General features: G+C 36.0%; 1 protein-coding gene and 1 long non-coding RNA gene across 4 annotated transcripts; one reads left to right on the forward strand and one right to left on the reverse strand.

Annotated features, from left to right (window-relative positions):
* Positions 1–11,027: 11,027 nt before the first annotated feature.
* LOC121981218 lies at positions 11,028–13,711 on the reverse strand. Its single transcript, XM_042533631.1, has 2 exons — positions 13,226–13,711; positions 11,028–11,350 (listed from the first exon to the last, which is right to left on the reverse strand). Exons 1-2 carry the CDS (start codon positions 13,603–13,605, stop codon positions 11,245–11,247), a joined length of 486 nt encoding a protein of 161 aa, XP_042389565.1. The 5' UTR covers positions 13,606–13,711; the 3' UTR covers positions 11,028–11,244.
* Positions 13,712–14,078: 367 nt separating this feature from the next.
* Positions 14,079–49,227, forward strand: LOC121981219. 3 transcript variants are annotated; one of them, XR_006111777.1, is made up of 10 exons: positions 22,783–22,999; positions 23,099–23,305; positions 23,616–23,679; positions 23,759–23,831; positions 27,865–28,125; positions 46,081–46,168; positions 46,250–46,300; positions 48,326–48,388; positions 48,488–48,601; positions 48,893–49,227. It is a non-coding gene; the product is annotated as an uncharacterized LOC121981219 (long non-coding RNA). The 3 variants fall into 3 exon arrangements; XR_006111775.1 differs by lacking the exons at positions 22,783–22,999; positions 23,099–23,305; positions 27,865–28,125 and adding an exon at positions 14,079–14,357 and having other exon boundaries at positions 48,893–49,226; XR_006111776.1 differs by lacking the exons at positions 27,865–28,125; positions 48,326–48,388; positions 48,488–48,601.
* Positions 49,228–65,942: the final 16,715 nt, after the last annotated feature.

Genomic DNA, 65,942 nt, shown 5'->3' on the forward strand with positions numbered 1-65,942 from the left:
ACATATAAATTAACAATGTTAGTGATTAAATGTGAAAATAAAGGTACGAAAACTTTTAGGATGTCTTGATAGTTTTATGATTTAAATATAAATTTAAACGGGCAATAATTAGAAGGACATCTTTCTTTTTTAAAAAAATTATATTAAAATATTATACTATTATATTTTTCATCTCAAAATATTTTTATTTAATATATTAATTACTAACTGATGCAATAAACTGATTCAATTTATTAATGCTATACATATATATATACATATAGTCTTTTATATATATATATATATATATACAAATTATGTCTCATATTTTTAATCTGGTTGTTTTATTGTTTTAATATTTCAATTATTGTTTCTAGGTGTAACTCTTGTTGTCTTATATGTTCTTGAATTGTTAAGAGAGAGTTTTTGCTATCTTTTAATTCTTGACCATGATTATATATCAGGGGTAATTGTTGTTTAGGCATAAAAGGTCCTTAAACGTAATCTTTAGACTCTGATACCAATATTTTTACTTTTTTTTTTTTAATAGTAATTGTGAACAGTAATTTTAAATAATACTGTTGAACAGTAATTTTAAACAGTGATTGTGAACATCAATTTTAAACAGTAATGTTGAAAAGTAATTGTGAGCAGTAAATTTAAACAGTACTTCTGAAAGCCTTATTATAATGTAGACAGTTCATTTGAACAGTGATTTTATTGTCTTAGTTTTGTGTTATTCTTCCTCCCAGTGAGCCTCACCTGTAGAGAACAACAAAACTTGTAACCCCGACTTGTCTATTGGTATTTTGGATTTTTTCCCGTTAACCTGAGATAGTCAGCACTGGTTTTACGCAAAAATTCTCATACAGTTACTGTTCACCTATGGGTACTTAGATAAGGACTGAGGAAGGAAAAATAACATAAACAGAGAATATAAACCACTGATTTTTTTTTTATTTTATATCCAAACTAGTACATAAAGATTTCTACTATAAGCATATATAAACAAACAGTTTATACAGGGCGCTGAATTATTTACAGATAGAGACTGCTTATAAACTTAGGAGAAAAATAAACACACATACTTACAGAAATAAAAGCTAGAGGTTACAACACACTTGAAAACTAGCACACTTGGAAACTTGCTTTCAGAGAGCGAGGGGCGCAGTCTGACGAGCCAGGGTTAGTTAGGGCTTTTTATAGGAGAGAGCAGAGAAGAGAGAGGGGGTTGGTTCCTTCGGGGAGAAGGAACCTTTCATCCGCGCTTTCAGGGAGAGGTTGAGGGGACCCGTCCATGAGAACAGAGAGAGAGAGCAGCTGTAAAGTGAGAGTCTGACTAGGCCACCCAGAGTGGTGGCTGCCAAAGTAATGGAGAGAAGCTGTAAAGTGGAGAGTAGTGGACTGAAAAGAGTGGGTGGTCAGTGGAGAAGGACAATAGAGGAGCTGTAAAGGAGGGTAGTGGGCTGAAAAAGAGGGGTTTGTCAGTGGAGAAGGACAATAGGGTAGGTTAGGTCCCTATGGTTCCATCATGTTGGTGAGATTATGTTCGCTGACAGAATCCAATGAAGGAGTAGAATTTGTGCCTTGGGCTTCTTGAAAGTGGGCTGGAGGTCTAGATTGGGTTGCCTGACTTGTTATGGAAGTATCTACATGTTGCTCTTGGGATGCGTATTGTTGTGATCTGGCTAAGGAGGCTCTATAAGCTCTGGAGGTCAGAGCATAACTTGTCAGCCTTTTAGTGGCCCATCGGTCAGCCTTCTTTTGATAATGTTGTAGTAAAGTTGAATGTTGTGTCGTAAATGAAAATGGAAGGAAGCGGGTGCTCATATCTCTTGGCCAGTAGATCTTTTCTGTATATGTTTCTCCTGCTAGAAGATACTCATTTGGATCTTTGAATTTATCCCAGGACCACTTAGCCCCTTGGACCGAAGCTCACCAATGTTTCAATTGGTCTGGTAATGGTGAGAAAGCTTCCCAATCGATATCAAAATCAGAAGTATAATCATCAAATTCTGGTTGCCGACCATTGAGGTCATCAATATCTATTTTGATAAGGTGTCTACCAGACTCAATTTTTAGACCTACCCATTATGGGGGTGAACTTTCAAACGTGCAGATAACAAATGTTTCTTCCTCTTCTAGGGCAATAGCTATGATTTGTCCAAGTTTCTTTGGAAAGTCCTAGAGAGAGTCAGGGTCATGTACCCATAGTTTGTAAAGCAAACCATAGTCCGTTAAAAGGAATGGAGTAATGACTCTTCCTTTAATTGTTGGTGGTTCATATGTGTCTATGTCTATATGTACCTTTCAGAAAGCATATAGGAGATGACATTGACATCCATATTTTTCTGAAGTTTCACAGGCTTTGGTTCTTTTGTTGCATTTCAATTTGGGGTTGTTTTCTCCTTCATATATGATTGTCATCCCCTTTGGGACTTGTTCTTGATATAATATTTTTAAGGCTTCACATAGTTCCGTAAAGGTTTGGAAAGTAGAGTCTTCTGTAAGACGCCTTATGTATATGGAGATCTCATCTGAAATAGTGGTGGGTAGACCCAGCAGAACTGCTTCCGAATTTATTTGTCTGGAGATAGCAGCTGCAGCAGTTCTTAATTGTCCTAATGTTAAATAATTTGGCCTATGAACCTTAGGCCGTGCAGTATTTGAAAAGGTTGTAATAGCCTGTGCATATATTTTTTTCAGGTTTTTCATGGGCTTTTTCTGCCTGATCTATTTCCATAGATGATTTGCCCCCTGTTTTTAGTAAAGTACTGATAAAGAAATTGGGTCCAGTGACTGTTCTGGCATAATCAAAAGCATCTTCTAGTGAGTAGAAACCTCGAAATGAGGGAGTTGCACATCCTTGAATAGCAATTGTAACTTCTTCTCGGTCATAATATACTCCTGCTTGGGAACCTGAGTAAACTACATAACAAGAGAACTTTTTCCCAACTGGTTTTTGTATTGTTGTTTGGAAGTAATTAGCCACAACATTGATTATGGCTATCTTGTATTTTGTTCCTCCAGGGATGGTGGGAATGTTCCATATGTTGTCTAAAAGACATGTTTGTATGTGGTCTAATTTTTCTCTGGCTGGAAAATGAAATTGTTCTTCATAACGGATAAATTGTTGAAGTTCTTGATTCCCGAATCTCATAGTTTTCATTGTAAAAGTGTTGACTTTCTTTTGTGTATCCATGTCTGCAAGACTAATGTCAAAGTTTTAGTGTAATAATCGAGTTAATGTATCTGTCAAAGAATTGTTACTCCTCTTTATGTGTTCTCATTGGATGGTTAATCTCTTGTTAATAATAGTGTCTGTAAATTTTAACCATATTTTTGTACTAAGGCATTTTCGAAGGCCTTTGGTTTGTTGGCTATATTTTACAATAGCTTCACAATCTGTTCTGACTGTGATTTCTCTTTTGCTGCAAATAAAAAGTCTGAAAGCATCAAGGCAATAAATTACAGCTAAAATTTCATAGTCTAAAGAAGTCAGTTGACCCTTTTCTTTGTATTGGCCTGAAGCATACCTGCATAGTGCTTCTGTATTCTTAGGATCATATTTGTTGGATTTTCTATAAAGAGCGTCTCCCCATCCTGTTTCACAACCATCTGTTTCTATAATCAGATAGTCTGTATAAAGAGGTAGTGTTAATTCAGACAAGTTTTTTATCATATTTTTTATCTGTCTAACCAGGTCTATATCTTGTTGGTTAAAATATTTTTGTCCTCTTTGTGATGTTTTATTGTACAAAGGTCCACTGATTTTTCCAATATCTTTTAGATATTGCCTAGCATAGTTTAAAAGACCTAAAAATGATCTAAGTTTTTGCATCTTCCATTTTATCAGGAAAATTTTGGATTTTAGTAGTAATATGTGGTTGCAGTGTTATTTTCCCTTGTCCAATTTCGGCTCCTAGGAATTCAATGTGATTTACAGCTAGCTTCATTTTACTTCTAGAAATAATTAATCCATGGGTTTCAAATAGGTTAAAAAGAATATGTAAATGTGCATAATGTTCTTCTTTTGTTTTAGAACAAAAACTAATACATCGTCTATATATACACATGTACAATTGGATAGGTTTCTAAATATATTATCCATTTTTCTTTGGAATATTTGTGGTGCTACTTTTAAACCAAAAGACATTACTAGCCATTCAAAATGTCCTTCTGGACAGGAGAAAGCTATCCATTCTACTGAGTCTGGATGCATTTTTACTTGCCAAAACCCAGATTTCATGTCAAACTTAGAATACCACTTTGAGTCTTGTATTTTATTTAGTAGTTGCTCTTTGTCTGGGATTTTATATCCATCCTCTTGGCAGTTATCATTAAGCCTTTTATTGAAAACCATTCAGGATTGCCCTCTTTTTTGTTCAGATCATTTGTTTACTATGAAAGGCAGGGCTTCTATGTCTAGAAGTAGAACGTTGGATAACCCCAAGTTTTAATAATTGTTGAATGTGATTTTTACATTTTCGGCTTCCCAATTTGTATATTGCAATTCTTGTGCTTTTATAGTTAAGTCTGGGTTTATTATTGATAAGTGGCAATATATTTTATCTCTATCCCAATATTTAGTGGGGTTGTCTCCTATGATTTCTAGCTTTTCTAATCTAGAAATTATATCGTCTAGATTTTCTTGTTTTGAAATAAACTGGATTAATGTTTTTTGTGCTAAAAAGTCTTTTGGTATTTCTAGAGAATTAAAAAGGTCCTCATCTAATAAGTTATCAAAAATGTTATCCTCTTGAAATTATTGGAAAGTTAAGTTATAAATGGGTTGTTGGTGTATTAGGCAGGAGCCTTTATACGTATTTTGGTTTTTGCAATTACAAATTGTTTGACTATGTGTTTTGGGAGGTACTACTTTAGGTGGAGGTAGTGCTGATGAGGCAGGGATATTTTGAGGAGTACCTCCATATTTTTGTACTGATGCTAAATAGTCAGAGACAACAGGGGATACAATAGGGGTAGAGAGAAAAAGAGCATAATTCTTAGTCAACAGGAGAGCACGGTCGGGTTGGACAAGAAAATTGAGTCCTAGTATTAAGTGAATATCTGAGTGTAGTAATGGTTTTATCCAGAGTTTATATAGTGATAGGGGTGGACTAAAAGTGTCATAGTTATTATAAAAACGGAGGTGTATATTTTTAACAAACTTCGTACTGGTTAGGGTTTGACCATCAAACTGAGTGCTTATCATTGGATGAGTAGTAGTCTTGATGAAGGAAGAGGGCAGAACTGCTAGAAGGGTTTTTTCATCAATCGTGGAGTTAGTAGCTCCACTATCTAGAAAGGCATGAAGTGTAAATTCATGACCATGAATATTGACCAAATAGCGGACACGAATGTCCATTGTACGGCCGATATTACAAACACTGGGTGTTTTAATAAATACCATGTCTAAGTTTTGTTGAGATTCAGTGACTATTATTTCTTTACCTTTGTCTACTTGATGTATCTTATGTGGCTGGTCTTTTGGCCTGATTAAATTTATTTCATCTTCTAGGTTGTTAAGTCTAGTTTCTAAGGCTGCAATTCTTGTCTCAAGAAGTAGATTTCTCGGGGGTCCTGAACTTATAAATGTTAGTATAGAAATACCAAAATTTTGCTCTAGGCAAATTGTACAACATTGTTGTTTACACAAAGTATACCTTCCTCTTTTGTCTATAGAAGGATAATAACCACAGAGAAAACAAGGTACATTAATGGTTCCTGATTTTAAAGTCCATTGATGTGGGGAGTCAGAATATGTATCTAAAGCAAGTGATAATATCTGTCTGAGCATCATATCAAATGGCTGATATATCTCATCCCATTGTTCTTCTAAGTCATTTAAATCCTCTTGTAATGTATCTATAGTGAAATTACATCTTGGTGGTTGTAAGAAAGAGTTTATTAAGGTATAGTCTGAGGGTGATGAGATTTCTTCTATGTCGTCAATTGAGACTATTGAGTATATTGAAGATGTGTCTGAAACATCTGGTTGGATTTCTACTAAATCCATGTTTGTACTATTTATTAACTGTGCCTCTCTTGTGTAAAGGTTTTTCTTTGTAGGACATGCTGAAGAAAGATGTCCTGATTCGTGATAAGCGAAACATGTGATGGGGTTTGCATATGGTTTCTTAGGTTTATATTTTCTTACTTGTTTGTCTTTATTTAGGTAGGGTTTCCGTTCATTACTTTTTATGACAAAATATGTTTTCTTTGATTTTCCTTTATGTCGCGTTTGTATATTAGGTTTATGAGGTTGTTTTCCTTTTCTTTTATTTTGTTTATGCTGATTAGCTCCATATTGTTGTGGAGTATAAATTTGACTACAAAAACCGTAATGTTGGTTTTTAAGTTATTTTGTATTTGTATGTAAGTACATTTTTCTTTCAGTACTGCTATAATGTATTGTATTCTTATTCCTATATTATCATATTGTGGAGGTATTTTCATATCTACCCATGCTTTATGGATTTCTTTTCCTAAATCTCCTGGTAATTTACTAAACAATCTTTCTCCTAATTCAGGATTACAATAATCCCCTGAGATTGCTGTTAGGGCCAAAAAATCATTACAAAATTGTTTGATCCAATTCCAACTTAGAAGCTGTAATTGATCTAAGTCTCTCATTGCTTCTCTTTGTCTTAGGTCTAAGCCTGTATTAGCATCTTTGCTGTTAACAGGCGATGTATAATATAACAAAAATTTAGTATATTATTTCCTTGGGCTGCTATTCTAGCAATGTCTTCTGGAAATTTTTGTTTATATGATTCCCATGCAGCTCTTGCTACATCTCCTAAATAATTTTCTCCTATTCGCATCATAGCTTTACATGATTCAATGTCAAGTTCATGTTTTACTTGATAGTCCCTTTGGACTGAAACAATCTATTGTTCTAGATATGTGTCATACATTTGGGGATATATATATATATATATATATATATATATATATATAGAGAGAGAGAATTGTTATGCTACGAACCCTATTTTACGGATTACTGCGGACTAAAGTCCACGTCATTTTTTTATTTTAATGAAAGCTTTTTCTCTTTCGATTTTCCTTCGTTCTCGCCACCGCGCCTCCTGGCGCTAGCCACCCTCGCGCCTCCTTGCGCCCCGCCGTCGATCGGCCTGCCCATCGCTGGCGGCCTCCGGCCACCTGGACCCACCCACTCTATAGGCCAGGGGGTGAACCTGTCGGGGATCGCGGCATAGATTCCAGCTGCTGCCGCCTGCCCACCGCTGAGTTGAGAGTCGCCTGCCCATCGTCGAGCTGAGAGGAATTCTCGGCGGCGAGGGGATATAGTCGCGCCGGATTCCGGCCACGACCGCGCCGAAATTCAGCCGCGATCTCACCGGAATCTGGCACGATAGAAATCATGTCGAAGCTTGATCACAGCCGGAATCAGGCCGATCGCGGCTGGAATCCGACGCGATCGCGACTGGAATCCGACGCGATCGCGGCCGGAATCCGGTCGCTGCTAAACCCGTGCCGGTTCGCAGCCAGATTTCAACCGGAATCCGGCCAAATCTAGCCGCGATCTGGCCACCACGAAAGCGACCGCAATCGCGGCTAGATTTCGGCCGGGATTCCGGTTGTCGATGGGTGGTCGGCTGGTGGCCGGCAGGTGGGCTGCCGGAGGCGAGGAGTCGGGGTGACCGGTGGGTGGCGGTCGACCGGCCAGAGGCGAGGAGGCAAGGCTGGCACGCACAGATGAGAGAGGAGAACGCGTTGAGAGAGGAGAATGCGTCGAGGATGGTAAAAAAATAATAAAAAAAACCAAATTACGTGGGTTGCATATGTGGGTCGCGGACAAGTACGCATGTGCATGTCCATATTTTAACAACATCGTGTATATATATATATATATAAATTTATTTATATAGAATAATATTTAAGGATGCCCTTTTACTTGTTTACCTAATTAAGATAAGTAAATTGTTTTCCCACCCCTCTCGTAACACCTCCCCCCTCTCTCTCTCCCCTCTTTTAAATGAGTTTTTTACCTCTTTTTTTAAAATAACAAATTGTTTTATTATAACTCCTTAACTTTATTTTTTTTATTTTATTTACTTTTTTCTTTAGTTTTAAATTTTTAATCAATTTTTTTGGTTTTTCATCATTTTTTTATTTTCCATAATTTTTATTTTGATATATAGTTTTTAGACTTTTAAAATTTTTACAACTAATAATTCCTAAAATCTACTATTAAAAAATAAAAAGATTACAAGAGATCGAATCCTCTGTCCCCAATATCACCTATTCCTGTATTCCATTGGTCGCCTCAGGCCATCGCCAGCGCCCTCCGATCGTCGTTTTGATCAAAACTATATCATAGGGGAAAGGCAAACGCAGGGAGTCACCACCAGTGCAATCGACGTCGAAATCTGACCGGATGTAAACAGATTTTCCTCCCCCGTCAATCTGAGTCCCTATTCAAATTCAGCTAGATTCCAGCGCCGATCGCGCCGGTGGCGACCCCCCTGTGTTCACCTTCCCCCTAGGATATAGTCATGATTGGGGCAACAACCGAAGGGCGTCGATGGTGGGCTGGAGGCGAAGAATGAGACACGGGAACAGAAAAAATTAAGGACAGAGGATCCGACTCTAATTGTTTCTCCCTACTTTACAGTACCTCTCATTTCTAATGACCTTTATACCTTTTTTTTTTTAAATTTTTTATTAAACAATTTTATTTATGATTTTTCATTAAATTTTTATATATATAATTTTTATTTTTATTTTAGATTTAATCAATTTTGTTTTTATTTTGATTTAATTTTAAATTGTATATTATTTTGTATTAATTTCATATATATAATCAACTATTAAAAAAATACAAACGTATAATAAAAATATTAAAAAAATAATCTTTTGTTTGTTTTGATTTTTTTTAACGCTGATTGCTAAAATCATAAAATTGATAAAAAAGTATAAGAGTAAATTTTAAGATGGGATCGGAGAGAGAAAAATATTAAGGAGGTGAAAAAAACAGGTCTCTTAAGATAAGCGGGCACGTGCATCTAAGGAAAAACTATATTTCATCTCCTAATCATTGGATGGTTCGATTTTATGGAAATGACCTAGGAAGGATTCATGAGAGAAACAAAATCAGCTTTGACTATTATAAATTTAGAAAGATAATTATAAATTTTTCCAAAAGACTTTTAAAGTGACATGAGAAAATCAATAAACACAGGGGCAAATTGAAATGCTCCAATAAAAATATGCAGGCACTTTGGGCTGAGACTTGAGGGCACGCGCACGCAACAGGGAGATGTTTCCCGGAAACCTACGGTAGCGGGGCCCACTCGCGTGGGAAAAGGCAGGCGGAGGATGCGGCGGCACCGCGGAACGTCACGGAGGGTTTGCCGCCGCTTAGGCACGTGGCGGTCCGGGTCGGGTAGGTCGCGAATTTACCTTTTCGGTATTTTACCGAACCGCAAGAAACTCTCAGTATAATAGTTCTTACCTGTTCTTCGTAACTAATTTTTAAAGGGACGAATTCGGATAGCATCGAAACAAAAATATTATCTCTGAATTCAAACTCAATCTGAAAATTAAAATCTGAATCTAAATAATGCGATCAATCAAAATAACTAGTCCGACTAAAAAATTTTTTTTCATCATTTTTCTATAATTATTATTTTTTATTTTTAATATTATATATATATATATATACGCACACGAGGACATGATAAACTTACACAATTACATTGATTCTGAAATTGATGTATATATCTACATTATTCAAAAATTTAAAAAGTTAATATTTTTAAAATCAGAAGGAATTGATGGTGTTAATTTGTAAGTATTATTATTATTCTAGGTCTTATAATAAATTTATAACTTACAAGTTTAAAAATTTACTCCTTTTAATTTATGTTGTTGAATTCAGGTTTGATGACATAAACACGTTAAAGAGATTTACATGATTTGAAGTGATTCAAAATTATCTAGATCTATCAATTATTTTTATCAACAAAATTAATTGATAAACCCATGCCATTCTAAAATCAAAAGTTTGATATTTTTTTTTTTTGAACAAGAATAGTTATAAAAAATTCATTAATAATGTTAATCAGTGAAAATCATTATCTTAGACATTATAATGAATTTGTAATAAATTTTATCAAACCTTTACAAAATTTAAATTTCATTGGTCTTAATGATACCTTAAGAAGACTTGCAAGAATTTAAAATTCTCTAGATCTCTTCATACCCTCACATCTAAATTTAACAATATAAATTTAACAATATAAATTTAAAGTAATAATTTTTTTCAGAGGGGTGAAAGGCTGGAGAGGGATATATCGGGGATGTGATATACGTTTTTAATAATTATGAAAGTTGGATACTTGAAAGGTTAATATAAAAACAAACTTTCTTATGCGGTTCAGCAAAGTGCACTGGTCTTTTTGGATACATTTATAAAGAGGGACGTTTGTTTAGGATTTTTTAAACCAAGGGGTTCTCTTAACTTTCCCCCCTATTTTGACTGATACAATACATTTAATAGCGTAATTCTAAAAAACAATTTATCAAACAACAAATTCTATCAAACAATTTTTTTTTTATTTTAAATAGAAAAACAAAAGCATTACAGTAAGCACTAAACTGCTAATGCGCCAGAGAATGTGCGCGTCATAATCAGAATTCCCTCAATGTTCAATGTGAGAAGACTCAGAACAGATGCAAAGAATCAGTGCTTTGCACTAAGACATCAAGTAAAATAGCATCCAAACAAAGAGTTGATAAACAATGATAAACCTACTTCAGTTAAACGATGTGAAATTATGATAAACATACATAATAAACGAAAAAGAGGAAGACCAAAAAAGACTTGATTAGCAACAATAAAATAAGATAAAATTTATTTAAATATAGATGATGATATAATAGGAGATAGAATTCAATGGTGTAAAAGGATTCATACAGCCGACTCCACGTAGTAGGAAAATGCTTAGTTGTTGTTGTATTAAATTATATTAAAATGAACCTAAATGATATATGTATTCCATTTTGTGCTTCAGATACTCTTTGTTGGTGATGATGTACATTAAACGTATAGGGTTTAAGCCAATTACATAGTAGTTATTAGGCATACAATCAGACAATGTGGAGCCAATAACAATAATTGAAAATGCTACAAAGTCTCATGCCAACTTACAATACAGCGTATACAGTTGATCATCTAGAACTAATCTAAGTTGCAAACTAATCCATCAGTGGCTAAACTTGGCATCTCCATGTATTTCAAGGTCCGCCAAGTATAGCATTTTCGATATCCTCCCGACTCAAAGCATAACTAAATCTTCTCTCGATATCCTTCTCGAGATTTCCTGGCCCATTTTTCAGATACCTGAGATGAAATATGGAATGGTACAGTTAATTTTAGTTGGATTTTTCAGTGTAGGAAGGAATAGATTGCAGGATCTGATTATCATTAAACAGAGACTGAGAAGGGAATAAAATTATCACACCATGCAAGGGAAAGATGTTTATCCTCGTGAATATTTACTGGGCTATGATTTGGATGGCTCTACTGTTGGATTGACAAAACGAAAGATACCCAAAGGAGAGATAAAGAGAACATATGAAAGTGAAGATGTAGGAGGAATCAAAGCATGCAAACATAACTTTTTTGGCATTCAACTCAAAGAGAAATAGCTCCACAAAGTTTTTGGTCTAAAGCGAGTCCACTTTATTTGCTCAAAATTAGGACTTATAATTGCAGTGGAAGACACATTGTCAACTTAGTGCAAGTGCAAAAATTCCATGAAGACACCTGATAAAAAGTAGACTTTCTCCCCCGTGTGACTTAATCATATACCTAAGATTGAATAAAGCAACAAAATTCATGGGAATCAGCATCGCATGTATGAGCGATCAAATTCATCCCAAAGTAATACCTCAACTTACCACCTATTTGGTAATTGATTTGTCAATAACAATAGTCAGACCCTTGCATAAACAAGAAAGAGATTAACCTCCTTTTTATATCAAATAGGAAAAAACATTATTTTCATTGGTAGGACACATAAGCTATTTGTAACTCTCATTCAAAAAGAAATTGGCTATGCTCATAAAATTTTCAATTAAATATGGAGGTTGTTCACCAGAACTTGTTTACTTGATTCGAAGGAAATAAATTGGGAGGGGATTGGACAAGAATTTGCAACCACCAAGCTATGTGAAGATCCTGCTCTACAAATTGTCAAATTGAATTCACATGCCGATCCAATTGTTAGATGAATCACACTCTTTTTAGATGTTTGAGAGAATTATGCAGTTTAGAAGAGTGGCGTTACAAATCAATCCTGCTACTCCATATTATAGATGGAATTTTGTAAGATTATTAGAAAAGAAAAGTTCAAGAAATACTACAATCTTGAAGTAGTTTAATTAGCATCTATATAAGGAGATAAAATAGATTTAGTTTGTATGAATATATTCAAAGATGAGCAATAAACTCTGCATAGGTGATTTGAATTAATAAAATCTAGTTAACATGATTTAAACCAATAAGAAATTGGATTTTGCTAGTGATATAATATTGTGCATAGTTTAATGGTGGAGTAAAATCCATATAAGCAACCAAAAACTCACTATGACATAGCTTATAAAATGAAAACTCCTATTGCAATTTCAAAAGATCAACTCCATTCCACTGTCATGGAATTTAGTATTTTATCAAGACACCACATTATAAAAGACTGATTTTTACACTAGATTACCTTCATATCTCAACTCCTAGGGTTATATCTATTTTAACACTCGAACCATGAAACTCTAGGGGGGAAAACTATTCCAGCTATCAGTACTATTTGCCCATTTGTTTAGTCTATTATACTTCTACCAAATCCCACAACACAAGCTACAGCACCAGGTTCCCCGTTGAAATCATTAGTGTGCCATTTTATAAATATGGTTGATGCAAAACATTTTAATCAAAACCACTTCATTATTCCAGAAGAAATATGATCTGGTTATTTTAGAAGAAAGAATACCACTCTGGTTTTGTATCATCAACCAATACAGTTATCCGATTGCATAAAGAATGAGCCACATAAATTATGCAGCCAAATGTGATCAAGGTAGGGAAAAAAAAACTTCATTTAGCAAACAGAGGGATCAAGTTAAATATTCAAACAGGATATATCTCCGTTGGAATCACTAGTAGCACTACTAGCGAAGAGCAGCGATGAAGAAAAAAAGAATTCATCGAAGTACTAACCTAATGTAGAGATCGGTGACGTCGAGGGAGAGCTGAGCGTGCCAGCCGGTCTTCTCGACTAGCCATACAGCCCGTTCGTCTAGGCTCTGGCGGAAACCCAACTTCCTGAGCCAGGCCTCGATGCAGGGGAGGCTGTGGGCGTAGAGCGGTTTTTTTTTGTCTGGAAGCTTCTTGAGCCATTCCTCATCCTCTTCCGTCGCAGAAGCAGAGAACGACGCGGAAGCGGCCGTCATAAGCCCGTCCCTCCGGCGGCGCCGCCTATTCCTCAGCGAGGGCGTTAGGGTTTGGACAGCAGGCGGGCGGATAACGGGAGAAAGGCGAAGTGATAAGGAGAAGGCGATAGGATGCGTGATGGATCGGGAGAGAAGACCGGCGGACATTGTTGCGTCGATGCGACCGTAATTGGATATATTTCACAGGCGACGAGGAAATCGAATTGGATTTGGGGAAAGATTGGCTGCCGCTGTGGCTCTTCGACACATTTTATCGTCGATTTTGTAATTTATGCATATTATGAATTGAATTTGTATTTTTTTTTTCAAAAAACTGAATTTGCGTTTATTAGAATTTATATTAGGTCCAATTTTCATAATTATATTAAAAATAAAATTCAAAGGTCTGATGATTTCTCGGATGAGAATAGCTTTATTCCGGAGCTGTATTATTCTAACTTAATCAAACTTATCACATTTAATTAAAATAACTTTAACTTTATCAAAATAGCTTTACTATTATCTGAATAATCATTTATATATCTAAATATGATATTATATTATATTTTTAATCTAATATAATATTATATTTATAAATCTCCCTGAAATTTAATATTTTTAAAAATTTTATCCTGCTAAAGTGAAAACGTTGAAAGTTCGCATTTTTGCATTTTTAAAAATTTTACGTTGAGAAAAACGTAAAACGAGCCTCAAAATCGCGTTGATTCGCAGCGGAGTAGAAGAAAAAGAAGAAGACGAGGTTAGAGCAGGGGTCGGGCGGCGGCGGCGGCGGCGGCGGCGGCAGCAGAAGAGGCGATGCAGATCCGGGGATCTGGTTCCCGCCCACTGCCCAACTCCCGGATATCCGCCGTCATCCTCACAATGATCGCCACCATGGCTTCCTTCTATGTTGCCGGCCGGTCTGTACCTTCTCGATCCGTTCCTTTACATTCGATGCATTTTCTCCTTGATTCTTTTTTGTTTTTTTAATTCTTTTTAATTGAATGTTTTTTTTTGTTTTTTTGTTTTGGCGTTTATTGGCAGCCAGAAATGGTGACGTTGAACCATTTTTTTTTATCCAGCCTATGACAGGACTCACAGAGAAGGGGTTATTGTAGATAATTCTAAATGCATGAAAAACGAATAAAATTAAAGCGATAAAAACTTACAACGATCTCCCGCGGATCCACAATCGGCAATGACGAAAACTCGCTGTAGGAAGAGCGATCACAGGATCGGAAAGCCCTCCACGATTCTACAAACCAAATCCCACCGCCTTGAATATTCTCCTCGCTTACTTTCGTCTCCAACCCACGAATGATCATTGGACGCATCCCCTTTATATAGGGAAATAAATCAGGAGCATAGTGGACTTTTCAATTATGAGTAGTGGGGAACGAGGGTCATGTTCCCACATCCCCACTCTCCCCATTTCCAACATCTCCCACTCGTCCAAGATAAGTCACTAAGACTTGTTCATTCAGGTAAGTCACAAAGACTTAATAAGTCACATAGATTATTAGAGAGTTTGGCCACATAGATCATATGAGAACATCCAATCCATACTTAGAGAAAATGATTCGTGCGACAGCAAGCACACTGAGCGATAGTTGCTAAGAAGATTGTTACACCTTGACTTAGCCGCTCCTTGAGCAATCAATGCTAAGAAAGTTGTTACACTTTACTTAGCTGCTCATATAAATTAGAGACACACTCTGCATGACACATAGCCACTTTCCTGGTGCCACATAGCCTTTATCCAGGATCCATCCAATCTTCAAGTGACACACAACCATTATCTTGGAGATATCCATGTCTTGCTATTTACCCAGATTAAATAATTTTCATTTACATCGATATGAACATCTCTAATCCCTTATAATGACCATTATGTCAACAGCATGTTCCATATCCAATATTCACATTCATTTCTATACATAACAGAAATGGGTCGACCAATGAATAACATCAAAAGATGTAAATATATTTAATCTTCCTTTTTAGCTAGAATCTATTCATTTTAATCAGTCGTTTTCCTAGTTATGCTCCATAGACCGAATCATCCATAGCCATAGGAGACACGCTAAAGTAGCAGACACTGATTAAACTTCAAGTAAATAGCTAAATAGTCACTAAGGCAAAAAATTGAGATTAACATATAATTTCAAAGGTCTCACATAGTAGAGAAACAGAGATTCATTCTCCTACTACCTTTATTGTCACAATAGCGCATGTAGTATGAATCACATGCTACGATATTATTCTCTTTACTAAAAAGAGCGCATGTTGTCTTCAAATTTAACATCGTACAGATTTTGATCTAGACATACCTAATGTCTAATCCTAAATTCAACATATGAATTCTAATCTGGCTTTCAACAGGTTCAGTAAATGGTGGGTTCATTTAGTTTGATCATTATTAACACATAAATGATCTCATCTTGACACAATTATCAAGGCGACCTCAACTTATGGATCTGTCTCTAATTTCAGCTACATAAGCTATTCCATAAGTAACGGTCTTACCCCTATTTGTACTTAACAAACAGAGATGATTGTCCATGTGAGTGGACCAATCTCCACCTGCCAACATGCTCACCAAGATCTTATATGAATGTAACAAATACAACATATACACTGAATAAATTATGGCAAATGACACAATCATAACACAAAGTCTGATTGCTATTCCAATATTGTTACATTCTACGAAGTCCCAAAGACTTTACATGTTCTTTAAATGACTCTTTAGTCATTGGCTTAGTAAAAGGATCTGCAAGCATAACACGTGCAGGGACATACTCAAGAATGACTTTTCTTTTAGCCACAATATCACTTACAAAATTATATTTAATTTCTATATGCTTGCCTTTGCTATGATATTTGAGATCCTTAGAAAAAGCTATTGCAGCTTGACTGACACAGTAGACAGTTACTGTACTCCCACTATCCTCAGCAATTTTCAGATGCTTCAGAAACTTTCTCAACCAGAATGCTTCTTGCACAGCTTCTGAACATGCCACATATTCAGCTTCCATAGTCGACAAAGCTACACAAGCTTATTTCTTGCTGTTCCAGGAGATGGCGCCAACATTCAGCAAGAATGCATAGCCTGATGTGGATTTTCTATCATCCAGGTCTCCAGCCCAATCTGCATCTGAATAACCTTTTAGACTCATATCTGATCCTTGAAAATCGAGACAATAATCTGTTGTCGCCTTCAGATATCTGAATATCCTTTTTTCTACCTTCCAGTGTCTCGGTCCTGGGTTTGACTGGAAGCAACTAACCAAGCCCACAACATAGCTGACATCGGGACATGTACACAACATAGTATACATCAAACTACCAATAGCACTGGCATATGATTTTTTATTCATCTCAGCTATTTCCTCTGGAGTTTTAGAACACATACTCTTGCTCAAAACAGTACCGTTCACAATGTGTATGTTCTATGTTGCAATTAGACATGCTGAAATGATGTAACATCTTATTTATATAAGACTCTTGTGACAGACCCAAAAGTCTTTTAGGACGATCTTCACTCCTAAGATGTATTCAGCTTCTCCCATATCTGTTGTATCAAATTGTGATGACAACCACTTCTTGACTTCATTCACATATCCTATGTCATTTCCAGTTATCAGCATATCATCAATATATAATGATAAAATGACATACTTTCCTTTTTTCCTTTTCAGGAAAACACAATGATCCTCATTGATCATCTCGAAACCATAAGATAAAACGACTTCGTTAAATCTTATGTTCCATTGTCTTGACGCCTGCTTTAGCCCATATATAGACTTTCTAAGTCTACATACTTTTTGCTCTTGGCCTTCAGCAATGAAACCTTCTGGCTGAACCATATAGATTTCTTCGTCAAGATCACCATTAAGGAAAGTGGTTTTTACATCCATTTGATGTAATTCCAAGTCATAATGTGCCACAAAGGCCAAAATAACTCTTATTGATACAAATTTCACTACGGGAGAAAATGTCTCTTCAAAGTCAATACCCTCCATTTGGGTATATCATTTTGCAACTAAACGAGTTTTGTATTTGTTAATCGATCCATCTGCTTTCCTCTTTATTTTGAGAATCCACTTATTCCCAATAGCCCTTCGACCTGGAGGAAGATCGACTAAGTCCCAAACATGATTTTGAATCATGGACTCCATCTCTTTAACCATTGCAGCTTCCCATTTTTCTCTAGCTCTACATCCCAATGCTTCCTCAATGAATTGAGGTTTGTCATCGTCAATTGGAAGTGTAACCAATGCCTCATTCTCAATATCAAACCTCTTCTTAGGTTTGATCTTACGAACACTTCTCCGTAAGTTGGGCTATTGAGAGGTCAACTCATGACTCGGTATATCACTCCCACTCGATTGACTAGACTCAGGTATCCTTTTTGACACCTCTCTCGGTTGATTAGACTCAGGTATCCCTTTTGACACCTCTCTTGTTGATAATATCTCATCCTCCTCAAATAGAGGAACATTTTTATCAATATCACCTCTGATTGGGAATTCTGTTTCTAGAAAAGTCGCATCTCTCGAGTCTATTTCGGAGATGGTTCCATCTAGTTGCTCACCTATGAAAACATAACTTTTGGAGGTCTTATGATATCTTATAAAGATACATTTCTTACCTCTAGGCCCTAGTTTTCCATACTTGTGAGAACTATCATGAACATAAGTAGCTGACCCCAGGGTCTCAGATTACTCAAATATGGTTTTCTGCCCGTCCAAAGTTCATATGGGGTAGATGGAACTGACTTTGAAGGCACTTTGTTAAGTATATAGGCTGCAGTTAATAATGCATCCCCCCAATAAGAGATTGGCAAATTAGCTTGCGCCATCATAGACCTAACCATTTCAAGAAGAGTCCTATTTCTTCTTTCAGCTACCCCATTTTACTGTGAAGTTCCAGGGATTGTCAGCTGTCTAATAATCCCTCTATCATTACATATTGTCTTGAACATATCAGACAAATACTCCCCTCCACGGTCAGTGCGTAAAGTCTTAACTTTACGTTCCGTTTGATTCTCAACTTCTTCGTATAACGAATGAAGCAATCAAATGCTTTAGATTTGTGAGAAATCAAATACACATGACCGAACCTAGAGAAATCATCAATAAATGTAATGAAATAGGAAGCTCCAGGTCTAGCCTTTACATTCATCAGACCACAAATATCCGAATGAATTAACTGCAATGTTGATTCAGATCTAATAGCCTTACCAAATGGTTTCCTAGTTGCTTTTCCAGCAAGACAATGCTCACATATAGACAATTGAATCTTAGCCCGAGTGCCCAATAGACCCTCTCTAGCTAACCGATTCATACGTTTTTGTCCTATTTGTCCTAATCTAGCATGCCAAACCTCATCAATTATATCTGCATCACTAGTTAAAGCAATGTTTGAAAAACAACCATCAATAGCATAATTGACATCTGGTTCTATATCAAGAACTATAAAACCATTTGTTAAAAAACCATATCCGATTGACACTGAGTCAATCTTAAGTTCAACAGATCGACTGTAAAAATTAATACAATACCCTAAATCAAGAAGACACGTAACGGAAACAAGATTCCGTCAAATTTCAAGAGCATATAGGACATCATGTAGAAACAAAAATCTACCACCACGGAGGTTGAGTTTGCAAGTGCCGACTCTTTTGATTTCAAATCTTGCATTGTTTCCCACATAGATCCACTTGTTGCCAGCTGGTACCCGACGGTACTCAACAAATGTAACTCGTTCCCGAGCTACATGGTTGGTTGCTCCCGAATCTATAATCCACAAAGGATAAGAATCAGCTAACAACACTAAACTAGCAACAAAATGCTCTTGAAAAGAAGACACTTGGATTTACCTTTTTCGGCTCAGTGTACTCCTGAGCAAAGTGACCCTTTTTGCCACAGTTAAAACAAGTCAACTTGTTTTTAGGTTTCTTTCCAGTCTTCTTTACTATCTTCTTGATTGGGCCTTGCCCCACAACAACAACTTCCCTCTTCTTTCCCTTCCCTTTCTTGAACCATTTCTTTTTCTTGGATCCATATGATCGAGCAGAACCTACAACCACATAGGCTTGTCCAGAAATCCTTGCGGATTCAACTCTCTCCGCCTCCAATTCTACATGGCGTGAGACGTCAGTGAAAGTCTTGATACTCTCACTGTGAGTTAAGGTCTGCTTCATGGTCTCCCAAGAATCTCGAAGTGAACGAATAACTGTTTGAACCTGTTGTTCATCAGTCAACTCATGACCAGTAGCTTTAAGCTCCCGAATCATGTTCGACATCTCCCTGAGGTGTTGAACCATTGATACATTCGGACGCTTTTTGCAGCTGTCAAAGTTGATTGTCAGCTGTCGAAGCTTACTCAGACTTACTCCACTGTATTTTTCTTTAAGGGCTACCCAGACTGCATGAGCCGTAAGATATGACTCATACTCAAAAGCTAGGTCATCTACCATTGAACTAATCAATATACCCTTTGCAGTGGAGTCCTTTTTCTTCCATGCCTTATAGGCATCAAGATCTCGTTTGTGTTGTGTAGTGGGACCATCTACAGGTACTTCCATAACCTGATTTACAGTCTCTAGAACTTCTTGTTCCTCAAGTACATACTGTATCCTGAGGTGCCAGATCTTATAGTTATCCCCATTAAGTTTTTCACCTTTGTTGAGTTCAGCTATTATGTTTTTGGTTGCCATAATCTATCATAAATAAACACATTATTTAGTATTCAGTGTATATTATATGTATGCAATTTATGATTGACTTAATATTACTTTGAGTTGGTTTACAAAATCAAGTGACAACTATGTTTTCACTCATCATCCGTATGACCAATCAAATTAATATTAATCAATTCTATTACATACATCCCAACAAATGAACTAATCATTTATAATATCATGAATTCTTTAATTAAATGAACTAATCATTTAATATATCATGTTTTTTTTAATTAAATGAACTAATCATTTAATACTTCATGAACTAATCATGCATCATGTCAAGCAAACAACATAAATAAATGAACACATCATTAACATAAAATTATGCTGCAAATTGTTAACTTATAACTAACTGACATGAATGAAATGGACTAACATATTGTTCATATAGAACGACAGTAACAATAACAGAACTTTAGTAAACTAAATAGGTAACTACCACTCCCACTAGGACAGACACTAGTGCAGTGGCCAAAATAATCCCTCTCAGCCTAGACTCATTTGGCGTAATCTCAGGCAGGACAACTTCAAGATTTTCAATTGGATCCCACACACTCTCCCAGATCCTCTTCAGATTCATCTAGATCTTCAGGATATTCTGAATGCTCTTCAGATTCTTCTGGATCCTCCTCTGGAGGATCTTCTGAATGCTCTTCAGATTCATCTGGATCCTCCTCTGGATCTTCAGGACCCCAATAGAGATGAAGTAACTGTCTGCACATCTCTGAATACAAGATGTGCCCATCATAATCATCCCAAAGTTGGAATGCTATTTGCCTAAGGTTTTCCGACAGTGAATAGACTAGAGCAAATGTTCTGTGTGTGTATTGGACTGGAAATTCTTCTCGTTCGAGTTCCAGAACAACTGATCGAGCCGACCAATAAGCCATCCAAGTCCTTGAACAGGGTCGAAATCAAGCTCCTTAATCGTAAATCACGATTAGCCATCTGAAAAATTGAAAATAAATAAGTCAGTACAAAACCGACTAACTAGTACAAAATCGGCTTATTTCAATTTATACAGGCATAGTACCAACATAATAAATCAAGAAAAACAAATCTTCTCGATTTTTAGGAGTTTAGGTCGGCTGACCCATTGGATCGGTTGATTAGGAATCCAAATCCTAAGCTAGGTCCATTGTCCTTAATTATAACTAATCTAATTGGACAAGGATTTTTATACCTATGTTTTGTTACTTTTATTCTAAGTCCATTTATACTAATTTCAGACTTATTGATCAAACTCAGGTCCGTTTGATCAAACCAATGCCCATTGGTTTAAGTCCGACCAATTAGAACAAATTTAATTGTTTTGATCAAATCTGACCCATTAGAACAAATCTGGTCATATGAGTATATTTGGCCCAAGTCCAATTAATCAACCCAAATTGATTTCGGGTTTGGATCAAATTGGTTCGGTTAAACCAACTAATGATTTAAACCTGAACCGGATCTAAATGAACCAAAATTACTCTAGACCATTTATCATAAATGGTGAATTAATTGAAAGCAATTTTCAATTAATTAACGCATGCAAATAAAATTAATTGCATTAAATAAAAATAACTAAGCATGCATGTACGCATTTAAACCATGCATGAATTAATGAGAAATTTTAAATTATTTCATGCAATCTTTTGTTTTTTTTTTTAAAAAAAACTTAATCCTATTTCCTTCCACCTCATTCTGTGAACATATCACAGTTCGTTTTTAATTTGAAAAAGTCAAAACAGAAACTTGATATTTATCTTTTCCATTTTTCTTTGTTGCACGATTCCACGTTGCACGCTGCACGCTGCAGACCGCACGCCGACCATGCCGCATGCCGTCTCACTAGCAACAGCCAGCCTTAGAGCGACAAATGCTGGGCAGAAATTGCAAGAGGCCACCTCAATCTTCTGCATGCACGCTGCGCACGTCGTGCACGCTGTGCACGCCACCTTGCCCGCGACGAACACGGGTCGCAGAGGTGTCCATGAGCACTCCGCCAGCCAACCTTGATGTTGTCGCCGGACTTGGATCATTGCCACCATCCATCATCGGAGACAAACTCCGTGGATGTTCCTCGAGGCATACGGTGTCACGATTTCACTCGACTACGGTAAAACTAGACGAAGACAAACTCCGTTCAGGGCAGCGATGATAATCACTGATCACGACTCAGTCATGATTTCACCCAACAAAAACGAACAGAACCAAGCCATAATTTTGATTCAATGCAGAGATAAGGATTTAGGAATTTATCATGCATTTAGAACTAATACAGCTTTGATACCAATGTAGATAATTCTAAATGCATGAAAAACGAATAAAATTAAAGCGATAAAAACTTACAGCGATCTCCCGCAGATCCGCAATCGGCAATGGCGAAAACTCGCTATCGGAAGAGCGATCACAGGATCGGAAAGCCCTCCACGATTCCGCAGACCAAATCCCACCGCCTTGAATATTCTCCTCGCTTACTCTCGTCTACAACCCACGAATGATCCTTGGACGCACCCCCTTTATATAGGGAAATAAACTAGGGGCATAATGGACTTTTCCATTATAAGTAGTGGGGAGCGAGGGCCATGTTCCCACATCCCCACTCTCCCCATTTCCAACAGTTATCTCATTGAGGAACTGGATCGAAGGATTGGCCAAGTTCTTTTTAGGTTTTGTTTTGTGAATCTTCATCAACTTCTGTAAAGTGAATAGCATTGTCGTTTTCAAATTTTCCCACTATCGTATTCCGTTTGAGCTGAAGTGCGACAAATTTTAAGGAAAATCTGCTATATTAGTTGATGAGACGCTGAAGTTGGTAGACTGCAGGTGACTGGCTTTCAGATTCCTTTTTCGTTGATTGGAGTCTCTCTCTTGGGTAGCAGGGATAAAGGGTGGCTTAAGATGTTTTTTTTTTTTGCTGTTTAGGCAACAACACAAAAAACTAGCGGCTCTAGAGATGGAGCTTGCTGCGGCAAGACACAAAGGGTTTGTTGGAGAGTACTCTTCAGAGACCAACGGGACTTTTTCAAAGAAAAGACTTCTGGTTGTTATAGGAATAGCTACAGGATTTGAACGGAAAAAACATAGGGATGCAGTTCGAAAGTCATGGCTTTCAACTGGTGCAGACTTGCAGTACAATCTTCTCTATTCTTTCTATACCTCTTCATTGAATTGATGAAATGTATAACCTGTCATAAATTCTTTAATCATATCCAGTCATAGTTTGATTATTGTTGGCATTATTGTCTTGGATAGTATTAGTGTAGAAACAGTCCGTAAAAGGATTTTACATGAAGTATGAATTCTTCTTTCATTCCTCCTAATGAACAGAACGTTCAAGACTATTTCAGAGAATTCATCAAGATTTTAGGATGTTAAATTGCTGATTTCTGCTAAGTTTAGATATTTCCAGTTCTGAGTATCTTATTCTATATGTTCTCAGGTGCAGCAATGAAAAAATTGGAATTAGAAAAAGGTGTGGTAGCACGATTTGTTATAGGGAGTAGGTAAATTTGAGTCGCTGACAATAGAACATAACCACATTTGATGTGTTTTTGACATTTGGATAGTTTTACTCTTCCACAGTGCAAATCGTGGAGATAGTGCAGATAGAGAGATTGACAATGAAAATTGGAAGACAAAAGATTTCATCATACTTGTACGTTTAAACTGCATTTTCAGGTTCATATCTGAGTATTTTCCTTAGCTATACTTGTTTGTGCAATTCAAATGTGCTTTTTATGTTGCATTGTATTTCTGACTAGAATATTCTTTTACATTTATAATTGTTAAGATATATATCAGTTCAAATACAATTGTAAAATGAATCCTGTGATGTAATATTAGCACCATATTTAAAGTTCATGGAGAGGAAGCAAAAAACTAAGGATGATATTAAGCTTTATGCAGCACAAATTCTGTATTCTTAGTGACTCAGTTAAAAGAAACTAGAAATTCTACTCTTCTAAAAATAAGTTGGACTTTATCTGTTTTTTTAAGGATGCTTTAGTTCTTCCCTGTGGTATTATACACTGTGACATATGTTTGCTTTTATACACTATCAGATGCATATGAAATCAGTTTCATAGTTAATGAAATGGTGAAACCAAGGATCCTGCAGTTGCTTGCCAAATATACTAATTTCCTTTGGTTGCTTAGAAAAAACTCCGCCCATGACGAACCAGTCATGGCCGTTCCCAAGCCCGGATAAAGGAGGAGGGTTGCATGAAGTTGTCAACCAGCGTTAAAACTATGACAAATGTTCAAGAATAGATCTATTAAACTATTGTGCTAATGCTAGATTGTTCCCCGAAAGGAACACGTTGCAGGGTCCGACTGTAACGTCTTGACAAGGACCGCTACATCCCCAAAACTCGAGTGTAGTGTTAAATATGCAAGAGTTTGCGCTACATGGTCCGACTGTAACGTATCGGCAAGGACCGCTACATCTCCATGAGAACTTGGGTGTAGTGTTAAATAAGAAAGAGTTCTCACACTATAGGTTGGATAAGAACAAATATGATATGAAAACTAATAGTCTAAGATTTGGAATATGGAATATAGAAACCCTCACTCGTAAATCAATGGAGGTAGTAGATACGATGATTAGAAGAATTAGTATTTTGTATGTACAAGAGACAAAATGGGTAGGCGAGAAGATAAAGATGATAGAGAACTCGGGTTTTAAGTTATGGTACATAGGAAAAAGTAAAGCAAGAAATGAAGTGGGTTTGTTGTAGATAGTTCGTTAAAGGATGAAGTTGTAGGAGTAGTTAGAAAAAAAGATCGAATTATAACCCTTAAAATAATAGTGACGAAAGAAACTATGAACATAATTAGCATATATGCACTGCAAGTAGGATTAGATGAAGCTATCAAATCAAAGTTTTTTTGGATAACTTAGATGAAGTATTACAAAACATTCCGTCAAATGAAATGATTTTAATAGAAGGTGATTTAAATTGACATGTCGGAGTGAAAAATGAGGAATATGAGAGGGTAGATGTAATGTCCTAAACCAATTGCTTTAATTAAAAATATTTCTTTAATTAGTTCAGATTTAATTAGAATGGAGTTTTAATTTAAGTGGCTAGTTTTAATTATGTTTAATCAAATAAGTTATAGTATATCCGAACTTAAATAAATTGCATGACTTAAATATGCATAAAATTTATAAAAATTAAATGTCTGGTAATATAAATTATAAATTTGTGCAACTTGATGTGTATAAAATAAATACATGAACCTTTCAAATGATAAGGGGAAGTCGGGAACCAATATATATATATATATATATATATATATATATATATAAAGTTATTTGATACCAAATATAAGGTGCCTAATCTAGAAGTCTCGGCTAAGGTAGAATTGGAAATAAATATATGACAAGACTAATTTAGGCACGGATAGGAATTAAAATATATGATAATGAATTATTTGATTCTCGAATAAAGTAGAGTTGGAAATAAATTTATACATGACTTAGTGTGTAAAGGATTTGGCAAGTTTAAAATTTATATGACGTGTGGATATAAATTTTATATATATATATAGATCCGAATGTCATATTTATCTTGTACAAATTAGATTGGGAAAGGATAAGGCATATAAAGAAAACATACATATATATGTTATGTAGCAAATTTATTTAAGGTATAAATTAAAAAGACTCATTCATGACTTGGTAAAATGTTTAATTGTGATTTTTGTTTCCAAATACTTAATTATCTAATCGTGGAAAGATTGGTATGAAATTAATTATGTGATAGACTTAGCGCCACCAAGATATATATACACCCTTAGGGAAGCCTTACTCTTATTTTTGTATTCTTTTCCGCCACCTCCCCCAAACCCCTAACCTCACCACCGCCGACCCTAATCTCCGCCACCACCATTCCAAGCTACAAGGGGAGAAGAAGAAAAAGAGGCCTAGCAGCAAGGAGTTGAAGGCATGTTCTTCTCATACTATGTTGTATTAGTTCCTTAAATTCATGCATGGGTAGTTTCTCTTGTAGTTCGGTTTGAGGGTTTTAGGAGGTCATGAAATCATTATGTTTGGAGAACCCTATGAGGGGTTAGTGTCGGATTTATGAGTTTCCATGTCATGAAATCCTCTTTATTGTGATACCTTTGGAGGGTATGTGAGGTTGGTTCTTAGGAATTGGGTTACCATAAGATAAAGAATTGAACAAGTATAGGATTTCTTTGTGTCATGTGTGGTTCGGATTTTTAGAGGTGGTTAATTTTTGTTTTGAAGGTTAGTTATCATGAAGTGGCACAATTATTTTGGTAGATGGTTTCTATGAGTGATTCTTTAAGTTAGGAATTTTTGCATGTTCTATACTTTCTTATGCTTTAATTAGTTCCCTTAAATTCATTTACGTTTAAATACCATGGTAGGTTTTGGAATTAAGATAGTTGCATTGGTGTTTATGTTTCTACTTGTTTTTTTTTATCAAGATAAGCTTATATGCTATATGTAGGTTTCGGATTGGATTTAATTGTGCTCATACTCTTTTTATTTCTTAGCATAATAATTTTATAGGTTACATGTGGGATTTCGGAATACATTTAGTTGTGCTCATGTTCTTTATTTCCTAGCATGATGACTTTTTATAGGTTACATGTTAGCATTCGGAATACGTTTAGTGGTGCTCATGTTCTTTTTATTTCCTAGCATGGAAACCTTATAGGTTATATGTATGATTTCGGAAATTTAGTTTAGTATGCTTGTGTTTACTCTTGCTTCACATCATGGTAATTTAGTAAACTATATGTATGTTTTCGGAGATTTAGTTTAGTATGCATGTGTTTACTCTTGCTTCACATCATGGTAATTTAGTATACTATATGTATGCTTTCGGAAATTTAACTTCGTACTTTTGTGTTTACGTTCATATGATAGAGGTAAGTTTCGGATCCAAGTAGCCATTTCTTGATGCTCTAGTTGATTTCCATGCTTATGTTGATGTATGTTCATGCTATGTTTATGTTGGACTATGTTTAAATCTATGCTTAAGCGTATGTTATGAATTTGTATACTTGTATTTAGGTTTAATTTTATGTTCATGTTTCTTCTTACTTATTATTATGATACTTTAATATGATAAAGGTAAATTTTGGATTATAGGATTAGGGTTATGTTTATGTTTCTTCTTACATCTTAATATCTTATCATGATAATGTTTATAGATTTCATGTTAGCTTCGGATCCTTAGAGTTTAACATGATATGGAAATTACTGATGTTTGATAACTTTGTAAGCATATGTTAGTTTCGAATTTGTAGGGAGTAGTATGCTATAAAAGTAATCATGTTTGATAACCTTGTAAGATCTATAAGTTTCGAATGTTTGAATACCATGATGGAATAGTTAGGCTTTGGATTTGAGTTATGCTAAGTTTTCTCTTACTCTTTTATCGGGAGAACTTTGTAGGTGGTATGTAAATTTTGGATGTACGTATAGTTATGCTATGATTCTTCATTCTTCGTATCATGATAACTTTATATGCTACATGTAAATCTTGGGCTTAGTTTAGTTTCTTCATATCATGATGACATCATATGTTACATGTTACATTTCAATTTTTATTGTAAAATGTGCATTTTATCTAATTCTGTACCTTAATGCCCTTAGAATATGGCTACCATGTCCTTTGATTTTGGGTTTCAATCTTGTGACGAATTAGGGGAAAGGGGTCGAGGTGTTGTGATAAGAAGTTGTTGCCTTGGTTTCCTTTGGTGATGCATGACTATAGCATGAAGTGATCTCGGCTCTCTCAAGAAATGTATGTTTATAGAATGAATATAACACCGCTTCTCATGTAGGTATGATATGAATGAGTATGTTCTTGTTGTATGGATAATGGGATGTATATGTGCATGTGTGGTGACGGTACGAGATGGTGCCATGGGATGAGCTCCGGGGAGGGCCCTTCCAAATATGAACGGTAATGCTAGGAATGTTGGCTTCAGTTGTATGATTATAGGATATCCTAGACTGTACCACTACAGTTCATGATCATGGATTAAATGGAATGAGCTCAAATGATAGTTAACGCATGTGTGTCATATTCACCCTTATCAAACTTAAAGTCTCTTCTTTATGCTCTTATGCAATGTATGCTCACACTCATGCCTATACCCTTATGCTCATGACCACCTTTATGATTATATATGCACACGTTTATGTCTATGTATGCTCATGCTTATGCTCATGTTCGTGTTTATGTTCATTTATGTCTATGCCTATGTTCATGCTCATGTCTATGCCTTTATGTTTATGAGTATGTCCTTGCAAGCAGTATGTTTACATTCATGCTATAGTAAGCGTATGTTAGGAAAATACCTTAAAGAGTTAAATAGGCACGGTTCCCATTAGGATACATGGATATAGGAACTAATTAATGCATAGTATGGTTTGAATGTGCTGAGTCTTTCGACTCATAGATTTTAACTATTTTAGGTAAGAAGACGAATGAGGTAGGAGACATTAACAAGTGAGTAAGCTCGAGATAGTGGCAATATAACCCGAAGACCCTCTAGTTTAGTTTCCACTGTATGTTATGAATTACGTAAGTACCTTAGTTAAATCGAGAGTATGTTATTATTATAAGTACAAATGGTGATTCGGGACATCCACATGTTAAAAAAAATAATATAAAAAAATCTAGGGGTGTTTCAGTACATGAGTCATGGGTTTGGAATGAGAAATGAAAAAGGAAAAATTATATTAGATTTTGCGATAACATATAATCTTATATTAGCTAATATATTTTTTAAGAAAAGAAAAGAACACTTAAACATGTTCAAAAGTGGGAATAATAAATCGTAAATTGACTTTCTTATGGATAAAAAGATTTGTAAAGATTGCAAGATCATCCCTAGAGAAAATTTAACTACCCAATATATGTTAGTAGTGATGGATATACACTTCAAATATAATATCAATAGAAAGAAAATATATACGACTCTTAGAATTAAGTGGTGGAAGTTAAATGATGAGAAACAAAATATATTTAAGGAGAAGGTAGGAGTACAAGCATTAGGTGAAATATATGGTAATTCTAATAGGACATGAGATAAGATGGTATCAAAGTTGAAAATAGTAGCTAAGAATGTATTCGGTGAGTCAAAGAGACATGCACCACTAAATTAGGAATCTTGATGGTGGAATGAGAAAGTATTGTTAGTCCGCGTTAGGTCATCTAGAGGGGGGTGGATAACCCTGAAAACAGAGTTAGAAATATCTCTTGCTTTTACTTAGCAAAGATGCACAATTTAAATTAAGCAAAAACAATTAACATAAAATAAATAACTTATAAAAATAATAAGTAAGAAGGCTAGGATTTTTACTTGGTTACAACTTAGGTGATTATTAATCTAAGACAGTTGCAAAGCTCTACTAAAAATATCTCCTTCGTTGAAGGCGGAGAAGCCTCTTACACTTTTTGAAAAGCTCAAATATCAGTTAGAAAATGAATATAGAAGTTGTTGTTCAAGTGAGGTTTAATCCCTAGTACCAGGGGGCTTTTTATAGCCTCCTGAGATTAAGTGGTCATTGGTTTTCGTCGCTTGGAGGCGCCTTCAAAGAGGTCCAGGGTGCCTCCAAGAGGATAGAGTTTATCCTCTATTTGTTGGAGTTTTTATCCTATCAAACAGGCGCTTAACGATTACTGGAGGCGCCTCCAACCAGCTTGAGGGCGCCTCCAACCAGTTTGAGGGCGCCTTTCATGAAGACGCGAGGGTGCCTTCCATCTCCTTTGAGGGCGCCATCTTCCTTGAGAGCGCCTTCCATCAGTCAGCTTGACCAGTTAACCTTCAAGAAAAGTTAACTCTTCCTAGTTCTTCATTTTGGGTGATTCTCCGACCGTCTGGAGTTGAGCTCACTGAACCCAACTTCGACCTTCCTCGAGCAGACTTCCTCCCCGGTATCTCGTCCCTCGAACACTCCGATTGAGTTATTCTTATCCATCGGTGTACTCTTTCGCAACCTCTTCGTCCCTCGGATGCATCGATCCCGTCGACTCGCTTCCCGTGCTATCCTTCTCGTCCGCTATATCTTCCGCTCGACTTCTTGTATTCTTAAGCTCGTGCACACTTAGACACAAGACATCAGGCTTAACTTGACTTGATTGATCACATCAAAACCAATCTAGGGTATTTACAATCTCTCCATTTTCGATGTGCATCAATCCAAATTAAGTTAGGGTTAAATAAATAATAAAATATTAAATTTTACAATTTAGTACAAAGTAAATTTACATTTAAGTACAAAAAAATTTGCAGTAATGCAAACATGCAATGTATTTCAAGTTAATCTCCCTTGTTACTTAACTCTTTATTTTTCTTCCCCTTTGATCACATTAAAAAAAATCAAGGGAAATTTTTTTGAAAATTAATAGAAAAATTTTGGAAAGATTTTCATGGGGGTTTAGACGGAAGTTTCAATGATAAGTCTTTTTACCAAAATTAATTTGAAAAAGGAATAATTTTAAATTAATTTAAACCAAAGTTTTGGCAAGAATAATGTAAAAATTATTTTAATGTGTCAAAAAATATTGGAAATTTTTGTCATGATCAACCAAAAACAAACAAATTTGTGTAAAAAATTTCACAATAAAAAAATATGAATTTTGACCAGAATAATATTTTTAAGCAGAAATACTCATTTTTGAAATTAAATGGCAAAAAAATAGAATTTGTTTTCTAAAAATTTTGATAATTTTTCTAAACAAATTGATCCGGCGATAAGAAGGGGGACCCCCCCCCCCCCCCCCCCGGCCCGCTGAGGGAAGTCAACGTCACGTGGAAGTCAAAGGGCCGAATGGCCGACCGGAGAAGAGGAGAACGCTCGGCCGACCGGAGAAGAGGAGACCGGTCGGCCGAGCGAGGTCCCAGCGGAGTCAAAGGCATCCGGCGGGGAGTTAGGGTTCCGACGCTCGTCGAACAGGATTGTAAGGCTGAGCGGATGACACGCTCAGCCGAAGACATAAGGTAGCATACTGCTAACAGTCTCCACAAAGCACATCACCGAGTATCTCCCAAGTAGATCACTATATATGGCCGGCCGGACGTAAGGCAAGTGCTGGCCGGCCGGACGCCCGACAGGGAGTAAGGAGAAAAGGACAAAGGACATATTCTGACAGCGGGCATGCTTTATAATCCGGCCATACTCCAAATCTGACGATAAGCGGTTCCGCTGTCCCATCGAAGACATGCTTGGACTGAAGCAGTATGGTGTCAGGTAAGCTTGCTGACAGGCCCTTACTGGGGTATGGGCTGAGGACACGTGTTTGCCTAGGTATGTGTGCCTGAGCTCCTCCCCAACTCTATATAAGGAGCTTTGCATTTCACCAGAGGTACGCATTCTACAATATTTGGAGCCACTTCTTTGTTGTCGAGCTTTGCCTGACTTGAGCGTCGGAGGATCGTCGCCGGGAACCCCTTCCCGGCCTGATTTCTGTGCAGGTTCGCTGGAGCACCGTACAACCGGCCGGAGATCTACGTCAGCAGCTTGGAGAGCGCCACGTGCCCAGCGTTCGTTGATTCAGCGATTCGGACAGGATCACATATAAAATTTAATTTTTATCCACAGGAAAAATTAAAGTTTTCAGAAATATATTCTTGATAATTTTTAATAATAAAAATATTATTTTCGGTAAAAATTCAAATAACAGTAAAAAAATTGTCAATTTTTTGTTGTGATAGAGAACATCATGTTTTATTATAGGAAAATAAAATTTTCAAAAATAAAATCTATTAAACATTTTAATTTAAAAATATGATTTTTATTGAAAAATTTATAAACAATTCTTTAACGGTCAAAAAAAATTTCAAAAATTTGTATGCTAACAGATAAAATTTTCATTTTTCAAAAATTTGAACAGAAAATATGACCAGAAAGTTAACGAAATAATTAATTTTACCAAAAAAATAAATCAAGCAAATTAATTTTGTAGCATGCATATGAAATTAACTTATTGAACTAAACTTGATTTTGATATCCAAAATAAATTATTTCCTATTGGATTAACTAAATATTTTATGAGAATTAATTTTCTATCTACTTTTGTAATTTGACCCTGTGGTTTCGTAAATACTAATTAAATCTTCGATGATATTTAAAATTTCTTTTTGGAGCATGTAAGAAATTTGAGCATGAATTATCCTTTTCTAACATTTCTATTTTATCTTTTAATTTTGTATTTTCATCTATTAATTTCTCAAATTCTTATTTTAGACATGCATTATCTATTATACTTTCTAAGTCAGTATTAACCTTTTTTTTGTTGACATACTTGGTTTGTAATTTGCATAAGAATCTACTTAGCATTTTAATGCACTCGTATAATTGATCAAGAGGAAGTTGACATGCCTTACTTACCATGTCAGATAATTTGTAGTTTGATTCTTATCCTTTATTGTTGCATTCTTCAGAAGTGGCTCCCCCTTCATCGTGCTCTCTTCCGAAACGCTTTCCTCATCTTCAGGTTGATATTCGGCTATTAGTGCAGTTTCGACATTCTCTTCTGTCTCGGATTCTTCTGAAGATGAATCGATGTCCATTGAAGAGTTGAATTCTGATTCTTTTGGCTCTTCATGGAGTTTCAAGAACTTTTTCCAAAGTTCTTTTGCACAAGTGTAGATGCTGATTTTGTCGAGTTCCTTAGCTGGTAGTACGCTCAAAAGGTGAAACTCGACTTTGCCATTTGCCATGAACTCATCGCACTGTTTTTCAGTCCAGCAGTGCTCTTCTAGTTCTTCTCTGTTCTTGTCCTTAGGTGCTTCAAAACTATATTTAATTGTTAATAAAATATTAAAATCTGTTTTGAAGAATACCTCCATTCGTCGTTTCCAAAACGCAAATTTCCCCTTGAACTCTGGTGGGTAGATGCTAGATCCGACTATCGTCTCGTTGCTTCAGTTGGCGGTTAGTCCTTTTGAGGCGATTGAGCTCTAATACTAATTGTTGGTCTGCGTTAAGTCGGTTAGAGGGGGTGAATAGCCCTTAAAACAGAGTTAGAAATATCTCTTGCTTTTGCTTAATAAGGATGCACAATTTGATTAAGCAAAAACAATTAACATAAAAGAAATAACAACTTATAAAAACAATAAGTAAGAAGGCTAGGATTTTTACTTGGTTACAACCTAGGTAAAAATATCTCCTTCGTTGAAGGCGGAGAAGCCTCTTACACTCTTTGAAGCTCTCAGATATTATCTAGGTAATGAATACAGAAGTTGTTCAAGTGATGTTTAATTCCTAATACCAGGGGGCTTTTTATAGCCTCCTGGTATTAAGTGGTCGTTGGTTTTCGTCCCTTGGAGGTGCCTCTAAAGAGGTCCAGGGCGCTTCCAAGAGGATAAAGTTTATCCTCTATCCATTGGAGTTTTTATCCTATTCAACAAGTGCTTAATAGTTACTGGAGGCGCCTTTAACCAGCTTGAGGACGCCTTCAATCTTCCTTAAGGGCACCTTCCATGAAGGCGTAAGGGTGCCTTCCATAAAGGTGTAAGGGTGCCTTCTATCTCCTTTGAGGGCGCTTTCCATGAAGGCGCGAGGGCGCCTTCCATTTGGAGTTGAGCTCACCCGAACCCAACGTCGACCTTCCTCAAGCAGACTTCCTCCCTGACTTCTCGTCCCTCGAACGCTCTGGTTGCCTTCTTCTCAGTGTACTCTTCCCAACCTTTTCGTCCCTCGGATGCATCAAGCCCGTCGACTCGCTTTCCATGCCATCATTCTCATCCGCTACGTCTTCCGCTCGACTTCTTGTGTTCCTAAGCTCTTGCACACTTAGACACAAGACATCAAAAATAATAGGACTTAACTTGACTTGATTAACTACATCAAAACCAATCTAGGGTACTTACAAGTATAAGAGAAAATGAAGGAAAAACGAACAACTTATAAGAAATTATATATTTGTAAGAATGAGGAAAATTTTAAAAAATATAGAATAGCTAAGAAAGAGACAAAAAGTAGTGAATGAAGCAAAGAATGAAACTTTTGAACGATTATATCAAAAATTGGATACAAAAGAAGGGGAAATATACATTTATAAAATAGTTAAAGTGAGAGAAAAGAAGACAAGAAATCTTATTCAAATAAAATGTATTAAAGATAAATGTAATAGGGTACTAGTAAACGATGGAGAAATAAAAGACTATCCTTCTATAGACAAACGAGGAAGGTGTACCTTGTGCAGACAACAATGCTGCACACTTTGCCTAAAATAAAGTTTCGGCATTTCCATACCAATGCCTTAACTCCAAGACCCCCGGGAAACCTACTTCTCGAAACAAGAATTGCAGTTTTAGAAACTCAACTTAACAACCTAGAGGATGAAATAAAACTACTCAGACCAATGTCCCAGCCACCTAAGTCTCATCAAGCTAATAAAGGAAAAGAGATAGTCATCTCTGAACTTCAACAGGACTTAGACATGGTCTTTATTAAAACACCTAGTGTTTGTAATATTGGTCGCACCATGGACATTCGTGTCCGCTGCCTGGCCAACATCCATGGCCATGAATTTACTCTTCATGTCTTTTTAGATGGTGGAGCTACTAACTCCACATTCCACAATAGATGAGAAGACCCTTTTAGCAATCTTAGCTCCTACATTCATCAAAACTACTACTCATCCTATGATGAGTACCCAATTTGATGGTCAAACTCTAACCAGTACAAAGTTTGTTATAAACATACACCTTCATTTTTACAATAACTGTGACACTTTCAGTCCACCCTTGTCACTATCCAAACTCTAGATAGAACCTTTACTACACTTCGATATCCACTTAATTCTTGGACTCAACTTTCTTGTCCAATCGGACCGTGCCCTTCTTTTCACCCAGGATTATGCCCTTTTTCTCTCTACTCCTATTGTATCCCCTATTGTCTCCGACTATTTGGCATCGGTACAAAAGCATGGTGTTTCCCCTCAAAATATTCTAACTCTATCAGTACTACCTCCATCTAAAATAGTACAACCCAAGGTACACTAAGAAGCAAACTGTAAAGACCAAATTACTTGTAGAGGCTCTTGCCTAATATACAGACAACTCATTTCCAATGACTTAGATCTCCAAGAATTTCAAGAAAATAGCCTTTCTGATGACTTAATGGAAGAATTACATAACAAAGATCTCTTTAGTTCTCTAGAACTACCAAAAGATTTTTTTAACATCGACAACATTATTCCAGCTTATCTCAACACAAGCAAATTTAGATGATATAGTTTCTAAAGTAGAAAAACTAGAAATTATAGGAGACAACCCTACCAACTATTGGGGTAGAGATAAGATATACTGTCACTTATCAATAATAAACCCAGATTTAATCATAAAAGCACAGAACTTACAATATACAAACTGAGAAACAGAAAAATGCAAAACTCATATTCAACAACCCCTAAAACTCAGAGCTATTCAACACTCTACCTCTAGACATAGGAGTCCAACTTTCATAGTAAACAAAATAGCTGAACACAAGAGAGGGCAATCCCGAATGATATTCAATTATAAAAGACTTAATGACAATTGTCAATAAGATAGATAAAAAATTCCAGACAAAGATCAGTTATTGAATAAAATACAAGACTCAAAGTGGTATTTCAAGTTTGACATGATTTCTGGATTTTGGCAAGTGCATCCAAACTTTGTAGAATGGATTGCTTTCTCCTGTCTCGAAGGATATTTTGAATGGCTAGTAATGTCATTTGGTTTAAAAGTAGTATCATAAATCTTCCAAAGAAGAATGGATAATATATTTAGAAATGTAGCCAACTATACATGCATGATGCATGTATATAGATGATGTATTAGTATTCTCCAAAACAAAAGAAAAACATTATGCACATATACATCTTATCTTTAACTTATTTGAAACTTACGAATTAATTATTCCCGAAGCAAAATGAATCTGGCTGTAAAACATATAGAATTCCTAGGAGCAGAAATCATATAAGGGAAAATATCTCTACAATCACATATTACTACCAAAATCCAAAATTTTCCTTATAAGATGGAGGATACGAAAACCCTTAGACCTTTTTTAGGTCTTTTAAATTATGCTAGACAATATCTAAAGGATTTAGGAAAAATCAGTGAACCTTTGTACAATAAAACATCACAAAGAGGACAAAAATATTTTAACCAACAAAATTTAGATCTAGTCAGACAAATAAAAGACATTGTAAGAAAACTACATGAATTAACGCTACCACTTGATTCAGATTATCTGATTATAGAAACAGATGGTTGTGAAATAGGATGGGGAGGAGTCCTCTACAGAAAATCTAATAAACATGACACTAAAAATATAGATAAACTATGCAGATACGCTTCAGGCCAATACAAAGAAAAAGGTCGGCCAACTTCTTTAGACTATGAAATTTTAGTTGTAATTTACTATCTTGATACTTTCAGACTTTTTATTTGTAGCCAACAAGAGATTACAGTCAGAATAGAAAACTATAGTAAAATTTAGTCAACAAACAAAGAGCCTTAGAAAAGACCTTAGTATTAAAAGATGGTTAAAATTTATAGATACCATTATTAATAAAGGTTTAACCATCCAATAGGAACACATTAAAGGAAGTAACAATTTCTTAAGAGATACATTATCTCGATTATTACAATAAACTTTGATATACTTCTTGCAGACATGGATAAACAAAAGAAAGTCAATACTTTTACAATGAAAATCATGCGATTTGGAAATTAAGAACTTCAACAATTTACTCGTTATGAAGAACACTTTCATTTTAATCAAGAGAAAACAATCATTGGGCCTAATTTCTTTATTAGTATCCTACTAAAAATAGGAGGAAAAACATCTATGGAAACATAACAACCAGAGAAAGCCCAAGAAACAGCTGAAAAGACATATGCACAAGCTATTACATCTTCTCCAAACAATACTGAATCTCGGGTACATAGGCCCAATTATTTAACATTGGAGCAATTAAGAACCAACGCTGCAGCCACATCCTCACAAAGGCATTCAGAAGCAATTTTGTTGGGCCTTCCCAACACTATTCCCGATGATATCTCTTTATATATGAGACACCTGGCAAAAGACTCTACTATTCAAATCTTTGTTGAATTATACGAAGCTTTAAAGATTTTTCACCGACAGAAGATCCTAAAAGGGATGACAATCATTTATGGAGAAAGCAACCCCAAACTTAAATGCCATAAACATAACAAAACTTGTGAAACTTCAGAAAAATACAGGTGTCAATGCAACCTCTTATACTCTTTCAAAAGTACATATAAACATGGATACATATGAACCACCAACAATTAAAGGAAGAGTAATTACTCCATTACTCTTAATGGACTATGGCTTGCTATACAAACTATGGGTACATGATCCAGACTCCCTCCAGGGCTTTCTAAAGAAACTTGCACAAATCATCTCTTTAGCTCTAGAAGAAGAAGAAACATTTGTCATCTGTACTCTAGAAATTTCACCTCTAGAATGGGTCGGCTTAAAAATAGAGCCTGCTCGGCACCTCATTAAAATTGACATTGACAAACTCAATGGCCGACAACCAGAGTTTGATGACTATATTTTTGATTTTGACATAGAGTGGGAAGCTTTCTCGCCTTTACTAAATCAACTAAACATTGGAGAGCTTTAGTTCAAGGAGTTAAGTGGTCATGGGATAAACTAGAAGATCCAAATGAGTACCTCCTAGCCGAAGAAAATATACTGGCCTAGAGATATGGGTACCAGATTCTTTCCTTTCTCTTTTACAACACAACATTCAACCTTACTCCAATACTACCAAAGGAAGGGTGACAGATGAGCCACTAAACGACCAACAAGTTCTGCTCTCTCCTCCTTAGCATACCAAACATCCTTAGCCAGGTCGCAACAATATACATCCCGGGAATAATATGTAGCTCAAGATACATCTACAGCCGGACATAAGACCCAAAGTTCTGCCCAAAGATCTCTAGCCCAATTCCAAGACGCCAAAGAAACTAATTCTACTCTATCATTGGATTCTGTCAGCGAACAAAACTTAGCCAACATGATGGAATCATAGGGACCCACTCTATTGTCTTTCTCAACTCCACTACTCTCAGTGGAATCGTCCTCCTCTACTTTACAACTATTCCTTCTCATTCTCAAAGAAACTTTTCCTCCTTTAACCAGGCCACAACTCCACTACTCTTAGTGGAATCGTCCTTCTCTACTTTTTAGCTATTCCTTCTCATCCTCAAAAAATCTTTTCCTACTTTACCCAGGCCACGCTATGCACCCACGGGTGACATCGGTTCCTTCTCCAATACCCCCCCATCAAGCGTTAAGCAAACCTCTAGTTTTTCAATCCAATCTGTAAGCTTGAGTCTTTCCTTTCATTCATGCATGTAAGCAGTCTCAGTCTGTGAATATTTCTATTAGCCTTGTTCGTCTTTGGTTTGTTGGTAATTTCTATGTTTCTTTGTCTATGTGTATGTATGTGAATACCGTAAAGCTTAAATAGAGTGACATATTTCTTCCGTTCCATTATTTTCCCTTCCTCAGTCCTTATCTAGGATGAACAGTAACTATATGAGAATTATTGCATAAAACTTGTGCAGACTATCTAAGGTTAGAGGATCAGTCCCTCACACACCAATAGAGACGTTGGGTTGCAAGTATACTTTTTCTCTACAAGTGAGGCTCACTAGAAGGAAGGAAACAGAAAAAGAAAACATAACTCACTCTACTATTCACAATTTCACAATTATTGAAAGCTTACTGTTCACTTTTTATTGTTCACAATTATTAAAAATTACTTACTGTTTACAATTAAATTAGAAAAATAATAGTACAATTTTCTACTATTGTTTTTCTAATTTAATTGTGAATAGTAAATAATTTTTAGTAATTGCGAACAGTAAAAAGTGAACAGTAAGTTTTTAGTAATTGTGAAATTGTGAACACTAGAATGGATTATGTTTTCTTCTTCTATTTTCTTCCTTCCAGTGAGCCTCACCTGTAGAGAAAAATTATACTTGCAACCCCGACATCTATATTGGTGTGGGAGGGGCTGCCCCTCTAATCTTAGATAGTCTGCATCGTTTTTACGCAAGAATTCTCGTACGGGTACTTAGATAAGGACTGAGCAAGGAAGGAAAAATAACGGAAGAAATATACTACTCTATTTAAGCTTTCATAGCAGCGATATTCTCAAGCATACACAGACAAATAAACATAGAAATTACCAACAAATCAAAGATGAACAAGGCTGAGAGAAATATTCATAGATTGAGACTGCTTACATGCATGAATGAAAGGAAAAACTCAAACTTACAGACTGGATTGGAGGTTTGCTTGACGCTTGCTTGCTTAAGGGGGGAGAGGGGGCTTGCTGAGCATTGGAGAGGGCTTTTATAGAAGAGGGAGAGAGGAAGATGTTCCTTAGTGGAGAAGGAACCAATGTCATCCGTGAGCGCATAGCATGGCCTGGTTAAAGGAGGAAAAGATTCTTTGAGGATGAGAAGGAATAACGGTAAAGTAGAGAAGGGCGATTCCACTGAGAGTAGTGGAGTTGTGGCCTGATTAAAAGAGAAAAATATTCTTTGAGGATGAGAAGGAATAATTGTAAAGTAGAGAAGGACGATTCCATGAGAGTAGTGGAGTTGAGACAGATAATAGTGTGGGTCCCTATGATTACATTATGTTGACTAAGTTTTTGTTAGCTGACAAAATCCAATGATGGAGTAGAATTAGTTCCTTGGGCGTCTTGGAATTGGATTGAAGATCTTTGGACAGAATTTTGGGCCTCATGTCCAGCTGTAGATGTATCTTGAGCTGCATATTGTTCTTGGGTTGTATATTGTTGCGATAATGCTTGGTATCAAAGTTTAAAATTTTGACCCGTGCCGAGGTTTCGGTCTTAGACCGGAACGATACGGTGTCGTATCGTGCCGTGCCAATACAGTTTCAGTATTTTTTTTATTTATATATAGTAATTATAAGATAAATATATTTATAGTGTATATAAAAATAAGTTGTATATTGATTTATTATAAATTCTCAATTATTAAATAATTTGATATTATTAGAAAAAATAATTAAAAATAGTTTTTTTAAAATAGAATTGATATATCAATAATTCAAATTAAAATGGAAGTATCTGTAATAATAATAAGTATATAAATTAATACAAGAGATTACTTTATAATTATATAAATTAACTATTTATTCATTTAATTAATTATTAATTAAATAATATATATTTTAAATAGTAAAAAAATATCAAGTAAAAAATTTAAAATAAAAAAATATCAGAATATAAATATAATATATTAGAATTTTTTAAATTTTTTTAGAATTTTTAAAGAATTTATAAATTTAAATGAAATTTAAAATAATAAAAAATATATTTGAATATAAATAAGAATTATTATATCTTTTAAATTTTTAAATGAAATTTAAAACATTATTTTTCAGAATATTAATTAATAAAATTTATTAAATTTATTTTAATTTTAAATATATTTTTTTATATATTTTATTGAGATAATTTAATTAGGGTTTATAAAAGCCTCTTCGAAATATCATACATCCTCCTTAGGAATTGCTTAAATTAATTAAATAAAATAAATAATTATTGAAAAGAAAAAAACCCGGCGGACATGGGATCGCTCACGATCATCGCCCGCGATCCCGCGAGAGCATTCGACGGCGTCGGAAGCGTTGTCGGACGCCTCCGGCAGGGTCGCCAGACGCTTTCGGCGACGCCTTCTGTGCCGAAGGCGTTGCAGGACGCCGCCGGAGGCGTCCCGCGGCTCCTCCGGTGCCGCCGAGATGGGGGCGCCTCCTGTGCCGGTTTCGGCCGCCCGACGGAACGGTAAAAACCGTCTGTGCCGAGCAGCACGGAACGACATTTCATACCTTGCTTGGTATGCTCGAGAGGATAAGCAGAACTTGCTAGTCGTTTATGGCCCATCTGTCACCCTTCCTTTGGTAGTGTTGGAGTAAGGTTAAATGCTGTGTTATAAAAGAGACGGGAAAGAATTTGGTACCCATGTCTCTAGGCCAGTATATTTTCTCTATGTATGTTTGTTTGGCTAGGAGGTACTCATTTGGGTCTTCTAGTTTATCCCATAACCACTTAGCTCCTTGAACTGAAGCTCTCCAATGTTTGGTTGATTTGGTAAAGGTGAGAAAGCTTCCCACTCTATGTCAAAATCAGAAGTATAGTCATCAAATTCTGGTTGTCAGTCATTGACTTCGTCAATATCAATTTTAATGAGGTGCCGAGCAGACTCTATTTTTAAGCTGACCCATTCTCGAGGTGAACTTTCTAGAGTACAGATGACAAATGTTTCTTCTTCTTCTTCTTCTTCTAGAGCTAAAGAGATGATTTGTCCAAATTTCTTTGGAAAGCCCTGAAGGGAATCTGGGTCATGTACCCATAGTTTGTATAGTAAGCCATAGTCTATTAAGAGGAATGGAGTAATTGCTCTTCCTTTAATTATTGATGGTTCATATGTATCCATGTTTATATGTACTTTTTGAAAAGAGTATAAGAGATTGCATTGACATCTGTATTTTTCTGAAGTTTCACAAGTTTGTGGCATTTAAGTTTGGGGATGCTTTCTCCTTCATAAATGATTGTCATCCCTTTTGGGACCTTCTGTTGGTGAAAAATCTTTAAAGCTTCGTATAATTCAGCAAAGATTTGAAAAGTAGAGTCTTCTGCCATGTGTCTTATATATATAGAAATATCATTGAGAATAGTGTTGGGAAGGCCCAACAAAACTGCTTCTGAATGTCTTTGTGTGGACGTGGCTGTAGTGTTGGTTCTTAATTGTCCTAATGTTAAATAATTGAGCCTATGTACTCGAGGTTCAGTATTGTTTGGAGAAGTTGTAATAGCCTGTGCATATGTATTTTCAGCTGTTTCTTTGGTTTTCTCTAGTTGTTCTGTTCCATAGGTGTTTTTCCTCCTGTTTTTAGTAGGGTATTAATAAAGAAATTAGGCCCAATGAATGATTTAGCTGAAGCAAATGCATCTTCCCATGAGTAGAAGCCTCGGAATGAAGGATTTGCACAGCCTTGAATAAGAGGCATTTTTATCAACTTTTTAATGAAGATTTAGGTGACCACTTAACTTAGGTAATTTAAGTAGATCAAATGATTATAGAAATTTAAATTTTTATTGTAGAATTCAAATTTTAGAAGTAGAACAAGTTTTAAATGGGATGCATAATGGAAAAGCCATTGGCCCAGATGATATTTCAATAAAAGTGTGGAAGTGTCTAGGGAAATAAGATATTGAATGACTTATAAAATTATTTGACATGATATTAAAACGAAAAAATGTCTGATCGAGGGTAAGTACTCTAGTTCCCTTATATAAGAATAAGGGAGACATACAAAATTGTGCAAACTATAAGAGTATTAAACTAATGAGTCATACTATGAAACTTTGGGAAAAAGTAATAGAAAAAAGATTAAGGAAGGAGACTATGGTGACCGAAAATCAATTTGGGTTCATGCGGTCGACAATAGAAGCTATACATCTTCTTAGACAACTAATTGAAAAATATTGGGAGTAAAAACAAGATCTACACATGATATTCATTGACTTAGAAAAAACTTATGATAGAGTCCAAGAGAAATTATATGGATAATTCTAGAAAAGAGAGGTGTTAGCGTAACATATATTGAACTAATTAAGAATATGTACGACGATATAACGACCAAACTAAAGACTTCAGGCGGAGTAATTGAAGCATTTCAAATAAAGATAGAGTTATATCAAGGATCAACTCTAAGTCCATATCTTTTTACACTAATTATGGATTAACTCACTACACACATTCAACACACAGTATTGTGGTATATGTTGTTTACAGATGATATTGTTTTGGTAGATGAAACACGTGAAAGAGTAAATGCTAAACTAGAATCTTGGCTGGAAACACTAGAAGGGAAATGTTTTAGGCTTAGTAGAATAAAGACAGAATATATGGAATTTAAGTTTAGCAATATTAAATGTAATGCGATAATTGTTAAAATAGGAGATGATAAGTTGCCCGAATATTTAGTATCATTGTTGCAAAACAATTGAGGGATTGAAAGAGATGTCTTACATAGAATACAAGCATACCTCTAAAACTCCACAAAACTGCAGTTAAACCTGTTATGTTTTATGGAGCTGAATGTTGGGTTATGACTCGAGTACATGAGCAAAAGATGAGAGTTGCAGAGATGAGGATGTTAAGGTGGGTATTTGGACATACAATGTTGAACAAAATAAGAAATGAGAGTATTCAAGAGGAAGTCGGAGTTGCATCTATTGAGGGAGAAAGCGACACGCTTACGATGGTTCGGGCATGTACTTAGATGACTAATAAATGTTCCAGTTAGGCGATGTGAACCTATGACAAACACTCATAACAAACGAGGATGAGGGGACCAAAAAAGACTTGCTTAGTAATAATAAAATAAGATAAAATTTATTTAAGTATAAATGATGATATAGTAGGAGATAGAGCTCAATGGAAAAAAGATCCATATAGCAAACCCCATCTAGTGGGATAAGACTTGGTGGTTGCTGCTGCTGCTGCTGCTGCTGCTGCTTCGAAAAAGAAATTGTCTACACTGTTGAAAATGAAACTCAAATTCCCTTCTTTTTTCTTATTTCCTGATATCAGTTTTTTTGTAACCTATGCTAACAAAATATATGCTACATGGTACTCAGTTACATGAGATTGATCTTGCAAAGAATGAGAAGGAAAATAGCTCCTTTTTCTTGGCCATATGATACAACTTTGAAGAAATTTGCTTGACTGTGACATAAAGCTATCAGCGCTTGGCTAAATCTGCACTTATGATTTCAAGAAAAGATTGGGATTTCATAATATCTATAAATATTGGCTGGCCCTTGTTTCTCTTCCTTTGGTCTTCTAACCTAATGTCTGTTGATGCATATTTAATTTTATCAATAATATAGAATTTTAGAAACCTGTAAATCTTGTTAATTTTATTTTACCACTTCTATCAAACCTAGTAAACTAATTTGTAGGAGTCAAGGATAATATAGAGTCTATAAAGAGATCCCCAACCATTGTGTTCTTCAAGTTTTAATATAGAAACTGGTTTTCTTCAAATCTCTTCTCTCTTGTGAGGTCGCCTATGGAGGCACACAAACTCCCACGTGCAGTGTCACCTTCCTCAGTATTACGTGGGATTTGGTTTTGTCACTGTAAAATTGTGTATTCGGTATTGATTATGCTTATTAACAGTGTCCTATGATGTCGTATTTTGATCTGTGATGTTCTGAGCTATTCAAAGTTATGGTTCCTGATAGTACTTTTCTCAATCTTTCATGTGTAAACATTTTCTCACAGAACAATATTTTAGCATATAAATAAGATGACATCACATCTTCATATTTGAATGATTAAACAATTTATTCTTTTCTATAGGATAATCATGTGGAAGCTAATGATGAGCAGCCAAAAAAGACAACTGTTTTTTGTTCATGTAGCATATGCATGGGATGCCGAGTTCTATGCTAAAGTTAATGACTCATAAATATTTTGCTTTGGTTAATTCAAGTCTTGGCTCTGGGATCTTCCCACTGCTTTTCTTGCGTGTTAAGATTGATGCTTGAATAACAGTTCTATGTTCCATTGTAATAATATCTTTAAACCAAGACAAGTATGTTCAGCGCTCAAGTGATCCTCTTGGTGAAAATTCTTTTAGCCTATGACTACTCGGAGGGGAGGGAATCAGAGGGGATGGAGGTGGAGCGGGAGTCAAAGGGAGAAGACAGAAGGGATTTCAAAACTTGATCACTTGGTATATTGGGAGAGAAAGGATGCGTTACTTTCAATCTCTTCTACTGAACACTTTGACACGGAGGGTAAAAAGAAATAAATGTCTAAAATACCTATCTGTAAATTTAAATCCCTTCCGCTTATTACTTGGACGGAAAGAAGGAGCTCCAATATGCTTCCCATGTGTTCCCTCTTATATGATAAAATCTTTCTCTTCTCTTGCATTCAATTTTTCTTCCTCATTCTAACTGGAGATATCTTAGCGCCATATGTCACCATTTATCCTATTATTAACCATAATGAATAGGGTGTATGAGTGCTTCCACCACTCATATATTTCAGTTATAGAACATTATCTTCATGGATCATAGACACAAACACCAAGATATAGGACTATATCACCAGTCAATATCTTCTTAAACTATTGCAAATAACTAGAATCAAGTATTTCTTAATATGAACAAGTGTTTGAAATAACAAATGTTTGATAGCAACAATGTATTGATAACAACCTATGTGGCTATGTTTGAAATACAAGTCCAGTCAACGCAACAACATCATCTTGATATATGGTAGTCTCTTCTCAACTCACCATAACATGAAACTCTTCAATTTATCTTTACTATGGCTCAGATAGTATTGTTGAAAGTATACTTGTTTTCAGGGACTCCAACCTTGTTTATCTCCTTCTCAACAATCTCATTATAGCGTGCAAGTGCAATGGCACAAATACTAATTTCCTCCCTAAGGTCATTGATCTTCTTGCTAAGACTCACAGGTTGATACCACCAGCTTTTTAAAAAATTTCCACTCTCAATGCCCCTTTACCGACTATATTTTTCAACTTGTCATTCATTTTATTGTAACCAACAAAAACATCTACTTCATCATCTACTCTCAATGCTCTCGACCCATGCTTTTGCATTTCCTCTGTCCTTTTTCTTTCTGTGCTAGCACCCTCACCAGTTTCTCTATCCTGAGAAAGATAAACTCCCTAACCTGTCAAAATTGTTTTTGTGTGTGTGTTTTTTCTAACTTCTCCATTAACCTGTATCCTTGTGTGATAATAATTTATTTGATTAGTGATTGTCTGGTGCTTTTCTTAGATGCTTTGGGCACAATGCTTGCAACTCACTTGGACAAACATCGTGCATACATTGGGTGTATGAAATCTGGCGAAGTTTTCTCTGACAAGTGAGTATTAATAAACGTCATAGTCTTGTTGTGTAGAAAGTTAGCTCAATTATGTTTATTGATTCCTAATACTATATTCAGGAATCAAATGTGGTTTGAACCAGAGTGGTGGAAGTTTGGTGATGGAAAATTGTAAGTGCTCATTGAATTAATACTGTTAGGTGTATCATGTTACATTGTGTTTGATGAAAAAGAAGGAATTATTTCTTTCTGTGATTCTAATTGTGGCTATCAACTTTTTGATTAATGATTATGATCAGCTGCATGTACTTTTAACTAATAGTTTCCCAGAATGCTCTGTTGGGAAAGGAATGTGAGTTTGCAAATAAATTTACTCCATAACTTTGATGGTGTTTATTAGTTCTGTTGCAGCAAAACTAATAATTTTATTCTCTTAAAGCATTAAATCAATATAATTGCACATTTTTATAAAAAACAAAAGGCAAGAGGAGAAGGTTGAAGTTGGAGACAAGCTAAGGCTTAATCTTATAAGTTGTATAAAAAAATTAAAAAAGAAATAAAATTATAAAAAGTATCTATAGATCAAATGCCCAAGATAAGATAATTAAATATAACTAGCCATGGTGCTCATGCGTTGCGTGTGCAATATAATGCATGAATATACGCGTAAATGATATAAAATGAATATTTACTATCAAGTAATTAAACAACATTATTCAATGTTAGTATGATTTATTCTATAAAAATCTTAATCCGAAAATAAAGTAGAAATTAGGTTATGAATCATACCTCAAGTTATGTAGCGAGAATGTCTTATATCACCTGAAGAACCGATGAGATACAGAGATGGATAGATGTGGTTGTGATTTTTCCAGAAGAATTGATGAAATACAAATGAATTGATGCAGCTGTGTTGATATGCAGAAGAGCCAAAACAGGTGGATTGATGTGTTGTCATATAAAAAGAATAAGAAAGAGAAAGCTATAGTAAAAATTGGATAGGGAGAGGGGAGGAGAGAACGATGAAGAACCGATGAAAATTGAGGCAGCGAGAAGAAGCGATGCAAATAGTATAAATTAGGTTATGCGCCTGTGATTTGAGAAGGATAAGAAGTTGAAATTATTAATAAACCTTGAATTATTTCTGGTGTGAAAAAGAAAAAAGGATATTAACGGAACTTAATTTTGGGTTTTACCAAATCAATTAAGAGTTGATTATTAAAAGATCCAGATTCTTAATTAAATAGTAAGATTATAATTATGTGGACCCATTGGAGTGCCTACCTATCAAGATCCCACTGGTAAAGCTTTCTAAGGAGTGTAGAAACAAAGACGTGTATATAGAAAGGATGGAAATCAAAATTCAAAATGTAGGACTAAAAGTGAAGATAATTTTTGAGTTTTCCTCTTCTCCAAGAGTGGTCGCTGCTCATCTTTCCTGTTTCGTATGAGTAGCTTATGCAAAAATATTGGCTAGGAAGATACCAATCAAGGAGCTTAATTACTTTCTTTTACCATTAAAAGTTAAAATAACAGCACAGATATATGAACAGTTAGTGAACAATGACAAAAATGACTCATGGACCAATGAAAAGTTGGATATACCCATGAAGTACTATCGAGCTTGAAACAGACATAAGCTTATGTTTCTTATGTATTTGTATAATCTGTTTGTTCATTTGAGTCACAAGACTTTATAAAAATCTAGTTTTTTAGTCAGACTCACAGTTTGTTCCATCCAAATGCTAGCTAATATCCTTTACAAACCGGGGTTCTGTAAGAGAGTTATAATCAATATATCAGCTACAAGCTAAGGTCAGGTCATTATGTAGGGAGATTATTGCCGGCTGTGCATTTATAATATGGTCTCGGAGTCTAGTCCTATGCTATTGTCATGTTTCTTCTCATTCTGAACACAACATGCCATAATTTTAACCACTGCTAGCTCACTGCAATACATAGTGACATTCATTGATGGAAAGGTGCAGTACAGCTCATATCCATTGACATGGCAAGCAAGTAGGAGATCCTTGTGCTGTCAAGATTTTTTGTCCTGAATTTTTATTTTAACTAATAGATCATTCCATGATCAAATATGGATGTCATTTCAATTCATACTTACACATCACGAATATAAACTTGTTCTCCCTTAGAATAAGATATTTAGTGTAATCAAAATCCTTAACGCTGACACAGGCACGCTTCTGGAGAAATGTTTGTGGTTTCTAGAGCTCTAGCACAGTTTATTTCCATTAACAGGTTTGTTTTCTTATTCCAAGTGACGAGTTAGGCGATGGTTTGCCTGCAATAGGGGAATATGTAATTCATTATGGATGCAATCACTTCTCGGTGCCATAGGGCTATTCTTCGCACATATGCACATGACGATGTTAGTATTGGATCATGGATGATTTGGTCTTAACGTGAAGCAAGTTAATGAGGGAAAATTATGCTGCTCCAAGTGATCATCAGGTTGGCTCGTAAATCCAAACCTATTTTTCCTAAACGTCATCCTATGATCAAATTTCTTGCTCAATGTATTCAGTAAACTTCAGCCTTCAGACATGAAACAAAGCAGACTGGCCTCACTCAAATTGAGATACTAACTCATTTGTACTGTCGCCCCAATCGTGCATAATAACATTGACATCGCGGTTCATGTGTACATATTAATTCATGCAAAGCAGAAGCATGTAGTTAACAAAATCAAACAGTTAACTATTTGACTATATTTTTCTACAATTTATATATTCTTCTTCTCAGGAGCTGTATGTGCTGCTCTATGAAAAGTGCACAATAAGAAACGTTGGCATGGTGGATTTTGTCCAATCCTCTTCGATCGTATGACAAAATGGAGCATGGACTCAATTTAGGAGTAAATTGCTGAGAACATCGCAGATGCCATGTCAGAATTGTGTGGGAAAGAAGAGCTGCAGCATAAGTGTTCTAAGAGTTGGCTTTTCCTCAGAAGAAACAAAGTTGATTTCCTTAGGCTGAGAGCTTTGTGTTGATCTGTAAAGTACATTATTCACACTTCTTTCAGATGCTATATGTAATCTTTAATTAACCGCAATTTCATTTTTCTTGGAGAAAATGTTCTGTTGTTATGATGAAGTTCAATTGACTTTGATGACCAATGAAATTTGGTGAAAATTAAGGACATTTTTAGAAACAAAATCGAGAAAGAAAAGAGTTATGGAAGACCACTACGGAATTTTCATGCCCTTTTTTAATGTCTACCTTCCATATCTTATCTTAATATTTTTTCCTCAAAATTATTTCTGCTTTTGATATTGTTATAGCAATTACGAATTTATAGCGTCTACCCCATATAGTAATTATAATTTCATATCACTATAATATAAATATTTCAATTTTGATATAATATTGTATTTTAACAATTATAGTCATTAATATTATATTATAATAACATTTTAACTATTATCAATACTAATAATATTATAATATAGTACTTATATAATTATCACAAACTTTATATCTGATTAATATTAATCAATATTAGTTAAGTTGGTCAATATTATATTATAATAACTACAAATTATAATTAGTATTTTATTTATGATCAACACAGTTAATATTGTATTATACAATTTACCATCTTGTATCTATTATAATCATAGTTAAAAGATCATAACGGTCAATGGCGGAGACAAGTGATGTAGTATCCGAGCTATAGCCCGGGGATCAACGACACTCAAAAGAAGAAAAAAGTTTGATTTTTTTATGGAAAAAGGAAAAAATAGAGAACAATAGTGGAAGGTAGCTTGGGTGTTTGGGTCTATATAGACCATAGTCCGGATAGATCATCCGAGCTCGCTTCGTCAGTGATAACGGTTATAAACTTATAGCTGTAAATAAAAATAGAGACACTGTTTATGTTGGGACCGAAATGTAGCTAGAGGGGGGGTGAATAGCTCGTCGTGTGCTCGTGGTCGGCGTTGCTTGTTTCTTCAAAAATATGAGGCGGAAATACAAGAAACAAAACATACAACGCTAACAAAAAGGACTTACTTGGTATCCACCTCACAAGAGATGACTAATCCAAGGATCCACACACTCAAGCACCCTCTACTAATAAAAACACTCCTTTACGGTAACTACCGAAGGCGGAGAAGCCCTACAATACTCTCAATACAACAAGAAAGCAAGGGAAGACAAATACAAGAAATATCTTACAAGATATGCAGTGAAAACCCTAACCCTAGCTTCTTCCTCTTGTTGTAGTCACGCCTCTTGACTTGGATGTCTCTCCAAGATCCTTCAAGAACTGGTGGTGAGAGTGGAACACGCTGTGGAGAAGCTACTGAGAAGATCGGAGATGAACAGTGCAAGTTATGCTGAAGGAATCGCACGCCAACGGCTTTATCCAGCGCCAACGGTCGGATCCCGATCGATTGGATTGCTCCCAATCGATCGGGGAGGCTTTGGATCGATCAACTGATCGATCCAGAGCGCCTCTGTGCTCTGGGAATTTACCTGGATCGATCAGTCGATCGATCCATGGCTTATCGCGACAAATCGCAGCTTCCCAATCGATCCACTGATCGATTGAGACCTCTGGATTGATCACCCGATCGATCCAGCAGGCTTCTGTGCGCTCGCGACTGCCTCCCAATCGATCCACTGATCGATTGGGATGAAGGCTTCTCGCGGGGACTCCCCAATTGATCGGCCGATCGATTGAGCTTCAGCCAATCGATCGGCTGATCGATCCAACTGCTGATTTTTGCCCAAAACCAAGTCCCAAGCCCCCAAAACCAACATCCGGTCAACCTTGACCTGTTGGTACATCATGCCTAGTATCTGGTCACCCTTGACCTGCTAGAACTCGCTCACCAAGTGTCCGGTCAATCCTTTGACCCACTTGAACTTCTACTAGATGTCTGGTCAACCTTGACCCATCTGGATTTCTACGTGTCAAGTATCCGGTCAATCCCTTTGACCTACTTGGACTTCCCAACACCAGATGTCTGATCAGTCTTGATCCATCTGGATTTCTCGTGCCTGGTTTAACTCACCAGGACTTCCCATTTGTCTGGCTTCACTCACCAGAACTTTCCATTTGCCTGACTTCACTCACCAAGACTTTCAACTGCCTAGCTTCATTCACTAGGTCTTTCAACTGCCTAGCTTCACTCACTAGGTCTTCTCTTCTGTCTGGCTTCACTCACCAGGTCTTTCACCTAGCTTCACTCACTAGGATTTTCACATGGCTTCACTCACCAGGATTTTCCTCTGCCTGGCTTCACTCACCAGGACTTCCCTTCTGCTTGGCTTCACTCACCAGGTCTTTCACCTAGCTTCACTCACTAGGATTTTCACCTGGCTTCACTTACCAGGATTTTTCTTCTGTCTGGCTTCACTCACCTGGTCTTTCACTTCTTCACTCACCAGGATTTCCCATTTGTCTGGCTTCACTCACTAGGACTTTCCTTCTGCCTGGCTTCACTCACCAGGATTTTCACCTGGCTTCACTCACCAGGATTTCCCAGTCAACCTTGATTTACTTGACTCTCCTTCACAATCTCCACACATGAATAATCGCACCTGCAATCTCCATGTGTTGTCTACATGTATTGTAAAACCATCAAAACATAAACATTAAGACTCGAGCTTGACCCAATTCAAGCTCAGTCAAACTAGGTCAACCTTGACCTGGGGAATATTACACCAACAATCTCTCCCTTTTTGATGTTTGACAATACCACATTTAAGTTAGGCTAATCCCATAGCCTCAACTCCCTTTATGTCACTAGGTAATGAAGACGTAAGTTAAACCCTACATTCTCCCCCTAAGAGGGCAAACTCCCTCTTAGATAATGAAGGCCTAACTTAAACCCTTTTATTCTCCCCCTATTGGCACACATCAAATCCCTACATGCCTCATCTTTGGGAACACATCAACAAATTCACTTGTTGAAGACTCTCCCCTTTGAGACTCTCCCCCTGAAGAGTTGCTCATTATTGTTCACAACTTCACTCGTTGTAATCAACACGATAATGAAGGTCCCATACCCTTCATTATCATCAATGCTCGCCCTTGAGCATTAACAAGGTCCAATAACCCAAATGAAGGTCTCATACCCTTCATTAGTATCGAATGCTCATCCATAAGCATATACCAACTTGAACCACTTGAACAATGATGATATCCACTCCCCATTAAAATTCAAACGTTCAACCTTGAGCATGTTCTTAAAAGAAGGTTAACCACCTTCCAAGGTTCATGAAAAATTAAATTTTCATGTCCTCAAAGAGTAACTCCCCTTAAAGACATGGTCGTGACTTCTATCATTGCACCAACAATGACTTGGAATCCCTAAACCTTTAAGAAGCCCAAATTTAGAAGTTTTGAGGTTCAAAAATTTAATATTGAAACCAAACCTCAACCTAAACTTCAATTTAGTCTTCCTCAACCAATCCATCCTTGTTTTAAACATGAAAATACCCTTTTTATGTATACAAATGTATTTTGGGGGGTTTGGAATGATTTTCTAGACTAAACTTGGTTTGGAATGCTGAAATCAGGCTTTCCCAGCCAAAATCAGCTTCCTCAATCGATTGGAGTTGGGTCACAATCGATTGAACCCTGCTGAATCGATCTACTGATCGATTCAGACTACTTGGATCGATCGGCTGATCGATCCAACGAGCTTCTGCTCGTGAGAAATACCTTCTCAATCGATCACCCGATCGATTGAGGCACTCCAATCGATCCACGGATCGATTGAAGCTCTGAAAAAGCTGAAATTTAATTTCAGTCAATTTTAGAAACTCCCCAAAAATTCTACAAAATTCGAAAAATTATAAAAATTTGTGTAGACATTATTTAGAGCATATATTCTCATGGAAAAATAGTTTTCTAAGAAAATACATCATATTTTCAAAGATGGACACAAACTTAAAAACTTATAAAAACTTTAGTGTTTTCTTCAAGTTTGTGCCTAACTCTTCAATGATGATCACTATCAAAAGATAGTCTTCATCAAGGTTTTCCAAAATAATTTTAAAATGATTTTCAAAACCAATATCCCACCATGTTCCTTGGGCTTAATGCACATGACTTGTACATTAGCTTTCCCAATGATGGGAAAACACATAACTATGTGTTTTGATGAACTTAAAACTCAAAAGAATGCACTAAATCAACATCTTGAGCTTTGTTCATCAACCTAACATCTCACTAGTATCTACTGTGCACAAAACACATACAAGTCATCTTATAGGTCTTTGTGAGATGTAAAATTTGGTTTTGCCCTAATCTAGGGATCATGCATCTCTATCTAGACATTTTGTGGATATTGAACATCCACCTAGGATGTCACTTGTTGATACCACATGTTGATAAATGTCATTTGTCCTTAATTTTTAAGGAAATAAACATAATGTATGATAATATTATGACATACATCAAAAAGAAATAATTTTTAAAAGAAAATATCCTATAACTATATGATGTATGTATGACATGACATGATATTTTTGTATTTTTCATAATAAAATGTGAATGCAAAAATAAATATGATGTCATGACATATTATGATGGGCAAACAAAGCATGGTAAATTCGCATAAATAAAATACCTAGGTTGTCTACCTAAGTATCCTTAAGTCTTAGCTAAATTAAGATTTAAAACCTAGATTGCCCACTATTTCCCAAGAAGATGCCAATAATCCAACTTTGACGTTTCTTTTGCTTTTCCTAATTTGTGCCAATTTAAATTAAACATATTCATCTAATTTTGGCACAAATTACTCCTTTAAAGAGTAACCAAATGTGTTAAGGCTTAAATTTGCCTTTAACCTCCTAAGAACATACCAAAATCCCAACTTGGTAGTTCTTATGATTTTCTCAAATTGTGTCATTTAAAATTTTATCTAATTTCTCGAAATATGACACCTTTTACTCTTTCCAAGAGTAAACCCTTTATCCTTTTCATTTTCATAGGTTAATAATAACCTTGAAAATGCTCCTTGAGTGTCAACTTCATCAAAGTTGGGTTAACTACCATTCTAATCGGAGTTGACACTCTCTAACCCATCTATGGGGTAGAGAAGATGCTCCTAGGAACCCAAAACCTATTGGTGCTCCTTGGATGCTCTAGGTACTCACTAGGGATAACTTCCCTAGATACCTTCCTAGTGACCTTGTTTGACTTCTTAGAAGCCTTAGTCACATTTTCTAGGTCAACCCTAGAGATCGCTTCTCTTGTGACCTTCTTTGTGACTTTCTTGGACTTCTTATAAGTCTTAGTCATATTTGTTGCAAAAATACTCTTAGGAATAACCTTCCTAGTATTCTTGACTTGACCACTAGACCTAGGGTTTGTTCCATAACTATATAGGACCCTATGGTAAGACATTTCATCCTTCTTAACCTTAGGTTTGTATCCCAAACCTCTATGGCCATTGGATGACCCTTGTTGTACTCCTAGACCTATATTTTTACCCTTAGGCTCTTGTGTTTCATTTTTGATTTTTCTAAAGGTCTTCTCTAATTTATCAAGTCTTGACCTCAAGACTTGATTTTCCTTCCATAATCCCTCAACCATAGATTTTTCACTAAAATCATGATTTTTCTTTTTCGTGGGCAAATACCTAGTATCTTTAGGGTTCTTGCCTAAATTCCTATCTACCTTTCTAAACCTAGGTTGAGAAGTTTTAGCATGAAAAGCTACAAGATTTTCCTTAACTTTATCATGCCTCCTATTTTCATCGTAAATAGCATTGAAGTGATATAAATTAGAACTATCATGCTTTTTACCATTATTTAGGGGGATAGACTCAATGAATGACACCTTCCTTTTTACCTTGGAAGCTCCCCCTTGACTTGTGCTTCCTCCTTGAGCCTTGACCGTCTTCTTCCTCTTGGGACATTGACTCCGATAATGTCCCTTTTGATTGCAAGAAAAACACACAATGTGCTCCTTGCCCTTCTTGGTTCCAGGAGCGGTCTCCTTGAGCTTCTCCTTGTCATTTAGTGCCACTTGGCCAACTTAGGGCACTTGCTCTTGTAGTGCCCATATTCCCTATACTCAAAACACATTATATGATTTTTATTTTTAATTAAAACACTTATACCTTCATGTGTAGGGATGACACTTGCTCCTCCATTGGACTTAGAAGTAGAGGCTTCCTCTTGATATGAAATTGATGTTCCTCCATTAGACTTTGCTTGACTTGTGGAGGTGGAAGTTACTTCATCTTCTTTTTCATTTGACCCGGATGTAGAAGCTTCTCCTTCTTCTTGATCCGGTGCCACCGAAGGTCGCTCCCCCTCAGTCCTAGAGGTGGATGATTCACCTTCTTCTTCATCCTCTTGTACATGAAACAAGGAATATGCTCCTTCCTTGCTCTTTTGATTGCACTCCTTTGAGGATGAAGCTTCTGTAGGACCGTGTTCGTTCGATAGAGGGGGGGGGGGGTGAATATCGATTCGAAAACTCGAGTGTAAAAGTACGCAGCGGAAAAGTAAATGAATACAGTTGATTTTACTTCGTTCGGAGCCTGTGACGACTCCTACTCGAAGGCCCGTGGTCCTTGACCACTTTCGTTGGGCAATCACTAGCAATTCGAATATGATTACAAAAAAGAGTACAAGAAATGCTAATGAAACAAAGTGATACCGACAAGGAAATTAACCAAAGAAGAAGGAGCACTTTGTCGGAGCTTTGTTAGCGTCGTAGGAGCGTAGAGCAGCAAGGCAAGCAGTCGAAGAGTTCTCAGTTGTATTTGAAGCTCCACCCCTGGGGCTTCTTTTATATGTTGCTCCGGGTGCCTGGATCCCTTCCGGGTGCCCTGGTGTGACGTGGGAAGTCCAGTTAGGATGCTCCACGTAGTGAGGCGACGCAGAGGATAAAAGTTGCCTCCGGGCGCCCGGATCCCTTCCGGGCGTCCGGACCACCTTTTTCCAGAGATTCCTTCTCCTGCAAAACAAGGTTAGTCCGAGGTAAAATATACCCTGCAACACAGATTGTTAGCACAATTTATAAAGTATGAATTAACAGAAAAAGTAGGACTTAGATTCTGTCTTTCTGAGACCGGAATCTAGTCACGATCTCGACTTAGATTTCCGAAATGGATCTAAGCCGGATCGACGCCTAATGTTCCCTTCCCGGGAACGCGTCCTCGCAGTCACTCCCCTCCATTGACTTACCTCACTTACCTGCCAGACGTCTGGTCAGCCCTTCGACCCGTCTGGACCTTTCGCCAGCTATCCGGTCAGCCCGTCGACCTAACTGGACTTCTTGCCAAGCGTCCGGTCAGCCCGTCGACTCGCTTGGACTTCTCGCCAGCTATCCGGTCAGCCCGTCGACCTAGCTGGACTTCGTGCCAGACATCCGGTCAGCCCGTCGACCTGTCTGGACTTCTCCTGCACACTCGATCAAAGTGTCAGACAACAACAAAACTAACTTAACCTATTTGTCATTCATCAAAACCTAGGTTAGACCGTTAGTGCTACCCGCACCAATAATCTCCCCCTTTTTGATGGAATGACAACCTGGTTAAGTTAGTGAAAACACATGCAAGAAATAAATAAAACAGGTACATGGTTTTTAAAGTTAGTTTTAGTTTTTCAATTTGGTTTAGCCAATTTGGTTTAGCTAACTTAACCACCTAACCCTCCCCCTTTGGCATTCAGCAAAAATAGGAAAGGGTAAACAAGCATAGTGTAGAGTTACTGTTAAGAAACAGCTAATTTTGGAAAATATTTAAGTTTGATTCAAAATTCAAAGATACTGATAAAAGTATAATTTTAAAACCAAGTTAAAAAGATAGTCAAGTTGACTTGGGGGATTTAAGTTGAATTAAAAAGTATACGTTTAAAGTTAATCTAGTTTTCAAATTTGATTTTTCAAAACAAAGCAAAAAAATTTTAATTTTTCAAAAACAAGTAAAGTTTTAGCCAAAATAAATTTGTTAAGGCTAATTTGATAAAAGCGAAGTTTTGGAAAGTTTAATTTTCAAGCATATGTTACAAAACTGAATAAGTTTAAGTTTGTAATGATTTTCAACTTTAAAATCAAGTTTAAAATTTTGGTGGGATTTTTAAACTTCTAATTTTTCAAACACTCAGTTAATTTTAACTTTTTGAAAACTAGTGTTCAAAAATAAGTTAGTTTTAAAATAGATGTACAAAAATATACAAAATTTTAATTAATTTCTCCCCCTGAACTTGACACTTAAAATTAAACAACTATCTAACCAATTAGGTACTAACTAACTATCAGAAGATAGTAGCTTTCACTTGGTTAGTCAGATTAAGTTGATTATAAGCAGTCAGTGTTTGACTTGACTGATGAACTTAATCTGATTAATGTCTGATTTGTATTTAACGTCCAGACTTATGCCGATGCACTGAAATAAGCATCTTAAGTCCAAACAGTTGGCCTATGCATCTCACCCCTTTCTATGTTTGTCAAACACAAGCAAGGTAAACCTAAGGTGTTGGTGAGATGCTCAAAAACTAGTCCTATGGGTACATGCTTTCTAAGGATTCAAAACTAGTCTAAGGCCAAAACTGTTTATGAAAATCTAAAAATGGAAAGTTTTGAAAACAAACAAGTTTAACTTATAATTTGAAAATAATTATTTTTGAAAACAATTTTGAAAAATCCTAGTCTATTAACCACATCCCTAATTTTCGACGTAAGTTGCTAAATTCACTTTCAGGGAGTGGTTTTGTGAAAATGTCAGCTAAATTTGATTTGGACTCAATGTATTTGAGTTCAATATCACCTTTAGTAACATGATCCCTGATAAAGTGGTGCCTAATTTCAATATGTTTGGTTCTTGAATGATGCACAGGGTTCTTGGTTAAGTTAATTGAACTTATATTATCAATTAATACTTTTACATTTGTGATATTTAAGTTGAAATCTTTTAGAGTATGCATCATCCATAATAATTATGCAACACATTCGCCTATAGCTATGTATTCTGACTCAGTTGTAGATAGAGCAACACAATGTTGCTTTCTACTAAACCAGCTAAAAAGTGATGAACCTAATAATTGGCATCCACCACTTGTGCTTTTGCGGTCTAATTTACATCCAGCATAATCTGAGTCAGAATACCCTATTAGTTCAAAATTATTTGTCCTAGGATACCAAATTCCTACATTTGTTGTTCCCTTAAGATATCTAAAAATTCTTTTAACTTGTGTCAAATGGGATTCCTTAGCACAAGTTTGGTATCTAGCACACATACTAACTGCAAATAAAATATCAGGTCGGCTTGCAGTTAAGTACAGTAGGCTACCTATTGCACTCCTATAATATTTTAAATCAACTGGTTTTCCATTTGGGTCATTATCTAAAATTGTGTTTACTGCCATAGGTGTTTTTATTTCTTTTGTATTTTCCATTCCGAATTTTTTAAGTAATTCTTTAGTGTATTTGTGTTGATAAATATAATTTCCTTCATTTGTTTGTTTGATTTGTAATCCTAAGAAATAAGTTAATTTTCCTACTAAGCTCATTTCAAATTCTTTTTCCATTAGATTAATAAATTCTTCTAAAAAATCTGAATTTGTTGAACCAAATATTATATCATCTACATATATTTGTGCAATAAATATGTCTGTATTTAATGATTTAACAAACAAGGTTGGGTCAATTTGACCTTTGTTGAATCCTTTAGATGTTAAGTAAGATGTTAGCCTTTCATACCATGCCCTGGGTGCTTGTTTAAGTCCATATAATGCTTTCTTTAACTTAAAAACATAATCAGGGTGTTCTAGACTTTCAAACTCAGGAGGCTGACCTACATAAACTTCTTCTTTAATTAGTCCATTAAGAAAGGCAGACTTAACATCCATTTGGTATAGTTTGAATCCCTTATGGGCTGCATAACTTAGTAACATTCTAATGGATTCTAATCTGGCTACTGGAGCATAGGTCTCATCATAGTCAAGTCCTTCAACCTGACTAAACCCTTTGGCAACTAGCCTAGCCTTATTTCTAGTAATTTCCCCAGTTTCACTTAATTTGTTTCTGAATACCCATTTTGTTTCTATTATTTTCTTATTCTTAGGTGGTGGTACTAGGTCCCAAACTTCATTACGCTCAAATTGGGCTAGTTCTTCTTGCATAGCTATAATCCAGTCTGGGTCTAGTAGGGATTCATCCACAGTTTTGGGTTCAATTTTTGAAATTAGAGAAATTTGACTTAGGTTTCTAAAGGATGATCTGGTTTGAACTCTCAAGTCTGGGTCACCAATTATTTGATCAGTTGGGTGATTTGGGTTAACCCTTATTGTTCTAGGGGGTTGACTCTCTTGATGTTGTTCCTCTTCTTCATAGTCTAGGGTTTGATTGGTTTCTTCAGAATTATTAATTTCAGTAGGTTGAAGTTGAGTTTGTCCTTGGGTTTCTTCAAATTTTACATTTGTGGTTTCCTCGATTTTTAGCGTAATTTTATTATATATTCTGTAACCCCTACTGTTTAGAGAATATCCTACAAAAATTCCATTTTCTATCTTAGAGGTGAATTTTCCTAAATGTTCTCTAGTATTTAGGATGAAGGCTGGACACCCAAATACTTTAAAATATTTTATGTTAGGCTGTTTGTTATAAAATATTTCAAAGAAGGTTTTATTATGTCTTTTATTTAATGTTGTTCTATTTTGCACATAGCAGGCTAGAAATATTTAGGTAGGTTATATTCATTTAACATAGTTCTAGAGGCTTCTAGTAAGGTTCTATTTTTTCTTTCTACAATTCTATTTTGTTGGGGGGTTTTAGGACATGAGAATTCGTGATGGTAGCCATTTTCAAGACAGAATTTGTTAAAATTATGATTTTTAAATTCTCCCCCATTGTCACTCCTAATTCTTTTAATTTTAAGACCTTTTTCATTTTCAATTTGTTTGCAAAAGTTTGTAAAGATTTCAAAAGTTTCGTCTTTATGTTTTAAGAATTTTACCCAAGTAAACCTAGAATAATCATCTATTATAACTAAACAGTATAAGTTTCCATTTATGGATTTGACTCCATGGGAGTCAAAAAGATCTAAGTGTAGAAGTTCTAATATTGAGTTGGTTTGTGGCTGATTTAGTTTGTTTACCTTGTTGACAAGCATTACATATGGTTGAATCTATGTTAGGTAGTTTTGGTAAGCCTCTCACTATTCCATTTAATTTGCTTATATTTCTAAAGTTGGTGTGAGACATTCTTCTATGCCATAACCATGTTTCTTCTTTTTGTGTTAAATAACACTTAATGGAAGAAGTGGTTAAGTTGATGGCATAGATGTTGTCTTTTCTAAAACCTTTTAGGCTTATGGTATGATTATCTAGATGTTTAATTAAACACTCTGTGGATAGAAATTTGACCTTATACCTAGTATCACATAATTGACTTATACTCAGAAGATTATATTTAAAATTTTCAACAAGTAAAACATTTGTAATTATAAAGTCTATTTTTAATTCAATATTACCTATACCAATTACCTTGAGTTTGCCGTTGTTTCCAAAGGCAACTGTTCCTAAGCTTTTGTAAGTGAGTTGAGTGAACTTGGTGTGATCTCCAGTCATATGTTTGGAGTAACCACTGTCCAAAATCCACTTGGTTTCCTACAGTAAGTAGGATTTAAAGTTAGTCTTTTTATTTTTTAGCAGGCATTATTTAAGTTAATTTTAAATTTTAAAAATTAAAGTTTTGACATTAATTTTTAAGTTTGAAATTAATTTTTAAGTTTAAAATTTAAAAATTTGAAATTAATTTTTAAGTTTAACATTAAAATTTTGAAATTAATTTTTAAGTTTAAAATTAAAATTTTGAAATTAATTTTTAAGTTTGAAATTAAAATTTTGAAATTAATTTTTAAGTTTGAAATTAAAATTTTGAAATTAATTTTTAAGTTTAAAATTAAAATTTTGAAATTAATTTTTAAGTTTGAAATTAATTTTTAAGTTTGAAATTAAAATTTTGAAATTAATTTTTAAGTTTGAAATTAATTTTTAAGTTTGAAATTAATTTTTAAGTTTGAAATTAAAATTTTGAAATTAATTTTTAAGTTTAAAATTAAAATTTTGAAATTAATTTTTAAGTTTGAAATTAATTTTTAAGTTTGAAATTAATTTTTAAGTTTGAAATTAAAATTTTGAAATTAATTTTTAAGTTTGAAATTAAAATTTTGAAATTAATTTTTAAGTTTGAAATTAAGATTTTGAAATTAATTTTTAAGTTTGAGATTAAGATTTTGAAATTAATTTTTAAGTTTGAAATTAAAATTTTGAAATTAATTTTTAAGTTTAAAATTAAAATTTTGAAATTAATTTTTAAGTTTGAAATTAAAATTTTGAAATTAATTTTTAAGTTTGAAATTAAAATTTTAAAATTAATTTTTAAGTCTTATTCATCTCACCCGATCTATATTATCAATCAGGGAATCCTATGATTTTGTGAGATGAAATTGGATTGTTAATTATGGAGTTTTGGTTTAACTTGTGTTAGATTCAGCTTTAGCTTTGGTTTCCACAAATAGGCAATCTTCGGATAAACTTCTAAGATTGGTGAGTCACATGGACGTCATTAGAAGTAACCAACCTTTCGAGGTTTTCCGAATAGTCCTATCCACGGAGCTTAGTACTAAATCTTGGTCTAACTGGTTAAGATTCATTTAAGGGTAGCTTCAGTCAGTTCCACTTGGCCAAATGCACCAGATCGAAACCATATCTTTCTAGACATGCGATGCCCAAGTTTCCCTAACGTACTATCATCCAAAAACTTCACCAGTACCATGATTAAAGTTAAACTTGGTCTCTAATCCTAATTACCCTGCCGGGTTAGTTTGTTTTAGATTACCCTGTCGGGTAAGTTAGTTTTGGAGGTGCCAGCTATTCTGGAGCCTCCTCCTGAATTATTGGCCATTGATTTAAATTTTGGTTTTAGGTTTGTGTCGATTCCTTTTATAGTTATGGTTAACTTGGTGATAATTTTGTTGATTTTTAAAGTGTTTAGATTTTGAATTTGATTTAGGTTTGTATTTTGGATTTTGGTTTGGTTTATTCGATTTTATATAATGTATTTTTTCTTTAGGTATATAATATTGATTAAGTCCTATTTGCGTGGTTAAGCACGCTTTCGGAACCCAAGCTAGATTGGTTGATTTGTATTGGGTTATTAATGATTTGAAGGTTTTATTTGAATTTGACTTATATCCTAGTCCGGTTTTATTATAGCATGCTTTTTGATTATTTAGGATTAAGTCTAAATTTTTTGATCTTATTGTGAATTTTTCTAACATTTCTTTTAAATTGTTAATCTCATTTTTTAATGATAAATTCTCCTCCTCAAGTGTTAGATCTTGAGTTGGATTTGAATTTTTGATTTGTTCCTTGAGGTTTTGATTTTCCTCAAGAAGTGATTTGTTTTCATTTTCTATTTTAATTAATTTACTATTTAAACAGGAAATAATTCTAAAAAATTTTTTGTTTAAATTAAAATATACCTCATTCGGGCCTTCGGAAACGAGTACGGACTCGTGGCTTGTTTCGGGTTCAGACCCGTCTTCATCTCTCTTCTGTTTCAGCTTCGTGGGCCATCAGTGCGAGGTGGCTCTGATGTTTCTGCTCTTCTTCCTCCGATTCGTCCGAGGAGTCGTCCCACGTTGCTTTGAGTGCCTTCTTTTTGGTTGGCTTTGGTTTGTCGAACTTCAGTTTTGGGCATTCGTTCTTGTAGTGTCCCTTTTTATTGCAGCCGAAGCAAGTCACGTTCCTTTGTTCTGAGGGAGAACTGATCTTTTGAAGGTCCTTTTTGCTGAAGCTCCTTTTTCTCCTGGTGAACATTTTTCTTACCAAGTTCACCAGGTGTTCTTCGTCTTCGGAGTCTTGGTCGGAATCTTCTTCAAATTCAGGCTTGCTTTTCTTTTCTTTGGAGGAACCTGCAAATAAAGCTATACCTTTCTCGGCTCCAGCATTAGTTTGTTCATGTAATTCTAATTCACAGAAAAGCTCGTCTAATTTTAATTTAGAAAGATTTTTAGAAATTTTGTAGGCATCTACGATTGATGCCCACAAACTATTACGTGGAAAGACATTTAATGCGTACCTTATTAAGTCTCTATTTTCCATTTGGTGGCCTATCGCATGAAGCCCGTTGAGGATGTCCTTGATCCTCGCGTGGAGCTGATTCGCCGTTTCACCTTCCTGCATTTTTATATTAAGAATTTTATTCAAAAGCAGGTCTCGTTTTGTTACCTTGGCGTCGCTCGTTCCCTCATGCAGCTCGATCAATTTGTCCCACAGCTCTTTAGCGTTTTTGTGTGGACCGACTCTGTTCAGTTCTTCTCTTGTTAATCCGCACTATAGAGTGTTGATCGCTTTATTTTCTGTTGACACCTTTTTCTTCAAATCTGCTGTCCAGTCTTCAGGATCCAGTATATTCCCGGAGTTGTCCGCTGGAATTTTATAGTGTCTCGTAACGCTCATCCACTGGTCGAAGTCTGTTTTGAGGTAGACCTCCATGCGCTTCTTCCAGTACGGAAAATCATCCCCGTTGAAGAGTGGAGGTCGTACTGTGCTGAATCCTTCTGTCTGAGACATTTTAGTCCTGCGCACAGAAGAAAGAAAAGAAAAATAAAAATCCCAAGACTTGGTCTTGGATTAGTAGTGCGGAAGAAAAAAATTATAGAAGTATCTAAATTGGTGTTGCACCAATTTAGATTTAATTGCAACGGGAAAAAAAAATTGTAAAACTGAAAACCGAAAAAAAACTAATTTTTCACCCCCTGTCTAATTGGTGGTTGCACTAAATCAGAGCGGTACCTACTCTGATACCACTTGTAGGACCGTGATCGTTCGATAGAGGGGGGGTGAATATCGATTCGAAAACTCGAGTGTAAAAGTACGCAGCGGAAAAGTAAATGAACACAGTTGATTTTACTTCGTTCGGAGCCTGTGACGACTCCTACTCGAAGGCCCGTGGTCCTTGACCACTTTCGTTGGGCAATCACTAGCAATTCGAATATGATTACAAAAAGAGTACAAGAAATGCTAATGAAACAAAGTGATACCGACAAGGAAATTAACCAAAGAAGAAGGAACACTTTGTCGGAGCTTTGTTAGCGCCGTAGAAGCGTAGAGCAGCAGGACAAGCAGTCGAAGAGTTCTCAGTTGTATTTGAAGCTCCACCCCTGGGACTTCTTTTATATGCTGCTCCGGGCGCCTGGATCCCTTCCGGGCGCCCTGGTGCGACGTGGGAAGTCCAGTCAGGATGCTCCACGTAGTGAGGCGACGCAGAGGATAAAAGTTGCCTCCGGGCGCCCGGATCCCTTCCGGGCGCCCGGACCACCTTTTTCCAGAGATTCCTTCTCCTGCAAAACAAGGTTAGTCCGAGGCAAAATATACCCTGCAACACAGATTGTTAGCATAATTTATAAAGTATGAATTAACAGAAAAAGTAGGACTTAGATTCCGTCTTTCCGAGACCGGAATCTAGTCACGATCTCGACTTAGATTTCCGAAATGGATCTAAGCCGGATCGACGCCTAATGTTCCCTTCCCGGAAACGCGTCCTCGCAGTCACTCCCCTCCAGTGACTTATCTCACTTACCTGCCAGACGTCCGGTCAGCCTTTCGACCCGTCTGGACCTTTCACCAGCTATCCGGTCAGCCTGTCGACCTAGCTGGACTTCTTGCCAAGCGTCCGGTCAGCCAGTCGACCCGCTTGGACTTCTCGCCAGCTATCCGGTCAGCCCGTCGACCTAGCTGGACTTCGTGCCAGACATCCGGTCAGCCCGTCGACCTGTCTGGACTTCTCCTACACACTCGATCAAAGTGTCAGACAACAACAAAACTAACTTAACCTATTTGTCATTCATCAAAACCTAGGTTAGACCGTTAGTGCCACCCGCACCAACAACTTCTTGGACCTCTTCTTCGGAAGTTGAGCATCTCTCAACTTCGGATTCCTCTTCCTCTTCTTTTTTATTTTGCTCCAATGAGTCACCCTCTTTTGATTCTTCTTGGATTGGTGCAGTGGAGGGGATCTCATGAATTGATGTCAATTTGTTCCAAAGCTCCTTGGCATCCTTGAATTCTCCAACTTGAGCCAAAATATTGCTTGGCAATAAATTGACCAAAAGCTTGGTCACTTTATCATTTGTCTTGCTCCTTTGAACTTGCTCTTGACTCCATTTGCTTTTCTTGAGAGACTTGCCCTTGGAGTTTGTTGGAGCCTCGAAGCCTTCCATGAGAGCAAACCATTGCTCTATCTCCATCATAAGAAAAGTCTCAATGCTTGATTTCCAAGAATTGAAGCTTGTAGATACATATGGTGGAGGCACCCTTGTGTCGAATCCAAGTTCGTCTTGGAATTCCATTGAAGTTGAGCTTGATAAAAACTTTGACTTGTAGAATTGCTTCAACTTCACCCTCTAGTTTGTTGACCCTTCCGGTGAAGAGTGGTCTCGCTCTGATACCACTTGTTGGGACCGAAATGTAGTTAGAGGGGGGGGGTGAATAGCTCGTCGCGTGCTTGTGGTCGGCGTTGCTTGTTTCTTCAAAGATATGCAGCGGAAATACAAGAAACAAAACATACAACGCTAACAAAAAGGATTTACTTGGTATCCACCTCACAAGAGGTGACTAATCCAAGGATCCACACACTCACGCACCCTCCACTAATAAAAACACTCCTTTACGGTAACTACCGAAGGCGGAGAAGCCCTACAATACTCTCAATACAACAAGAAAGCAAGGGAAGACAAATACAAGAAATATCTTACAAGATATGCAGTGAAAACCCTAACCCTAACTTCTTCCTCTTGTTGTAGTCACGTCTCTT

The sequence above is a fragment of the Zingiber officinale genome, chromosome 5A (assembly GCF_018446385.1).
Source record: "Zingiber officinale cultivar Zhangliang chromosome 5A, Zo_v1.1, whole genome shotgun sequence".
Classification (NCBI taxonomy): Eukaryota; Viridiplantae; Streptophyta; class Magnoliopsida; order Zingiberales; family Zingiberaceae; genus Zingiber; species Zingiber officinale.

What these genes read in the sequence shown, in the direction of transcription:
- LOC121981218 (XM_042533631.1), bottom strand. Translation starts at nt 13,605, where the DNA reads ATGTCCGCCGGTCTTCTCTCCCGATCCATCACGCATCCTATCGCCTTC. An exon ending in GTCACCGATCTCTACATTAG is followed by an intron (nt 11,351 to 13,225) that starts GTTAGTACTTCG and finishes ATTTCATCTCAG; the next exon opens with GTATCTGAAAAATGGGCCAG.